Source organism: Gouania willdenowi (genome assembly GCF_900634775.1).
Source record: "Gouania willdenowi chromosome 24 unlocalized genomic scaffold, fGouWil2.1 scaffold_320_arrow_ctg1, whole genome shotgun sequence".
In the NCBI taxonomy this organism is placed as follows: Eukaryota; Metazoa; Chordata; class Actinopteri; order Blenniiformes; family Gobiesocidae; genus Gouania; species Gouania willdenowi.
This window is the reverse complement of record NW_021144848.1, coordinates 1,243,696-1,315,784: the sequence shown is the minus strand read 5'-3', so window position 1 is coordinate 1,315,784 and position 72,089 is coordinate 1,243,696. Positions and strand designations below refer to the sequence as shown.

The 72,089-nt window shown below is 38.4% G+C and overlaps 2 protein-coding genes across 2 annotated transcripts in view; both read right to left on the bottom strand.

The window, feature by feature from the left end:
* Positions 1-6,809, bottom strand: part of LOC114458311 (tudor domain-containing protein 15-like) — an 8,146-nt gene extending 1,337 nt beyond the window's left edge. The window contains exons 1-2 of the mRNA XM_028440716.1: positions 6,778-6,809; positions 1-1,253 (exon numbers count right to left, since the gene is read on the bottom strand). The exon at positions 1-1,253 is cut by the window's left edge and continues 1,337 nt beyond it. Of these exons, the coding sequence (XP_028296517.1) occupies positions 1-1,253; positions 6,778-6,809 (1,285 nt within the window). The remainder of the gene's footprint in view (positions 1,254-6,777) is intronic.
* A 6,476-nt stretch (positions 6,810-13,285) lies between these two features.
* LOC114458219 (endothelin-3) lies at positions 13,286-61,263 on the bottom strand. The gene is made up of 4 exons (XM_028440562.1): positions 61,137-61,263; positions 31,921-32,071; positions 16,140-16,259; positions 13,286-13,415 (listed from the first exon to the last, which is right to left on the bottom strand). Exons 1-4 carry the CDS (start codon positions 61,198-61,200, stop codon positions 13,307-13,309), a joined length of 444 nt encoding a protein of 147 aa, XP_028296363.1. The 5' UTR covers positions 61,201-61,263; the 3' UTR covers positions 13,286-13,306.
* Positions 61,264-72,089: the final 10,826 nt, after the last annotated feature.

Here is a 72,089-nt window from a genome sequence, read left to right as displayed (position 1 = left end):
TCACAGGATCGTCTTCAACACCAGACACAGTTAGATAGTAAAGATGGTGTTCATCATCAAAACCACTGATTTCCACATCCAACACTCCTCCTTGCAAGCTTGACTTCAGTAAATTTAGCAGTTGAGACTTTGGCATCTTCACCTGACCCTTCATAGACAGTGAGCAGGGTAACGCCATTATTGGTGTTAGTAAAAACTCTTCAGGCAACCTTCGGATATTGTCAACGCTGACGGTTTCAAAGAATCCGTAGTCAACAAAAAGTACTTTGACATGACTGCTCACTGGAAAAAATGATAGAAAACCTCTGTACCAATTTCCATCTTTTCCCTTGACCGAGCACAACAAGCTGATTTTCTCTGCAGAACCTCTTCTCTGTTGTTGGTTTCCGTGCTCACACATCAAAGCCAACTTCTCCGAAATCTTACAGAGTTCACGTTCCACACCGACCATTTGAAAGAAAAACATCCTGTGGTAAAGTGCCGCAGTTAGTTGTACTTTTGCACGAGTCCCACAAATCAACTTTGATTCAGCACATTTCAAAACATCTTTGTATTTTGTCCAGAAGGATGGTTTGATGAAAAGCTCTACTTCCTTTGACTGATCAAAGGGTGTGTCGATTTCTGATTCCATACTCCGTTTGACCGTCACCTCTGTGAGCAACTCAACCAAAAGGAGAAATGTATCTCTGTCCACGAGCCTCCCAAAGCCATGTAGAACAAGGTCACTGTTGATGTCAGGAACCTCCAGAACAAGCACCTCATAGGGAAGACGGGCTTGAACATATCCTGTGATGCTTTGTCCAACCAAGCATGAAAAATATTTGTCCACCAACAAGTGAGGACAATTGCGAACCAGGAGGACATTGGCAAAGAAGCCGCAGACAACTTTTGGAGGCAGGGTGAAGAGCTCGCTGGAAACGTGTGGTCTGTAGGTGGCATCAACAGTCAAGATGTTTCCATGATCTATGAGGTAGACCTCAAACAAGTCATTGGTTTGGCCCTGAACTCTTCCTCTGAACCAGCTGGCAGAAGTCACGTCTTCTACGAGGCAGAACTCGCCGATATCCACCTCTGCTTTTGTCTTTGCTGTCCTTTGTATTTCTCCATGGAGAATTTTATAGTCCAGTTCACATGTATTAAGATAGTGACCCTGAAAGTGTACCAAAGTAGCCTCGGGCGTCCAGTCCAAGTGAGTCAACTTCAAGTTCACCGACCAAAGGAGAGATTCCTTTGACACTTTAGAATCTTGAGACCTGTTAAATAAAGTGGCTTTGATTATCAACTTTTTTAATCAATTGTACTCCTCTACTCTTTGCTCTTAAACTTAATGTTTGGTTAACAAATAAATAAATAAATAAAGCGTTAATTCTATGAGTAAATCCAGGAGGTTTTGAAAACCAAGCCAAATGTGGGACACATTACAAATATACATAAATGTTATAAAGAAAATATCAGTTAATCAAATGTAAAATAAAAAAAAAACAAAAGGCCATTTTTTTTAATTAAAACTTCGTAAATGTTGGAATGAATCTCATTATTAGAACATTTATATTGAAAATGAAAGCGAGGAAAACTTTCTGCTCTTTAAAAAAGTGAAATTGTTACAAGACTAGGCCTGGGCCGATAAATCAATTAACCCGACGGTAAATAAAATGAACTCGGTAAGTTTGCCGGGCTCGGTATTCGGAATGTGCGATATTTTATCGTCAAAAATATTCACACCCGCGGTGTCCGCCAGCGGAGCCTCACACCCGCGGTGTCCGCCAGCGGAGCCTCACACCCGCGGTGTCCGCCAGCGGAGCCTCACACCCGCGGTGTCCGCCAGCGGAGCCTCACACCCGCGGTGTCCGCCAGCGGAGGAGACGTAAGCGATGTGATTGGAAGCAGAAGCGTGACGCCGAGCGGGGCTAGCAACCAAGCTAAGTCTAAGTATTTTGTTTTCCTCGTCTTTCGCCTCCAAATAGTCTGGATGATAAGGAGGTTCACCCTCAGCACCTGCATGTTTGTTCCATAGCGGAATAAACGGAGTAAACCAGAAACTAATTGGTCCATTCTGTATGGTTTAAGACTGAATGAAAACGGAACAGAATGAAATACAGGGAGGCGGGGCCGTTAGCGTTTTTGTTTACAAAGGTTCTAACTGGATTGGAAGTGTTACCTGTTTAGGAATGTACATCTATATACCTCTGTGCCTCAATGTTTAATTTATTGCAAGTGCAATTTTGTTTTTGAGAGAGACTTGATAAACCATTTTATTTATTGCTTTGGTTGGGTGTGGTTTTGCATTTGAGGATTTTTTTTCTTAAAAGAGACAGGGTCTATTTTATTGTTTTTGCATGTAATATTTATTAAAGTGCAATTTTTTGCTAACAGAGACTGTCCATTTTATTTTAATTGTTTTAGTTTAAAATACTTAAAAGTTCTTGACATTCTAATTACAATGGTTAAAAAAATGCTAATGAGAAATACAAGTTGATTGCATTTGAAAGGGTGTACTTGCTTTTTTGATATGAGTTCATTACATTAGTGGTTATTTTGATCTAAAAAAAATAATTAAATAATCAACAATAATATCGTTTATCGAAAAAAAATTGTGGGACAATATATCGTCCAGCAAAATCTGTTATCTGCCCAGGCCTTTACAAGACTTCATTATTATGTGAAAGGTGAAAACAAGGGCTGCATCTGAATATTCCCTCCTGTCTCTTTTTCCTACCCACTTTTCCTTAAACCTGTCCATGCCATCACATAGTTAAGGAAAGGTGTTAGAAGACTTTTCTACAAGAGTTAGAAAAAGGCCATTAAGTTGTTTTGACAATCAAACGCACTTCCACTAAGTGGTGAAGGTTAGTTTCCAAAAATGGACTAAAAGTGCATTTCTAACACTTTCCTTTGCGCCTCTAGCCGCTGATATAATCTAAAATATCACAAGGTTTGAATGTAAATCAAAGGAAAAGAGGCTACGACGAACAAAAGTGAAACTAAAAGAACGTCACATTGAGAATGGTTGCTCACACTCGCCTTCCACTCACTAATGAACTTTAATCTAAAATAAGTAAGATTTTATGAAATTGTTACATTTATGCAAGCTGTAGGCCTACATAACATTGTAGACATTTACATGTACAACCACACAAAGCATTCCTAGGTAAATGAAATATGTTGAATATAACAATGTGGCTAAAAATTAGGGCTGTACCGAAATGAAAATTTGTAGCCGAACCAAAAATAAACGCTTGGCCAAATACCGAATGCGGTTGTAAAGTCTTTCATATTTTTTTTTAATAGTGCATAAATAACCTCAAATACATTTTTAGACATGTTTTTTAAAGAAAGTAAATGTTTATTGAATATTATGACGTTTTTTAAATATTCCAGTATCCTTTGCTTTTCAAAAGAAAGCACAACAAAGTTTTTCATTTATATTAGCCCTTCAAATAAAACAAAACATGCAAAACATTCCAAAAAAAAAACTAAAGTGCATTAAAGGGAAGGTTTGATGAACAATAATACTTTGTTTTGCTACAGTGATATACATCCCTTTAGCCTCATTCAGAGGGCCAAAGTGTAAAAAGTAGGGTTGGGCACCAAGAACCGATTCCAAATAGGAACCAGTTCCTACCGTCCGGTTCCAGAACCGTTACGAGGATGTTTGCATTTTGATTAATTTTTTAGATTCCTAATTGCCCGCACTAGTTTTTTTCCGCGACTTGCTCTGTTTGTATAAGATGCGTTCAGAACGCGACTGCAGGGTGTGCGTGTGAGAGAGAGTGTGTGCGCGTCTGGCTACAGTTTTAGTTTGGACCGCGGAGATGAGAGATATGAACTAATCACCGGTAAAAATCCCAGTAAAACTCTGGAAAACAATCACCAGGAATAAATAGTTGCTTCCTGATAAAGATAGTAGCTCTAACAACTGGGAAATAATAAACTGGTGATATTACAGCCTGTGAATGCAGTACGGGGACGCATTTACTCTGCCTCTGGGTCCTAGTGTCAGCCCGCCGGTGAAGCCTCTTTCATTTACCGAGGTCCGTGTGTGTTTAATAAGTGTGTCCGTGTGAAAGTCCGCATCTTTATGCCTCTGTCCATCAACTCTTCATTATATCCATGTCTTTTAAGGCTCTTATGAAATAGTGTCGGCTGTGGTCCGGGCCGCCGTCATTCCGCGCAAGCGCAGAATGACCCAAATAACTGTAAAGAGGTCTTACACTAGTCTATTTTCTTTTTAAAGGTGTTTTTTGTGGCTTTAGACTCCAACTACATTTATGTATATAATATCTTCCCTACAATATAAACAGGTTCACAAAATAACAATTTTTTATAGTTTCTGTTTTTACTGTATCCAGAATAATGATAATCTTTCTCAACAAGAATTGTTGACTGATTTGTCAGGGTTTGAGTTTGTTTTATTTAGTTTCACATCTACCTGTAGCTCTTTGTTTTTTAGATGCTGCCAACTTGTTTGTAGTTGTATTTCAGCAAGTTTCACTTTTACAGTTCCAGTTGGGGACCTTTGTAATTGAATATCCTAGTTACAGTACAGCAACCAAATTAAACTATATCAACTAAGTGAATTAATAAAAATGGCATGTGTAAAAGCTTTTTAAAATTAAAAAATTCTTCTGTGAAATCTGTGACCTGCGCAACTCAAAGAATCGGAATCGAGAATCGTTCAGAACAAGAATCGAAAACAGAATCGTTAAAATCCAAATGATGCCCAACCCTAGTAAAAAGTTCTGTTTCCTCCCTCCCTTGTTATTCCACATTTTGTAAAAAGTGAGCTCCAAACGGGCGAGTTGGATTATGCCCACGTTGGCAGGTGACATCACCTAACATGCCTGCTAGAATGCAAGCTCCTCCCTCTCCAACTATCTAACAGTTAAAACAAACACAGCGGTTTAATTAAGATTATATATTTTACTTAATTGCCATATATGTAAATGCAAATTGTACTACTGGACGCCCAAACTGCACTACTTTTTCTGCTGCTAATCATGTTGGGAGTCACTGCTTGGAGCCACGGACCCATTGATTACACACATCAGCTGTCAGCACTCCAGGCTAATGCTACACCAGCCTATGCAGCGAGACCCGACATTGCTTGTGAACTGAGGAGGAAACGATGGTGATGTTTACAGATTTGTGGCTCACAGCGCTAACAACTGACTCGGTTGTGGAATTGGACGGCTTCCAACTTGTACGTGGTTACTGACGACGGAGAGCGGTAAGGAGAGAGTCTGGCTGTGTTTGTGTGTGGAAAGGAGGAGCTGCTGCTAGTTCTGTAGCAACGCGCGCACACTTTTCCGACTCAAAATTACTGCACGTTGCTTGATTGTGTCACGCTACTATTCGGCCTTGATTTTCACTAAACCGAAGGCCGAATGTGGCTTTTTTTTTTTGCAATATTGGGAAGAATACTTTCGACCACCAAATATTCGGTGTATCCCTACTAACAATGTCTCTGATCCCTTTTTCTTGAACAACAGAGTGTCTGTTTTATGTCAGTTATAATCTGATATGCCTGCAGATCATAAAATATGGGTTTTAGATTATTTAAAGTTGTTCAAGGCATATTATTGCATTGGAAACTTACATGATCTCCATCCCTTTTTAGTCATTGAGAGTTTCTGTGAACACTAGAGTGTGCGCGTTCCTTTAAATGTTGTCGCCGCAATGAATTGTGGGTCAGCATTATGTTGTCTTCTTTGGTAAAGGATGCATCAGTGTTTCCAAGGCTAAAGGAGGTTATAAATTACGCATTTAGCCTCCTTTCCTTAGCTTATAAAGAATTGGAATGCTCCTTATCATGGCCGCCACTCTAACACTTCCGGGGGTTAAGGAAAAGTGGATAGGAAAGGAGATGGGGGGACTATTCAGACACTGCTAAGAATTAAACTTTTTTGCTATGGATTTTTATTGAAGGCTTTAAAAACTGCCAATAAATAAATTCCAGGTCACACATAACAATAACAACCATTAAATACTACTAGTTAAAAATATTTCTTATGAGGAGGATGAAAAAGCCTACGTATTTTAGTTTCATGCAAACTCAGACTTTAAAAAATACTCCACACTAGGGCTGGGCATTTATCAAGATTCAAGAGATATTGAGTATTCAATTTTGACAATATAGAATATAACAATATTGCCTATATCTAATTTTTTTCATTGCTTATTTTGCATAAAATAAAACCACACCACAGAACTCACTCACACGTGCTGTCCCTAACAGGAGAAAACAGCAAAAAAGGGACTCATAATGCACAGCTTTGTTAATAAATGCCCCATTGTGTTTATTTTTTTTTCACTCCTATCGTGTATTTGGTTTTCCTATGTATTTTTGTTGTTCTTTTGTGGATTTTTCAGTAGTTCTGGATTAGTTCTGAGCCGTTTTGTGTATTTTCTGGTGTGTATGTCGTTCTTGGATTTTTGTTGTTCCATTGTGTATTTTTCTCCTTTAGAGTAGGTGATTGTTCTATTAAGTATTTGTGGTGTTCTTTTGTGTATTTCTCTGTTTATTTGTGTTTTTCTAGTAATTTTGTGTATTTACATTTGGGCCTCCTAGTTATCGACGTTTGTGATACACGCACAAGTTATTATTCTTTTTTACCAATCTTAAAGTAGTATGATGTTATTTTAGCCTGTGTGGCATTTTGAGTCAGCAAATTTAACCCTGAATTGTCTTTCTGGTAAAACTTTTATTTAAATAAAATGATCACATTTATATCGTATATATATATATCGCCATTTAGAGAAAAATATAGTTGTCCTTACCTCAGGTTTTCTAAGGACTGATTGGGCAGCATGACAGCACAACGTCTGGCGTCATCACAAACAACCTGTAAAAAACACGGCAGATTTAACGACCACCTTGGTTTGAAAGGGAAACTTTTTGTCACCATCAACTGCATTAATGTAGTAAACTCACCATGAGTGAGTTACATCTGCTTTATCCTTTGTTTGTTTTTTTATTTTTTTTATTTTTCCTCCATCATATTCTCGTCTCTTTTCTTCCGTAAAGAATGTAACAAGACAGTTTAAAAAAGTTGGTAAAATGAACAGTTATCTGTGTAATATTGAATTAAGTAAACAATTCTTAAAATAAAATGCAAATGTAAAGTACAGATACCTGGAAAACCTACTCAAGTATAATAACTGTGTTTTTACTCTGTTACTCACCATCTCTGATATATATATATATATATATATGCCATGCCTGTTGACATGTACTGTTTATTGTCCAAATGTTTGCTGTTCAGTGCTTTAAACTAAATAAATGCTTGGAAAACATCTTGTATTTCCACAAATATATATTAAATGCAAACTAAAGTTTTAAAATCATTGTTTTGACCGTGAAGATTGTGTTTAATTAAACTATGAGGAAAACCTCTTGTAATGAACTAGTCGACATGGAAACTCGTCTAATTTAGCATAAAATGCATAATTGACATCAATATTTTAATAATGTTACACAATCAAACACAAAAATCAGTCATGTGAAAAATATAAAGTTATTATGAAAAAGAATCAAAAGAGTTTTTTTTTTTTTTTGAACAAGTTTAATGAGGGGGTAACACTAGCTAACGTCGGTGACCCCTAGTTAGCTGGAGAACCGATGCGTTTATAACATTACTTTCAATTTTCGTTTCAACAGCCACGGAATATCAATTATCACAACAGATACATGTTTTAAAAACAATAAATTGTACACTTTCATCACTTCCAACGACAAGTTTGTGGTGTTTTATCAAAGATATTAAGGAAGAAAACGGACGTAATGATAGGATCGCGGCCTAGTCACGTAGACAGAAACCGTAAGCTATAAATTGACTTCAAAGTTTTGTAGACTTGAAGTAGACTTAACTTTAACTTGTGCATGGCAACTTTTAAAGAGGCAGACTTTACTTACATGAACATGAACACTTGTTCTCTTTCCTCTGGCTGAGCTTCACCTTTTTACCGCTGCGGCCGAACACACGTGCGTGAGGATCTACTTCCGGTTCGGAAATATTCGCAAAATAAATCCACTAAAATGCGCGCTTTTATTTTCTTTAACTTTATTAATAATTACGCCATACCGTTTAGCTTTCCCATTCATTTAAAATTATTATTATTATTATATTATTATATTTATTATTATATTATTATTATTAAATTTTTTTAGACCACTGTTTTAAAATCATTTCAAAACCATGAATAATAAAATGTCGATTTCATGAGTTTTAGTGACAAAGATTTAATAATAAAATAACACATTTAAAAACTGGATATTAGAAAAATGCTGAAATTTATATGAACCAACATATTTGGATATCAAGTACTATTATTTATATTTATTTATTCTTTTTTAAAATAAACAAATAACTAAATAGACATAATAAATAAATGATTAACATTATTTCTATAGACTCAAATAAAATAGTTAATGTCTGATCTGATTGGGCCACATTAACATTCATGTCAGCATTAGAAGAACATTAATAAGAAAGAACAAAGGGTTTGTCTGTGCTTGTTGTCAGTTTGTGTTTTTTGGTCATTTTGTATGTTTTTGTTGTCGCTTTTTGAATAATTTTGTGCAACTCTATTTGTGGTTTATCATTATATGTGTTTTGAAAGTCATTTTGCTAATTTGGTTGCTGTTTTATGTGTTTTGCATTATTTTTGTATCTTTTTCTGTAGTTTTTCTAGTAATTTTTGTTTACTTATGTTCTGGTTTTATGTAATTTCATTATCATTTAGTATGTCTGGAGCTATTTCCTGTATTTTCTTGTCAGTTTGTGGTGATTGTGTTGTCAGTATATGATTTTTGTTTACTTTGCATCTTTTTTTAATGTGTTTTGTGTGTATTTGGAGTTATTGAGTGTACTTTTGTTGTCTTCTGTGTAATTTTATTGTCATTTTGTATGTATGGGGTCATTTTGTATGTTATTGTTGCTGTTTTTTTCACAATTTTTTGCAACTCTCCCTGTGGTTTATCATGTTTTGGGAGTCCATTTTGTTAATTTGGTTGCTTTTTTTGTGTGTTTTGCATTATTTTGGTATCTGTTTCTGTAGTTTTTGGAGTATTGTTATGTACATATGTTCTGGTTTTATGTTATTTCATTATCATTTTGCATGTCTGGAGTTATTTTGTGTATTTTCTTATCAGTTTGTGTAATTATGTTGTTTAATATATGATTTTTGGTTTACTTAGCATCTTTTTTTATTGTATTTTGTGTGTATTAGGAGTTATTGAGTGCACTTTTGTTGTCGTTCTGTGTAATTTTATGTTAATATGTATGCATGGAGTCATTTTGTGTGTTTTTTCCTTGTAATTGTATGTACTTTTTGAAGTCCACCAGGGGGCAGTGTTTGTAAAGTAATGAAACTAACAACACATTGTGGTTCAAAGGTGAACTCTGAAGTGAAAATCTGATGTCTCTGAATATAATAAACACACAATTCAAAGATTGGTCCAAAGATGGAACAAATATCTTTTTTTTATTTAAATATATGAACAACATTTATACAAGTTTCCAGTTGATGCTTAATGTGGGAAATCACACAGAATTATTAAAAGTGTTACATCAGATGTTAGTAGTGTACAGAATACAAGGATCTGTTGCTTCTCCTTTGCTTTATCCACAGGTTTTAAACACATAATCATGCTAACATTGGTCCATAGAAATATAGAAATACTGTACACACGCCCATCAGTGGCCATCTTACCATGGACTAACTACACACTACAGCCAGCTTTTGTCCATGTAAATAATCAAATCCATCACATTAAATATGCAACACTTGCAGTGACCAGCATCTTTATTTACATGATATTATAAAATTATGTTTTTTTAAAAAAAATTTTTATTTGATATTGCAAAAAAAAAAAAAAAAAAAAACAGCATCAAAGCAGTGGGGTTTGACCAATATAGTAAATAATGTTGACATATAATTTATAATCATGTAATATACTTACATAATCTCCCTATATCTATCCTGTTAGCATGATTATGTAACTTTTATTCAGAAGTAAATTACTGTTTTTTTTTTTTGTTTTTGTTTTACAAAACACGGAGAATCTGAAAAGAATTCAGTCACAACCATCTGGAGATAAACTGTATGAAGTTTAACGATAATGAATAGGGGTGGGACAATACTGTATACTCACAATATTTGTTCATGAGATCAATACTATATGAAATTGATGCTCAAATGGCTTTCCATAGCAAAGTACATACAATAAAATGCTGCTTTTATAGGAGCAAGAGGCTAAATGGAAACATTTAGAAAAAAGACAAAATATGAATATTTTATATGTATTATTTTTGTTATTTATTAAATCAATATACCTGTATATTTTTATTTCCTTGTTAAAGTGCAAAACTTAAAAGTGCCACTGCGAGAAGGGACCGAGACTAAAATCACAGCTAGTATATGCTCTTCATCATCATCATCATTGTCATCATCATCACATCATTTTAAAACTGTGATTGATGTCATTTTGTACATTTTTGCTCATTCAATGTATTTTTGTGTTTGTTTTGTGTCTTTTAGGGGTCATTTTGTATTTGTGTTTATTGTTGTTTTTTTTTTGTTTTTGAAGTCATTTTCTGTATTTTTATGTGGTTTTGTGCATTTTTCAGTTAATTGTGCATACATTTGGTAGTCGTTTTATTTTAGTGCATTTTCATCACTTTTTTTGGAGTCGTTTTATCCGTTTTTCTGTTATTTTTGTTGTCTCTTTGTGCAATTTCTGTAATGTGGGGTATTTTTGGAGTCATTTTGTATATGTTTATTTCATTTTTTATATATTTTTGTCATTTTGTTTGTGTTTTGGGGGGTGCTCAAAATTAGACCAAGGGCCGCCAGTTGCCCATATCTTGGTCTACCCTCGACCAGGGGTGTCAAACTCATTTTAGTACAGGGGCCAAATATGAAGCAGTTTGAACGTAAATGGGCCACAGATTTCAGATGGGAAAACAACTAACTTCAATATTATTGTGCCCTAGTTTGCTTTTCCACACGTAAATGATGACAGGATATGACTGATATGAGTCTGCAGGATCTTCACTTTAAATTTTCTTGGTTTTATCACCAATTTCTATTTATTTTGGGAAATCTTGTGGAATATTTTGAGGAAAATTGCAGGAGTTCGGAGAAATTTTGATTTCTTTCAACAATATGCAAATAAAAATAATATAAGCAGAAAAAAACTGAGCCCTGGGAACTAATTTGGAGTTTCATCTACATTTTAATTAGTTGCTAATTTACACAACGATTCATGTTTTCTTTGTGATTTTTTACTTTTGTCCCGCAGGCTGAATTGCATGCGCCTTAGGGCCAGATTTGTTAAGTCTGAAACACGTGCTCGAGACCAGTGTTTCTTTATCTTTTTTGTTCATGTGCCCCCTTCTTGTTTTGTTTTGTTTTGTCAAATCATGTGTACCCCCTGTTCATATCGTAAGTACCGTCTCCATAATTTCAAATGCTTTTCATATGTGGAAAAGCAGGCTCTCTTAAACCGCTAAATGTCTCTCAAACGTTGGTTCCAAAGGCTTAATCTACAAATTAAAAACAGTGTGTAACTTCAAGTGATTTTTTTTTTTTTAATGTCATGCAACTATTATGTGATTACTTCTATCTATCTATCTATCTATCTATCTATCTATCTATCTATCTATAAAAGCAAGGAACATATGTGTGCGTGTGTGTTTGTGGAGTGAATATCTCCGCGATGCAGTGTCTGATTGACCTAAAACTTTGTCAGCAGCTTGTGCATACCCCGAGTGTGTGCATCCTTAATTTTGGAGTAGATTGGTCCTTTCCAAAACCAATTTAAAAACCAATTTGAAATCACCAATCCACACTGTGGAACTCCTGTCAAAACATTGTTTTAGAACACGGATGATGTCATCAACAGTGATGTCATCATAGTCAACAGTGATGTCATTGGTGTTACAAGAATGTTCAAACTGATGTCATCAATAGTGACTTCATCATCAGGTGTTCTGTTCTATGCTAATGCTAAGCTAATGCAGTGCGACGCTGTCTTTCTTTACACGATAACTTGAAAAGCTATGAACGGATTTGATGAAAATTTTCAGGAAATGCTGATTAATTAAAAACTGTTAAAAAAAAAAAAAGAATAAATAGTTGGCTAATAATATTAAAATCGACTAACTATGAATAATTTTTATTTGTTTCATTTTAAATATGACTTATCGTAAAAAATTCTGGTGTAAATCTTTTGCTGTCTTCTTTCATGTATGTCAAACTTAATTTCTAAATTCAACTTAATTTTGTTGAATTAGGTCAGCTTCATCACACTAATTTTTTACCAACTTAAAATAACAATAAGTTCACAAAAACTAGAAAAATAGCCTGAAATTTTTTAAAGTTGAATCTAACAACACTTTTTTTACAGTGAGAGAGAGTCGTCGTGTCGAACCTGAAGGAAAAAACAACGCCAACACGTTAATATATCGTGAGATCTGTTGGCTGAGATATCGTCCCACCCCCTAACTGACATTTGCTCTAATCAGAAGTCCTTTTTTTCACCCTCAGGTTTTTTCAGAAAATACTTCTAGATTGCATTCCCTGGGATTTTCCTTCAGTGACGGGGAGCGATTGTTGCTGTGAATGAAGGTCATTTGATCTCAGTGGTTTTGTTTCTTGTGGTTAAATCTGCACAAACACTATCTTACACGTCTATCAGTAAGCTGTGTTTCCGTTACCCTTGGAAATGCGCAAAATCTAAACAGCGCGATGAAAACTGGTAATGAAAAAAACCTTTGGGAAAACACTCAGTCATCGCTAAAATAAAAGGTTTTTACACTTTTCATGAGGAGGTATTTCAGACGTTTCCATATTAAAATGTGTGGCAAAAGCGCTGGTGAAAATACTTTCCCACAAACACACGTCACAGGACGTGACGTACAAGGTCACGTGACCATGCTCTTAGAGAAAACATGACGCGGTAACGTTCGACAGAAGAAGGAGACGGAGACAATTCTTAGAGTTATACTTAAAATGATTAGTGCCACATTAGGCGTGAAACAACAAAAGGAATACGTTGTGTTATAAGTTGGTTCTTGAGCATCCGTCTTTTCTTTCTGCAGCGATGTCTCTCGGAATGAGATTTCATGGGAGTTACGAGGCTCCAGCCCAAAACAACATTCAATGGAAACGCGCTCAAAGCGCAACTATACTTTGTCGAGATTTTTATTTTGCAAAAATCTGTAATGGAAACCCAGCTACTGTCAAACCTCTCTCTCTCTCTCTCTCTCTCTCTCATCTCTCTCTCTCTCTCTCTCTCTCTCTCTCAGGTTTGATGCTTGAATGCGTGTCGGCTTCTTTTCTCCCAGAATCCCTCTGGGTGTCTCTTCAGCCACTCTCCGTTCGTCTTCGTCTTCTCAGCGGCACCTTTCTCCCTGAGGAGAAACAACAGAGCATGAACTTTCACGTAAAGATTTCAGGTTCTTTTCAAACTCCGAGTCTTAGATTTTTGAAAAGATTTCACTTCACCACAGGAACCAAAATACATGCTCTAAAAATGACAGCTGAAAATGTAGTCGATTGAACAAATGGACTCACGAATGACCGCCACGCACGGCTAAAAGTGTGAATTGATGATACATTGTGGGACAATTACGTCGCCTTCAAAATAATACGATTTTACAGATCATCGACATGAATATTGGTTTTTTGTCGGCCCTATACAGCCTTTGGGATAATGCTCATGACCCTCGTGTATCTATATTAACATTCAAGAGTTTTCAATCAACGTAGGAAACATTTCTCTAGTCAGATGATGACTTATCCATCATACTTTTATTAACCATTTTCGTCCATATTTGATGGTTTTCAAGATCTGGTCTTTTGGTTAGGAATGTATACAATACAAATAGAGGATCACATGCATCTTGCAATATCGCAACTTCATGCTCGTACATTTGCCACGGTTACATGATGTTTTTTAAACTTGAATTTGTTATTCCAAATGAAATTATTTTTATTGTAGTTTTGAAGCAGCAGCTCTACAATAACATTATGTTTCACTTTGGTCAGCTGAACAGGAGAAGGAGATACAAACTAATCACCGGTAAATAAATCCCAGTAAAACTCTGGAAAACAATAACCAGGAATAAATGTTTGCTCCCTGGTAAACATAGTAGCTCTAACAACTGGTACAATGATACATTTGGTGGTATTACAGCCTTTGAATGCAGTATGGGGACGCATTTACTCCGTCTCCAGGTCTTAGTTCCAGCCATCTGATGAAGCCTGTTCCGTTAACCGATGTCCGTGTGAACATATGCGTGGTTTGTGCCTCCGTCTATCCACTCTTTTCATTATATCCATGTCTTTTAAGGCTCTTATTAAATAAATAGTCTCAACTCTAGTCCGTGAGGCCATCTTGGATTATGTCGTCACCAGTACGTCATCGCGACTGACCGAGCATGAGTAGAATTACTGACTTAAAGCGGAATTAAAAGTTTACAAGATAGAAAAATTATTTAATTCAGAATTAAAATCAGAATAAACCAACCACCTAATTTGGACTGAAAATTAATTCAGAATTACATTAGCATTAGGAGTTAAGTGTTTATAAGGTCAGTTTAAAGATGATTTAACTTTTATTCTGAATTAAAACACCCATTTAAATCCCCATTACCACAACACGTCGGCTGATGTCACACACTGTGACCGGAATCCATTGATTTTCACCTCATAATCTGGTTTGTATAATTCTTATATACTATATTTACCTTTCGGTATCTTTCATTTTCTGCACATGAGGCAGAATTTTCAGCTTTGAGGCCCCCCGAGTGCCTCATGGGACCCTATGTAATAGCAGAGTCCACCTGTAGCCAGAAACGCCTATGGCTCTGGTTATTTATTAATAATAATAATAATAATAATAATAATAATGGCTTGGATAGCGCTTTCTTTGAGGAGACTCAAAGCGCATTACAGAAACCATTATTCATTCACACCAGTCACTCACACAGTCATACAAGTGGTGTTAAGCTACAATGTAGCCACAGCTGCCCTAGGGCAGAATGACAGAGGCGTGGCGGCCATTTTGCACCTACAGCCCCTCTGACCACCACCAACATTCATGCACAATTCATACTCACTCATACAAGGGAATGTGGGTAAAGTGCCTTGCCCAAGGACACAACAACAATGACTGGTTACAGCGGGATTTGAACCCCCAGCAAACGGACCAAGTAGAAGCTGCTCGAAATGGAGTCAGAGGTGAAAGTACTCACATTACTGTAATTTAGTTTCTTTTATGGGTACTTTTTTGACTATATTTCTAAATTAGTAATTTTACTTGCACTTAAGTACATTTTAAAAGAAGTAAAATAATTTGTTACATTTCTACACCCAACCGTTAGTGAGTAAATTATCATTATTATTGATTTAAAATGATCAACGAACATTGTGACACTACAAAAAATGCCGACCAACAGAATTAAATGCTGGTTATTTTCTCATTTTTAGAGTTCATAAATGTATCTATACTTTGTAGCCTCAGAATTTTTTCATTTTCAATTAAATTAATTTGTGTTATTTTATATTTAAAAAATACTTGAACATTTTGACAAAACTTTTATTTTATATACATGCCTATGTGGAAAATAAATTAAGTTCCAATTGTGGTAGATTTGGTCTCTTCCTTTTTAAGTTTATACATGAGATGTTGACTGTACGCAACGAAACCGTGGCAAGATTTATTACCAAAAATAAACGTGGGGGGTGAAAGTACTATTTAATTGAGCTACTTTTTGTGTGGTGGCCTAGTGGCTTTATCATAGACACTCAAAGTGCTTTACAGAATTAAGGCATTATCCTTTCACTCCACACTTAGTGGTGGTAAGCTACTAACACAAGATAAAGTCTATACATAAGTCCCTAATAAGAAAAAAGTTGCTAAGAGCATTCATAAAAGATACCGCTAAGGGAGACTAAGTTTAAGCTTCGGTTTCAAAACGGACCATGAAGAGGATTCTACATACTGCAGCTTTAAGTAATAGCAGAGAGTATGTGTGTGTTAAGATGGACTGTTCCTTTGAAACCCTGAAAAACATTAAACACACCCTCCGTCCTGTGTGTGTGTGTGTGTGTGTGTGCGCGTGTGTACTTACTGTATTTGCGTGTGTACGGAGCAGAACCTCAGACATTCTGTGTCATGAGAGTGGATGCAGAGGCAGCGGCGGAGCTCTCTCCTGAGCCTAATGGACCCAAACCCATATGGTACAACTTGGCTGTAGGAGGGAGAACATGCAAACAAAAGGAAAGGTCACACCACTTTTAATCATTCAAGTTTGATTCAGAACCTAAATGAGCAAACTGGAGGTAGTCCATATGAGTCATTATAACTCATCAGGTATCTAGCCTGGAATCCATCAGCACCTTGTATTACATAATGTTTAAAGCAGGAGATTAGTCGTGATGGTGAGATGAAGCCTCGTGTTGCATTGACCACTTGAGCCAGGGTTCATTTTTCGAAGCTTCATGTGCACCTGAAACCACCTACTGACCAGCTTTATATTCACAGGCAGCTGGATCTTCACCACATTCATTGTTAGGCATTGGATTTTTGTGTTTGTTGGGAAGTTTGGTGGCTCCTGGGAATTAATTTGAATAGCAAAAGTGTATGAATAATATATTTCTCTTCATAAATAATCACATGTATGTAATATTTTCATTGAATTCTCTGTCTAAATTTCACTAAAAGTTGGTCATTACATACTGCAGCTTTAACATATTCAAACAGAAGACAAAAAGAACTTGCTGGAATTATTACGCGGAAGTCAAGGAAAGCGATCAGCAGATGCCTCTGAAGAAGACTGGCAGTTGACAGTCGAAACATGTCAGGAGATCAAAGTAAATTTCCATGAAAATTATTGTCTGAAAAAATGAAACTTTAACTTAATTGAAAAACAAGACAAAGAGAACTTGCTGGAATTATTTCCTACCTTCTTAAGTTAGTGCTAGCCTATCTTAAGCCCTATTCGTACGGGATTAGTTTTACCTAGGGACCACATTTAAAAATAAATGACCCCAAAACGTCTGCTTTTCATGTGGTGCATTCGCACGGGATAACCGAAGCCTGAGATTTTGCTGAAATTTACGGACTTCTCCCGGGTATGATATCAATGCGCTGCGTAAACCAAATTAAAAAATATAAAAAACTGATTGTTTTTTTGTTTTATTCATTTAAAACCAGAAACAGGAAAACAAAAAAAACAAACAAGCAGCATTTTTCTGTTTTAAAATTAGATCTGGTTCTGTTTGTGTGATATTTGGATATTTACGAGAAAACTATAGGACCACACAAAACGACACACGGACAGACTTTTAATTGATAAAAATGATTTTGTATCATGTTGCACACAGATTCAGATCCCGCCCATTTCTGTCCAAATCACAGATATGTCTATTTGCATTGGATTAGTATTATCACAGGACCTCGGAGTTCAGCAAAATATAGAATATTTACTTTACAAATTACTGACATGGCCGATTCGCACGGGATTAACATCACAGACATTCTCCGGAATTATTACAAATGGCATGTGGTCCCTAGGTAAAACTAATAGGGCTTTAGCCTTTAATTAATGTAAAACCATGAAAATGTAGTATTTAAGAAGTGGTAGCCCTTCAGACTATGTAATACATATGAAGTAGCTCACAGTTTCACAAAGGTTGGTAACCCCTGATGTAAACAGTGGCAGGAGAGGCCGAGGTAAGGAGGACAGATAAATTCTCTGGCTGTGAAACAGGAAGTAGCATGAATGTGGATTCCCTCTCAAATAAACTTGCTTCAGTGCATCTGGTTTCATTTTGGTAACAAACAGTAGTTACCACAGGAGTCTATGAGGTGACTAAGCCTGATGATTACAGGTTCTGTGGCTTCCTTCAAATCTACAACCAGATCCTCCAAAATAAGACTACAGCAGGAAGTGCCTGGCTTATTGATCTCAGCTAAGATTAACTTTAACTACATTTGAATTATCTCTACATTTATTAGCAGAGACTGTAAAGTGTTATTCATTTTTGAAAATATCAGGAGAAAGAAAAAAGGGTTTGTATGTTTTTGTTGTCAGTTTGGTTTTTTTCTGTCATTTTGTATTTTTTTGTTGCCATTTTTTGAGTAATTCTGTATTATTTTGTGTTTTCTTTTAATTTGGAGTCATTCAGTGTATTTTTGTTGTTATGTGTAATTTTATTCGCATTTTCTATGTTTTTGTTGACATTCTTTGAGTAAGGCAAGGCAAGGCAAGGCAAATTTATTTATATAGCGCATTTCATACTCAAGGCAACTCAATGTGCTTTACATGATAAAACATTCAATTGTTTAAAATCAATAAGAACATTTAAATCAATAAGAACATTTAAAATCATCAGTAAAATCAATTAAAATCATCAGTAAAATCATTATTACATCAACAACATGACAAAAAATCTCTCTCTCAATCATATGCAGTAGAGAAAAAAAGTGCCTTTAACTTTGATTTAAAAATGTTCACATGTGATGCTGACTTCAGCTCCGCTGGCAGTTTGTTCCACTTCTTTGCAGCATAACAACTAAAAGCAGCATCACCATGTTTACTGTGAACTCTGGGCTCCACTATCTGATCTGTGTCCATAGATCTGAGAGACCTGCTGGGTTCATACCTGACTAACATGTCACTGATGTATTCTGGACCAAACCCATTCACAGATTTATACACCAGCAGCAGAACTTTAAAGTCTATTCTGAGGCTGACTGGGAGCCAGTGTAAAGACTTTAAAACTGGAGTAATGTGCTCTGACCTCTTTGTTCTGGTTCAGACCCGAGCTGCAGCATTCTGAACCAGCTGTAGCTGTTTGATGCTCTTTTTGGGGGATTCCTGTCAGAAGACCATTACAATAGTCCAGTCTGCTGGAGATAAAAGCATGGACCAGTTTCTCCTGATCTTTCTGAGCCATTAAACCTTTCACTCTGGAGATGTTCTTTAGGTGGTAGAAGATGTTTTTGTGATAGATTTGATCTGACTGCTGAATGTAAGATCTGAGTCAATCAGAACACCAAGGTTTTTGACTTGGTCTTTAGCTTTTAAAGATCGAGACTCAAGATACTTGCTGACAGCAGTCCTCTTTTCCTTGTTACCAAAGACAATCACCTCCATCTTGTCATGGTTTAGTTGAAGGAAGTTTTCACTCATCCAGCAGTTTACTTTTTCTAAACAGTCACACAACACCTCAATGGGACCATGGTCATCTGGGTTCAGTGATAGATATAGTTGTGTGTCATCTGCATAGCTCTGATAATCAACCTTACAGTTCTGTAAAATTTGTCCTAAAGGAAGCATGTAAAGGTTAAACAGAAGGGGTCCAAGAACAGATCCCTGAGGAACCCCACAGGACATTGGTAATTCCGTGTATTTTTTGTATGTTTTCAAAAAGTCATTTTTAAAATTTCCATTTGCCATTTTATGTGTTTTTATAATCATTTAGTGCTTTTCTGTAATAATCTGTGTATCTATGAAGTCATTTTGTGGATTTGTTTTGTCTTTTTGGGTGTTTTTTTTTTTTTTAGTATTTGAAGGCATTCAGTGTATTTTTGTTGTTGTTTTGGTAAAATTATTGTACTTTGCAATCATTTTGTGCGTTATTCTTGTCATTAGGTTGTTGTTTTTTGTCTTTATTTATTTAATTCAAAAGTTAAAAAATAAATTAACAGCCTTAGCAATAAAACTTCCAAATCAACACATTTTGAATGAAAAGGAGCAGAAGAAAACATTACTCTTACAGTATCTGCCCCTTTGTTGCCTTTCAATGCCTTTGGATCAGTTTATTAATATTCTACCATCTAAATATTTACAGATTTATAGATATTTTTAAGCATTTTTTGTGCCATATTTGCAATTTTACACAAAAAGAAAGAGAAGAGGGCCACACAAAAGTTTCGTAAAACGGTACAGTAGTCAAAATATAGTTGAAGCATTTCCATTGGAGGCGCTGCTATCTGTTATCTGCTATCTGCTATTATCTGTTATCGGCTATCTGCTATTATCTGTTATCGGCTATCCGCTATCTCTTATCTGTTATCGGCTATCCGCTATCTGTTATCTGTTATCCGCTATCTGTTATCGGCTATCTGCTATCCGCTGTCTGATATCTCTTATATGTTATCCGATGTCCGCTGTCCGCTGTCTGCAATCCGCTATGCGCTATGTGCTACGCGTTGTCGGTTGTCTGCTATCTGCTATCCGCCATCCGCCATGTGCTATCCGCTATCCGCTATCCGTTTTGTGTTTTGAGCTATCTGCTATCCGTTTTATGTTTTGTGTTTTGTGCTATACGCTATACGCTATACGTTACACGTTACACGTTACACATTATCTGTTATCTGTTATCTGTCATGTGTTATGTGTTATGTGTTATCTATGCTCCAACCCTCACTAACAGCTGCTGTTTACTGTACCTGAGCAGATGAAGGTAGATTTAGGACAGGATTTGGACAAAGGTAGAGCAGGTTGTGAGGAAGGCGTGTATGGTTTTTATTAAGCTGCTGTTTATCTTTTTATGACCTGTGGTCAGAAAACAGCTGCCTGCTGTGCTTCAAAACACGAGGAACGGTTTGATCCGCCACAGAGAAGCGGCGGCGTTGGCGTCGGAGGTATAAGTCCCTCATTGGAGGCGAGTATGAACCTGTCCACTGACAGATTTACTGGTGAAAGCCAGACCACTTGTTCAACAAAAGGATCATTTGCTTCATTCCTACAGAAGGACCAGCTTCAGACTCAGCATTTTAGATTTCTAATGAAAGATCTCAGAACAACTAGTGCCAGTAGAAGGCGTCAGACAAACAAGTGCTTCTCAACCTTTTCAGCCAGACATGAACATTGAAGAACAGTCATGTGGAGACAGGACCATCTATAAGGAGGAACAAAGGAGAGAGATTTTTGGGGTCCATCCATAAAGTCAGTAAAATGATGGTCTATTGTTCTATGAATCTGTAATAACCGCATTTATTTATTCATCTGAATAATATCCACTGTTATCCAGGAATGTTTATTATTATTAGGCCCAAAGTATATAGTCATCTTTAAGAAAAGTTACCTAAAATGGTGGAAAAGGTGATGAAATGGTAATTTAAAAACCACAGAAATTTGTTAAAAGCTGCAAATTAGAGTGGCCAAAAACAGACAGAAAAGGTGATAAAAGGGGTTCAAAGTGACAATATTGGATTTAAATTGGCAAATAATGGTCATGACAAATCATCAATGTGCTAAAACTGGCCAAAATAAGCATGAAATTTGGTGAAAAGTGGTGAAAAGAGTTCATGAGTGCTGAAAGTGGAAGAAATGTGCAGAAAAGGCATTGACATTTGATGGAGAAGTGGCATAAATGAAAGTAATGTTGAAAAAATTTGTTAAAAGGAGCAAAAATATGGCAAGAAAAAGTGATGAAAATAGGCTAGAATTTGGCAAGTTTGGTGTAGCTGGAGAAAAAGGCTAAAAATAATCAAAAATTGGCTCAAAATGTTCTTAGTTTTTTAAAGGCAGCTTTTGGAAAGGACTGTTCTTCTTTAAATGTCATTAAAAATAACGTAAACATTGCACTCACGTGTTTTAGAACAGTAGTCAAGCTCAGTATTAATAAAGTCACAAGAAGAAAAAAAATATTTTCTATTTTTTATGCTTAAGGTTCAGCAGAGCTGTTCTAGTGCCCCACTGTCATGACTTTACGCCCCCCAATTTGAGAACCATTGGTGTGGTGTGTAGCCATTTTAGGTGTTTTTACATTCATTTCATATTTTCTTTCTCTTGTTTTTGTCTTTATGGAATAACAGTGTATTTATCTAGTAGTTTTATGTATTTCTGTAGTCATTTGTGTATTTTTCTTGTAATTTTGTATATTTCTAATTGTCTTTTTTGTTTCTTTTTACATTTTATTCTTTAATGTATTTGGACTCATTTAGTTTATTGTTAGTCATTTTGTGTAATTGAATTGCCACTTTGTACGTTTGGAGTCATATTTTGTATCATTTTTGTCATTTTGGATATAATTTTTGTGACATTTTGTGTGTGTTTGTTGCCATTTTACAGTAGTAGTATTTTCGTTCATGAATGAAAACATCGTCTAGGTCTGTAAGTTATTTTTGCGTTTACAAACATTTCTACATCTGTGTATCATCAGATCACATAATAAGTCCAGTTGATATATTTATAAAGCACAGCTGTAGGCAAATACACAATAAAATAAAAGAACACAGATGTTGGAGAAGATCTGATTGAGTTCTTTCATCAAATTTTTTAAAAAAGGTTGATTTGTTACTCAGACGTGGAATTAAAAATATACATTAAATACAATGCTGTAGGTTTATGACCCCCAGTAGACACATTTTGAACAGAAGATACTTTTATTAAGCACGTGTTTGTAATGTGTTGTCTGTAATCTTTGGGTTGGGGGACTGGGGCCCGCAGACCGTATGTTTGACACCCTCGGTGTGGCTCAAACATACGGGAAGTGAAGCAGACCCCAGGGGGGAACCAAGAATCCCCTGGGTTTGGTTTTATGGGCTTCGTTAGTGGTGGTGGGCTCGGCCCCCGCTGTTTAAATCCTCTTTATGGTGAAAGGCAGGAAGACTCCAGCTCACCACACGACTAAGTTTAGACCAAACCAACAATCTCAGGCAACCCCACCATTTTTAGATCCTCCTGGGAACCTGGCGCTGAGACGCTTCCATTCAGACACGTCACTTAAAGCAGTGGTTCTCAACCTGTTCAGGCCGCGAGCCTTAAAATAAAGGCCCCAGAGAGCGAGGACCCCCACTGTAGCTGAAGGTGGTTGAACACAGACATGAACATTGAAGAACAGTCATGTGGAGACAGGACCATCTATAAGGAGAATAAAGGGGAGAGATTTTTGGGGATCATACATAAAGTCAGTAAAATGATGGTCCATTGTTCTATGAATCTGTGATAACCACATTTATTTATTCATCTGAATAATATCCACTGTTATCCAGGAACGTTTATTATTATTATTATTATAGTCATCTTAAAGCAAAGAAGAGAGAGAGGAGGGCGCTGATCCTCGAGGAGGTGCGAGCAGGACTAGAGGAGAAGCGGGCCAGCCAGATGGTGGGAATGCGGCAGCAGGGAGCCTGGATGAGATGGGAGCAAGCGCTGGAGCGTAAGATCACATGGACCGAGCTGTGGAAAGCTGAGCCCCACCGAATCAAATTCTTGATCCAGGCGGTTTATGACGTGCTGCCTAGCCCATCCAACCTTTGCATCTGGGGGAAGGCAGAGACACCGGCTTGCCCCCTCTGCCAGAGGAGAGGAACCTTGGAGCACATCCTCAGCTGCTGTTCGAAAGCCCTGGGTGAAGGGCGCTACCGCTGGAGACACGACCAGGTCCTTAAGGCAATAGCTAATTCCATCTGCTGCGGGATTAGCCACAGCAAGAGCCTTCGCCCAGTGAAGAAGAGCATTACTTTCGTCAGAGCTGGGGAGAAGGTTGTAGTGACCACCCAAAATACCTCCCCTGGCCTGTTGGCAACGGCGCGTGATTGGGTGCTAAAGGTTGACCTGGGGAAGCAACTAAAGTTCCCCGAAGAGGTCGCAAAAACAACTTTGAGGCCAGACATTGTGATTACTTCAGTAGCCACCAAGCAGGTAGTTCTTTTGGAGCTTACTGTGCCGTGGGAGGACCGGATGGAGGAGGCCCATGAGAGGAAGAGGGCTAAGTACTCCGAGCTAGTGGAGGAGTGCAGGAGCAATGGTTGGCGGGCAAGATGCCAACCCATCGAAGTAGGATGCAGAGGATTTGCGGGCCAGTCTCTCTGCAGGGCCTACAAGATGCTGGGTATTGCTGGAGCCAGCCAGCGAAAGGCCATCAAGTTGGCCACAGATGCTGCAGAAGTGGCATCAAGGTGGCTGTGGATCAGGAGAGGAGAGGAGTGGCACGTAGGGTAGCGCTACCTGGGCACAAGCTGGGGCTTGATCAACCCCAGTTGGGTCGCCTGGAGGAGGGGGTCTGATTGTTGAAAGACCCGAAACCCCCTGTGATCCCAGGTTACATCACTGATGATGTGTCCAGGGGCACCACAAGGTGTATTTGAGAACTGTTTTACTGGAACCACCAGTGACTACCAGGAATAGTCTGGTTGACGACCAAGTACAGATTGGTGACAGCTGGAGAGACAGTGGACAGCCCGGAAAGACGGCACCGGGGCAGTCAGGGGTAGCATCCCGAGCTGCATCTTCTGAGAGGAAGAAACCCACATCAAGCTACAGATCGACCTACAAGAGAGATACCCCCAGGGATTCCCGAGAGGGGGGGTGGAAGAGAATCCCATCGGACGGATCAAACGATAACGACACATAGCAATGGTAACACGACAACGACTATGGAATGTATATGTGGCAAGAGATGCAAGAACCGACATGGCCTGCGGATCCACCAGGCCAAGATGAAGTGTGTGCAAAAGGAGTCAGAGTCACAGCGCGCAGGAACTACGCCTGGTGAGACGCCGGAGGAGCCTGGCCCGGAGTCACCCCACAGTGCCCGGAGCCTCCACGTGACGCTGGCACCAGATGTGCATGGGACATCAGAACATCGTCGGGTGAAGTGGCCCCAAGCTAGCAAGGAGAAGGAGTGGCTCCAATTCGATGAAGTTGCAGACACCATTCTTGAAGCAACTGTTAAAGGGGAGGCTGATCGACGCCTCAAGGCGATGACAACAATCATCATCAGCTTAGCAGTAGAGAAGTTTGGGCTAGCAGAGAAACGAACAGTAAAGCACCCCTACATCATGAACAACAGAGCTAGCAAGATACATCAGCTCAGACAAGAACTAAAGAGATTAAAGCAGCAGTTCAAGGCAGCAAGTGAAGAGGAGAAGGAACCTCTTGCAGAGCTGCGCAGCATAATCCGCAAGAGGCTGATGACCTTGAGAAGGGCAGAGTGGCACAGGAGGAGGAGGAAAGAGAGGTCCAGGAAGCGAGCTGCCTTCCTTGCAAATCCGTTTGGGTTCACAAAGCAGCTGCTAGGGCAGAAGCGCAGTGGCCAACTTACCTGCTCCAAAGCTGAGGTCGACCACTACCTCAAAGAGACCTACAGCGATTCCTGCAGAGAGCAAGACCTGGGCCCCTGCAGGTCCCTAATTGATCCACCTGCACCAACTTGGGATTTCAACGGGAAGGAGCCCGCTTGGAAGGAGATTCAGGAAGTGGTCAAAAGGGCCAGAGCGAGCTCTGCTCCGGGGCCCAGTGGAGTACCTTATAAGGTGTATAAGAACTGCCCCAGGCTACTCCACAGGCTTTGGAAGATCCTGAGGGTAATCTGGAGGAAGGGCAAAGTGGCTGACCAGTGGAGACAGGCAGAGGGTGTGTGGATCCCGAAGGAGGAAAAGTCACAGAACATCAACCAGTTCCGAGCCATCTCGCTGCTAAGTGTTGAAGGGAAGATCTTCTTCAGCCTCGTCTCTAGGCGACTGACAGACTTCCTCCTGAAAAACTCCTACATCGACACCTCGGTCCAGAAAGGAGGGATCCCAAAGGTTTCCGGGTGTCTGGAGCACACAGGTGTGGTTACCCAGCTCATTAGGGAAGCCAGAGAGAACAAGGGCGACCTGGCTGTGTTGTGGCTGGACCTTGCAAACGCCTATGGATCCATACCCCACAAGCTGGTCGAAGAGGCACTAAACAGGCACCACGTCCCAAAGAAGGTCAAAGATCTGATCCTGGACTACTATTCCAACTTTAGCCTGAGAGTCTCCTCTGGATCAACAACTTCAGACTGGCACAAACTCGGAAAGGGAATCATCACCGGATGCACAATTTCTGTCATCCTCTTTGCACTGTCCATGAACATGCTGGTTAAGTCTGCGGAAGTTCAGTGCAGGGGGCCCCTCAGTAAGTCCGGAGTCCGACAGCCACCAATCCGAGCCTTCATGGATGACTTGACGGTGACAACGACATCTGTCCCAGGCTGCAGGTGGATTCTAAGTGGCCTTGAGGAGTTGATCTCATGGGCTCGTATGAGTTTTAAGCCAGCTAAGTCTAGGTCCCTCGTGCTGAAGAAAGGGAAGGTCACTGGCAAGTTTAGTTTCTCCCTTGGCACCACCAAGATTCCATCACTAACAGAGAAACCAGTGAAGAGCCTGGGAAAGGTGTTCAACTGTAGCCTGAGAGACGCAGCTTCCACACAATCAACGAATCAGGAGCTGGAGACCTGGTTGGCCGCGGTGGACAAGTCTGGCCTCCCTGGAAAGTTCAAGGCCTGGATTTACCAGCATGGCATTCTCCCTCGGATCCTCTGGCCCCTCTTGGTCTATGATTTCCCCATTTCAACAGTGGAAGGCTTCGAGATGAGGGTCAGCAGGTTTCTCCGCAGGTGGCTAGGACTGCCGCGAAGCCTGAGCAGCATTGCCCTATATGGGAAAAGCAACAAGCTGAAGCTCCCTATGAGCAGCCTAAGTGAAGAGTTCATGGTGACCCGGTCCAGGGAGCTGCTTCAATACCGGGAGTCTAGTGACCCAAAGGTTGCCCAGGCTGGGATTGAGGTCCGGACGGGACGGAAGTGGAGAGCTGCTGTGGCCGTGGACGTTGCGGAGTCTAGGGTACGGCAGAGGGTACTGGTGGGCAAAGTGGCACAAGGAAGAGCTGGCCTGGGTAGTGGTAGAACTCACTTTAATAAAGCAAAGAAGAGAGAGAGGAGGGCGCTGATCCTCGAGGAGGTGCGAGCAGGACTAGAGGAGAAGCGGGCCAGCCAGATGGTGGGAATGCGGCAGCAGGGAGCCTGGATGAGATGGGAGCAAGCGCTGGAGCGTAAGATCACATGGACCGAGCTGTGGAAAGCTGAGCCCCACCGAATCAAATTCTTGATCCAGGCGGTTTATGACGTGCTGCCTAGCCCATCCAACCTTTGCATCTGGGGAAGGCAGAGACACCGGCTTGCCCCCTCTGCCAGAGGAGAGGAACCTTGGAGCACATCCTCAGCTGCTGTTCGAAAGCCCTGGGTGAAGGGCGCTACCGCTGGAGACACGACCAGGTCCTTAAGGCAATAGCTAATTCCATCTGCTGCGGGATTAGCCACAGCAAGAGCCTTCGCCCAGTGAAGAAGAGCATTACTTTCGTCAGAGCTGGGGAGAAGGTTGTAGTGACCACCCAAAATACCTCCCCTGGCCTGTTGGCAACGGCGCGTGATTGGGTGCTAAAGGTTGACCTGGGAAGCAACTAAAGTTCCCCGAAGAGGTCGCAAAAACAACTTTGAGGCCAGACATTGTGATTACTTCAGTAGCCACCAAGCAGGTAGTTCTTTTGGAGCTTACTGTGCCGTGGGAGGACCGGATGGAGGAGGCCCATGAGAGGAAGAGGGCTAAGTACTCCGAGCTAGTGGAGGAGTGCAGGAGCAATGGTTGGCGGGCAAGATGCCAACCCATCGAAGTAGGATGCAGAGGATTTGCGGGCCAGTCTCTCTGCAGGGCCTACAAGATGCTGGGTATTGCTGGAGCCAGCCAGCGAAAGGCCATCAAGTTGGCCACAGATGCTGCAGAAGTGGCATCAAGGTGGCTGTGGATCAGGAGAGGAGAGGAGTGGCACGTAGGGTAGCGCTACCTGGGCACAAGCTGGGGCTTGATCAACCCCAGTTGGGTCGCCTGGAGGAGGGGGTCTGATTGTTGAAAGACCCGAAACCCCCTGTGATCCCAGGTTACATCACTGATGATGTGTCCAGGGGCACCACAAGGTGTATTTGAGAACCGAACCAAAGATGGAAATCCTGGTTTTAATCAGAAATAAAACTTGTTTTATGTACTGTTGCCAGGACACGCTTGTAAAAGAGATTATTAATCTCAATGAGGTTCTCCTGACTAAATAAAGGCTAATGAAAAAAATAAAATAAAATGGGTTAAAAGTAAACAATAATGGTGGAAAACAAACAGAGAAAGGGATAAAAATGGATTCAAAGTGTTAATATTGGCTTAAGAGTGGCAGAAATTAGGGGGGGGGGGGGGGGGGGGGTAATGTCATTAAAAAAGTAGGAACAATTAGTTTATACTGGCAAATAATGGGCATGACAAATCATGAATGTGGGTAAATTGGCAAAAATAAGCATGAAATATCACTACAATCATTACAAGACAAAACATTGTCTGTAATGGTAGCATCAGAGCATGTGGGAGGCCGCACAATGTTTGATATTAATATTAACCTAACCACTAGGAACGAGTGTATCATAGTGTATCATATTTTTCCTGCAGTCTGTGCCTTCTCCTCGCTCTCTTTTCTTTTCTGGTGTCTTGAAGTCGGAGCTGGCGGTTCCTGATCAATGGTTCGTGGATCAACTAGTCTGGGACACTGATGGTCTCTCCTTCTATGCTATTCTGTTTGCCCCTCTATAAAAAAGAAATATGGAGTTTTTTCTTCCCACTGTCGCTAAATGTTTGTTCATTTCTTGCTTTGAATTCTGTGAAGCGCTCTGAGATGACTTTGTTGTAATTTGCGCTATATAAATAAAGATGAGTTGAGAGTTGAGTTGAAAAGAGGTTTAAAGTGACAAAATGGGTCAATGTATGTGACATTAGTTGGGAAAAGTGGAAATGGTTTATAAATGCTGAAAATGTCTTGAAAGTGGGGAAAAAAAATGGTCAGAAAAGTTGCAGAAATGGGGTATTGAGGTTAGATAATTTAAAAAGTAGGAACAACTGGTTTAAACAGGCAAATAAGGGGCATGAGAAATCATGAATGTGTTAAAATTGGCAAAAATACGCATGAAATATGGCAAAAAGAGGTTAAAAGTGACAATAATGTGACATTAGGTGGAAAAGTGGTGGAAAGGGTTTATCAAGGCTGAACATGTCTTTTAAGTAGAAAAATGTGCAGAAAATGCATTGAAATTTGATGGAGAAGTGTCAGACATTGGAGTAATGTAGCAAAAATTCATTAAAAGGAGGAAAAATATGTCAGGAAAAAGTGATGAAAATATGTTAAGGCAAGTTTGGTAGAGCAAAAACAGCCTCAAATTGTTAAAAAAATATTCCTAGTTTTGAGGCATATGGTGACCCCCCCAGTGTCTCACGACCCCAAATGAGCTCCCAACCCCAATTTTGAGAACCCCTGATTTGAACAACCGCCAGAAATGCAAAGCTGCAGTAGGTGATCCACGCCGGTATCTGAAAAACCTCATAAAGTTGAAGTAAATGGTTGTTTTGAATTTAACTTAATCAATCAATAACTCGTACTGTTCATTAAAACCATGTTCACATAAATATAAAAGTCATTAGATAGGACATAGATTGGAGGAACAACCAAAGTGACCAAAAACCTGATAAAAAGAAAGTGTGTTTTCTTAAATTGAGAACTTAACCAACAGGTTGTGGGAACTTAAAGACTTCCTCTGTGGTCTCCCCCTAAAACCAGCTATTTAGAACCATGGCATCAGTGACCGTTGGTTAGAAAAGGTTATTACCACACCACATCTACTGTAAGTGTACGCTCAGTGCTTGTGCTCACTCGACTTAAATGAAGTTAATAGCTAGCGATTGTGAAGCTTCCAGCAGAGACCCTTGTGTCTGTCCAACGTTGTTCTAATATGTGATAATATGGCTAAACATTGACTTAACATTCAGCTTCAGTTTCTCTGCTAACGACCGACTGAGGAAGGGGTTCATCAGATCAGATCAGATCAGATCCGTGCTGCGTGAACTGTGCACGGAAACAAAGCCACGCGTCTCAAACAGATATCGCTCTGAGCAGCAGAGCGTCATGGAGGAGCGCTCCAAAAACTCCAAAGGTACCCATTCCACGATTGCCAACGTATAAAGCTTCTACTAAAAGACGAAAGGAAAGTCCGGGTACAAAGTTTGTGGATAAACGTCTTTGTGACCGCTACAGGATTTATCTCGGAGCTGCTTTTCAAAGGTGGAGGTAGTTGTTGCTTTTAAAAGGATTCTGTGGACAGGTAATAAACATATTTTAATCAAAAGTTATGGCACTCTACCAATAAATGTGTAGTTTTTGTAGTTATACGACTCTGTTATGATTTGCAATGCGCGTGCACAAACGTAGAGGCGTAGCTTCTGGTAGAATGCTAATGCTAGACTAATGCTATTGCCAGATAATGTTAGTTGATGCAACTCTGCTGCAGTTTGTTCCACTTCTTTGCAGCATAACAACTAAAAGCAGCATCACCATGTTTACTGTGAGCTCTGGGCTCCACTATCTGACCTGTGTCCATAGATCTCAGAGACCTGCTGGGTTCATACCTGACTAACATCTCACTGATGTATTCTGGACCAAACCCATTCACACATTTATACACCAGCAGCAGAACTTTAAAGTCTATTCTGAGGCTGACTGGGAGCCAGTGTAAAGACTTTAAAACTGGAGTAATGTGCTCTGACCTCTTTGTTCTGGTTCAGACCTGAGCTGCAGCGTTCTGAACCAGCTGTAGATGTTTGATGAAGACCATTACAATGGTCCAGTCTGCTGGAGATAAAAGCATGGACCAGTTTCTCCTGATCTTTCTGAGTCATTAAACCTTTCACTCTGGAGATGTTCTTTAGGTGGTAGAAGATGTTTTTGTGATAGATTTGATCTGACTGCTGAATGTAAGATCTGAGTCAATCAGAACACCAAGGATTTTGACTTGGTCTTTAGCTTTTAAAGATCCAGACTCAAGATACTTGCTGACAGCAGTCCTCTTTTCATTGTTACCAAAGACAATCACCTCCGTCTTGTCACGGTTTAGTTGAAGGACGTTTTCACTCATCCAGCAGTTTACTTTTTCTAAGCAGTCACACAACACCTCAATGGGACCATAGTCACCATTTTTTTTTCCAAGTTTGACACAATAATTGTCTGTGTTTGCTGTTATGGTTTTGTCTTAGAACGGTTTATATGGTTTAAAACGGAAGATGCTAAGCTTTCAATGGTATATGATACATGTGATATGCAGCTGTATTTAAGAAGAATTTAATCACTTAACAACGTGAATGAGTGAGAACATGCATATTGACCCGTATTCAGGACGGTGGACGTTAAGGGGTTTTAAACAATGCGACAATGGATTTTTTTCTCATCAACATAATCAATTATGTTACTAATGATTTTTGCATTATTGTATATGTTACACACATCGTGGTTGGTGCGAATCTCTCGAGACGGAATCTGAAACTCTGCCTATGCTGGTCATGTGACAGTGTGTTAACCAATCAGAGGCTTTGGAATCAGTCAAACCTGAATTGGGGGGTAATGTCATTTAAAAAGTAGAAAGAATTGGTTTGAACTGGTAAAAAATAGTGGGCATGACAAATCGTGAATGTGGTAAAATTGGCAAAAAATAACCATGAATTATAGTTAAAATAGGTTAAAAGTGACAATAATGGGTCAACATATGTGACATTAGATAGAAAAGTGCTGAACATGTCTTGAAAGTGGAAAAATATGTGCAGAAAAGGCATTCAAATTTGATGGAGAAGTGGCAGAAATGGGAGTAATATAGCAAAAATACATTAAAATGAGGAAAAATATGGCAAGAAAAAATTATTAAAATAGGTTAAAATATGGCAAGTTTGGTGTAGTTGCAGTAAAAGCTCAAAATAAGCAAAAAATGTAATCAAAATGTTCAAAAATGATTCTTAGTTTTTAAGGCGTTTGGTGACCCCATCCCAGTGTCTTGGGATCAATCAAACCTGTGTTTGGGACTGAAAAATCATAAAAATGAAAGTGTATCCCAGTTTATTGCAAAGTTTGATTAAAAAGAGATTAAAACTATTTTCTTTTTCAATTTACCTCAGGCTTGGTGAACCCTGGAGGCGCTCAGAGCCTTCTGTGCTTTTTTAACGTGAACCAACACTGTGAAAACATTCCGTCGTCTGATGACACAGAAAACAAACGTCTGAGGTAATAATGAGTTGCTCACCTCGGGGTGTTGACCCACACGATGCCGATGTGACAGTAGAAAATACACTCCTTGTCTTTCTGGTTCTCACAGGAGCAGCGCCTCTCCCTGTGGTGGAGCTGCACGGGGGGCCTCTCCTCCGCCGTGGGGCTCATCCCGGGAATGCTGGAAGCTGGAAAAGCAGAATACAACATTTCATTCAGGAGTTCTGCTCGGATCACAGCTGGATTACGCATGTTCTCAACACATTGATCCCTAGTTTATGGTCTTCAGAGATTTATTTGGCTTTCTTACACTTTATTTTATGGACTTGGAGAAGCTGCGTGAGAGAGCCCTGTTACAACAAGCTATTAGACTTATTACTGTGGACGTTTATTATCATGTACTGTATCTCACCCATGTCTGTTCATCGACTGCAGGTTTACATTTCACAGTCCAACAGTGTAAACCTAAGGTCTGCAGCCCAAATGTGACCCATCAGACAGTCCAATCCGGTCTGTGAGAGGATTATACACAAAGAAACTAATTGTTCTGTTAATTTGTGAGTTTCTGGAGTTTTCTGCATGTTTTTGTGTGTTTTCGGAGTCATTTTGTGCTTCTGTGGATTTGATTTGCATGCTTTTGGAGTTGTTTTAGGGCCTTTAATGTGTTTCTAAAGTTGTTTTGTGTGTTTTTTGACTAGTTTTAGCGTGTTTTTTGGCGTTGTTCTGTGTGTTTTATTATGAGATATTTCCCCCATGTCTGTTGAACGACTGCAGGTTTAAAAGTGGGAGTTCTTTCTTCCCCGTCGCTAAATACTTGTTCATGTGGATCTTTCTTTCTTTCTTTCTTATGGACTATATATTTTGTTAAGCACTTCCAGATGACTTTGTTGTAATTTGCACTATATAAATAAAGTTGAATTGAATTACATGTCACAGTCCAGCACAGCAAAGGTGTAAACCTGAGGCCTGTGGTCCAAATGTGGCTCATCAGACGATCCAATCTGGTCCGAAAGAGGATTTTACACAAACTTTTTGTTAATTCGTGAGTTTCAAGAGTATTCTGCGTGTTTTTGTGTGTTTTCTGAGTCATTTTGTGGGTCTGTAGTTTCGATTTGCCTGTTTTTGGAGTTGTTTTGGGGCTGTTTTTGTGTTTCTGGAGTCGTTTTTGGGTTCTTTGAAGTTTTTTTTACGTGTTTCTCTAATTTGTATGATTTTCGACTCGTTTGGGAGTGTTTTTTGGAGTCATGTTGTTTGTTTTATTATGATATACTATACAGTATCTCACCCATGTCTGTTCAACTACTGCAGGTTTACATTTCATAGTCCAGCACGGCAAAGGTGTAAATCTGAGGCCTGCGTTCCAAATGTGGCTCATCAGATGATCCAATCTGGTCCAAAAGAGGATTTTACACAGAGAAACAGAAGTTTTTGTTAATTTGTGAATTTTTGGAGTTTTCTACATGTTTTTGTTGCTATAATATATCTTGTCCGAAAAGGAGTAAGAAGAAGCAAAGGCTGTTGTCTTGTGCGTATTTGGAGTCGTTTTTTGTGTTTTTGGAGTTGTTTTGTTTTTTTTCTGAAGTTGCTCTGTGTGTTTTGGTGTGTCTTTGATGTGTTCCTTTGATCATTTGTGGGTTTTTTGTTAATTCGTTCTGTGTGGTTTGGAGTCATTTTGTGTGTGTGTGTGTGTGTGTGTGTGTGTGTGTTTATCAATCAGCAAGTGAAGGTTTTATCATCGTTCAGGAGCCAGGACATTCCTGAACACACCTGTCTCCGGTTCGTCTGATAACCGTTTACGGTTGCCATGACATTCGCATGAAGCCTTGGATTTAACCAAGAAATAGAAACACGCAGGACAGACTGGAATTTGAACAAACAGAGGCCGATGAAGAATATCACGCACACACACACACACACACACACACACACACACACACACACACACACACACACACACACACACACACACACACACACACACACACAGACACACACACACACACACACACACACACACACACACACACACACACACACACACACACACACACACACCACACACACACACACACACACACACACACACACACACACCACACACACACACACACAGCCCATAAAGCAGACGGAGCCCACAGGCAGCTTTTGATCTCACACAGGGGATGTTTGGGCGTCTAAAGAAGGATTCACATGCTTTACACATGGCAAACAAATAACAGCCCTGCGAAGCGTAAATGCTGTTGGTCGGTTCCTTAAACCGCCAAGTCCCAGCCAATCAAATCGCTGACATGTGATTAGTGTCAGACTATTTTCCCATGTACCACGGAGCCTTTTCTGTCAAATCACACATTCTGATTTATGCTTTATCTCAGCGATGGAGCAGAGTTTATCACAAACATGTGACTGTATCTTTTTGTTGTAGTTTTGAGCATTTTTCTGTAGATTTGTGTGTTCTTCAAGGCATTTTGTGGGCTTTCGTTGTTGTATTGTTTTTGTTTTTATTTTGTGCATTTTTTGCTACATTTGTGTGTTTTTGTTGTCGTTTCTTGCTAATTTCGTGTGTTTTTGTTGTCATTTTTTGTATTTTTTTTGCTAGTTTTGTGTTTTTGTTGTCATTTTGTGCATTTTTTTGCCAATTTTGTGTGTTTATGATTTCATTTTGTTGCATTTTTTACTGTTTTCATTTTGTGCATTTTTTTCGAATTTTCTGCATTTTTGTTGTCATTTTATGCATTTTTTTCTAACTGTGTATTTTTTATGTCATTTTGTGCATTTTTTGCTAACTTTGCTATCATTTTTTGCTAGTTTTGTGTGTTTTTGTCGTCATTTTGTGCATTTAGACCAATGGCTGCATTAATGCCTTAAATCTCACAAAAAGCCTTAAGGCCTGCCACTGCCAGGTGAGTCTTTATCACAAATGTCCACATTGACTTTTACTGTTAATTCATGATATTTGTGTGTTCCAGTTCTTGTTACAGACGGGAAGCACATCGAGTGTGAAAGCAAACAGTGTTATTTGAATCGTTACTTTCTCATGAATCATTGAAGGTCAAACCTCCTCAAATCCAGATTTAAGTCTGTGCTCCTCTCCCATGACCTCAGCTTTAGAGAGCCTGAGCTGAAGATATGTTTCCTATATTCTCCATGTTCTCTGTATTCTCTATATTCTCCATGTTCTCCATGTTCTCCATGTTCTCCATGTTCTCTATATTCTCTATATTCTCTATGTTCTCTATATTCTCTATATTCTCTATATTCTTTATGTTCTCTATGTTCTCTATATTCTCTATGTTTTCTATATTCTCTATGTTCTCTATGTTCTCTATATTCTCTATATTCTTTATGTTCTTTATATTCCCTATATTCTCTATATTCTTTATGTTCTTTATATTCCCTATATTCTCTATATTCTTTATGTTCTTTATGTTCTCTATATTCTTTATGTTCTCTATGTTCTCAGTGTTTAGTCTGGACTGTAAAATATGAAACTAAAGTAAAGTAACACTTCCCAAATGACAGCTCATCTCAAAGACTACGTTATTCTACGTAAATGGTCTTTTTAGGAATGACGTCATAACGACCAAAGGTCTGGATTAAAATATTATTTAAAAAAAAGTGTAACTAGGAGCAGAAATATGAAGAGTAGACCTGACGTGATCACAACATTCTGTATGTGACACAAACACAAAGTGTCATTATTCAGCTTCACAACGATCGTCTATGGGCAACTTTTATCACAGCAGGGGCCACAGAAGTGTGACTGTCTAACCCGAGGGCCACGTCAGCGTTCAGAATATAAGCAACCAGAACAGGATTATAGACATTTTTGCATATTCTTTTGTCATTTTGCATGGTTTTCCTCTAATTGTGTGTGTTTTTGTTGTCATATTGTTTATTTTAGTGGTTGTTTGTCTGTTCTTAGTCAATTTTTTCCTCTCTTTTTGCATGTTTTGTTGTCATTGTATGTTTTTTGGTGTTATTTTGTGTATTTTTGACTTTTGTGTGTTCTTGGTAGTATTTTCGTATACAATTCTCTCTACTTTTACTTCTTTTTGTTGTTTTTTGTGTTGTTGGTGTCATGTTTATGTTTTTGTTGTCGCTTTGTATATTTCTCTACTAATTTTGTGTATTTTTGTAGTTATATTGTGTATTTTAGGAGTCATTTAGTGTGTTGTTGGTGTTATTTGTATATTGTTTGTGTTGTTTGTGTGTTCTTGGTATTTTTTAGTATACATTTCTCTGTAGTTTTGCTTCTTTTTGTGTTTTTGGTGTTGTGTATGTTTTTGTTGTCATTTTTAAATATTTTTGTAGTCATTTTTCTGTCATTTTGTGTCTTTTTGGAGTCTTTTTGTGTCTTTTTGGAGTCTTTTTGTGTATTTTTGGAGTCTTTTTGTGTAGTCACTTTCGGGAGCCACCTTCAGTTGTCCATTTCTGATGTAAAGTACATTCATAGGATGTGTTGGTGTCCCTTTAACCTTCAACAGACCTTTAAATATGCACCTTTTTGGTGATTTTAGTGGAAGTTGTTTCCTCTTTAAGGCTTTTTAACTCTGCTTTTCTTCCAAATGAATCCCTCTGTCTGTAAATTCTGCTTAATAGCGATGATCTAAATCTCATTACCAGCCCGTTCTCATCTGTGGCCCCTGACATTCAGGTATGCACCCAGCGAACCCACTGTGCGTGCCGACACTCTCTCCGTGTAACTGGTACACCTTGTTTTGGTTTGAAATCCTGAAGGAACCCGCTGTGTGTAAAGTGTTTTTAAAAAAAACAGTGCAGGGTTGGGCTCCCAAAGCTCCTGCTAAGACTTAAAGTCCTGATGACCTCAACAAACACACACAGCGGGATTGACCCCGACCTCACCACCGGGTCCACCATAGCACAGAAATCTAGTTAGAGAAGAACCACAGGGTTGATGAATGAGGGGCAAAAGAAGGCTGGAAACACAAAAAAACACAGCTTCTGTTTGGAGAGGGACGTTAATTAGATGATAGTCGATCTTTAAGAGACTCAAAAGTCAATCGGGGCCACTTTTCAATGTGCTACAGGCTTCGAACGAGAAAAACACAAGAAAAACCCAAAAATGGGCTTTTATTTTGAAGGCAAACATCAAAATACGCACCTAACTTTTCACAAGCACTTATTTTTACAAAATATCTTTAGATTAGATCAGACATGTGGCCCCCAAAAGTAAAGAAACAAAGGACTCCAAAATCACATCAAATGACAGAAAAACACAAAAATTGACAAATACAAAACAACTTGGACGAACCAACAGCAAACATTGCATACACAGGTTTTCTCCCAAAAAGACTGCAAATATTCAGAAAAACATACAAACTAAAAGAAAAATACACAAAAATGACTTCAAAACAAACACAAAATTACACAAAATGAGGGGGGAAGGACAATAAAATACATAAAATTACAGTATTATCTGGGTCTTTCTAACTTTACTGAAGTCCTGATGTGGTGATCTATATGGTGCTGCTCCTCTGACATTATTACACTGAATGATGTTTCCTGCAATGATTTATTATACTACACTATTGTTTCATTATCTCAAGTTAATTATCCCGTTATCACGGGAAAACAAGGTCTTGTTATCTCGAGATCTCGAAAAATTTAAGTCATGATCACGGGAAAACGGAGGGAAAAAAGTGTATGAAAGCATGGCCCTTTAGGGCTTCCGTACAAAATGACTCCAAAACACAAACAATATTACAGAAATTGCACAAAGGGAAAATAGAAATACACAGATTTTCTCCCAAGACACAAAAAGACTACAAGTATAGACAGAAACAACAGGAAAACATACACAAGAAAACAAAAACACACAAAATGACTTGAAGATTACGCGTTACGTTTAGATGAGATCAGACATCAGACGGGCCCTCAAAAGTACATGAACAAATGACTCCAAAAGCACACAAAATAACAGAAAAACTCACAAAAACATACAAAAATTACTCCAAAAATTAAAAAAAATGCCAAAAGGAATACACAAAATGAATCCAAAAACACACAAAATGACTTCAAAACAAACACAAAAATACACAAAATGACACACAAACCCATAGTTGTTTCTTGTGTTAGTGCTCAGATTCGTCATTATTCTAAATTAATTTAACATTAATCTAATCACTAGCATCATTGTCCATGAGGATCTATTCTTTCTTTGTGTAATTACAACAAACATTTCCTTTTGTTTTGGTAATGGATTAATTATTAAGAAGAGTTGTTGATGCCACTGCATTAAAAAGGTTTGTAGCGTAGCGTCTCCTAATGTGGACATGTTGCTGTGTGAGCACTCACAGTCACAGATAAAGATCAAAGATTATTACACTGATTTATTGGCTGAAAATGGAAAAAGGTCAATCCAGGTTGAGTACTGAACCTTTACCCTTTGACCCTGCTCGGTCAGCGCCACTACGAGCTAAGCTAAGCTAAGCATAGCTATTGGACAGAGCTGCCAAGCATCACACTTTGAGTGTGACAGTCACGCAGTTTGACCCATTCTCACGCCACACTTCACATTTCTCTTGCTTATATTTCCTCTATTTTTTTTTTCACGATAATAATCTTTGGTCCTCGCGGCTTGCCGTAGTTCTAGTAACTGATTGACTGACCGAGATTACCAATCCCAGTTGTCCTCGTCATAGCGGCTGTCTCTACTGTCCTCCTGGCTTCTCACAGTCTACGCTCACTGCATGCTACTTACTGGAAAACAAACCAACATGGCAACCAAACGACACAACTGCTAAATATGTTCCCATAGTGTGTTTTTATGTTTCCACATGCGCAGTCAGTTCCCCAAGATGAAAACCATTTACGTCCAAAAGCAGCTCTCTACGCTGCCTTTAGACGTAACCACGCTATGCTAAATGCTATACGTAAGTTCATAGTTCATTAGTGAATTCATATCATGTGACCGCTGCTGCGACGTTCTATAGCTAGTGGGCGGGATAACACTACAGTCAGGACGACAGCGTTAGAGATGATAGAGAAACTTTTTTTTGAGAAAAAAAAAATGGGAGACCAACACCTGAGTTACCAGAGCTTCAGCAAAGGAAAGGTCAGAACATTGTTATTATTTTCTACAGTGAAAGGAAGGATTGACTTTGTGGATGCTCCTCACTGAGGCTGTTCTGAGTTGTTGTTGTTGTCTTTTTCTCCATGTTTCTGTTTTTCTAACACAAACAACAGATGTGCTGCCGTGTCATGAGATATATCTTGTTGGGAGAGTATGGAGGCTATATTAAATAATTGTTTATGTTTCTTTAATGGTGTTTATGATGATTTTGTTAGATGGCTAAATACTTGTTCATGTGGATCTTGTTGGGTTTTTATTATGAATTTTATATTTTGATAAGCGCATTGAGATGACTTTGTTGTAAATTGCTTTATACAAATAAAGTTGAATTGAATTGAATTAACACTTGCCAGCAGAAACATATGAAATTGTCATTGGTGGTCTCTATCCACAGTATCAGCTGTACTACAGTGATAAACTAACAGTTGATGTGCACCCTGAGGTGGCTTGGCTGATGACTGCAGTTCCACTAACCACCGTGGTGTTACTATGGAGTCTGATTTATACATCCTGCCCTATGCTGCTTTAATGTGGTTATGTAGTTGTTTTGTGTATTTTTGTTGTCATTGTGTGTGTGTGTGTTTTTTTTTTTTTTGCTTTACTTTTCGGTGTCTTTGGTCGCTTATAGTGTATTTTCTTTAGGGGCTGAGATTCGGGGTCACCAGTTCCTCATATCTGACATAAATAGAAAACAAACAATTCACATTTTACATCATAGATGGCAGCGCCAGCCTTGAAAGAATTTAGAAACACTTTTGTACACATTGTAGCTTATGACTGACACACTGGTAAATTACAGCAGAAAGGGAAGAGCCTACTGGATAATAATCACTTCAATGTGATTTAGTTTGTTGTAAATCTGTTTGTACCTGCAACCAAACAACAAGCTGTTCCTGTCTCTGGTTACTGAAAAACGTTCCATGTAGCGTCTGTAACCGGACAGAAAACACCAGAATCATGTCACAATAAATGAAGATAATCTCTGCTCAGAGATGACTGTTTCCTGCTGCTAACACTTTAACAAACCAGACCTTCTAAACCCTGGGGTCAGGACCCCATTTAGGGCCGCAAGACTCTGGGAGGGGGTTGTGAGATGCCTTGAAGAATTTTCTAAACAATTTGAGCCCTTTTTTGCTTTTTTTTTTTTTTTTACCTTTTTTCTGCAACTACACTTATCACTTTTTTTTGCCATATTTTTGCTTCTTTTAATACATTTTTGCTACATTACTCCCATTTCTGCCACTTCATCACATTTCAATGCCTTTTCCACCTAATGTCACATGTTGACCCATTATTCATTGTTACTTTTAACCTGTTTTCACCACACTTTATGCTTATTTTTGCCAATTTACCAGAGATGTTTGCCAATCACGTTCATGATTTGTCACACCCATTATTTGCCAGTTTAAACTAATATGTTCCAATATTGACACTTGGTTTTTAAAATCCCATTTGCCACCAGTTTTGGTCACTTTTAACTCATTTTATTTCTGATTAAAACAAGGATCTACATCTTTAAGATGACTATATACTATACTATGGTGCAAATAATAATGACTTTATGGATGGGCGCCAAAAAGCTCTTATTTTGGTACTTCTGGTGAATTGGCACATTAGCTAAATATTTAGTTTCACCTGTGACATTTAGATTTAACATTTAAATCTAGATTTACCATTTACATTTAGATGTATTCCTTCATAATGTTGTAATTTGTGTATAATGACAATAAAATAAGTCTATTGTATTCTACATTTATATTTAACATTTAGATATTTTTAAGAGAGAAAAAAAAAATCACTAATTTCTTAAATATTGCATAAATCTGGTCAAAAGTAATTTAGTAAAAATTGACATACATTTTTTAAAAGTGGTTTATTGCTAAATGTTGTTGTTTATTTTAGCATGCACAATTTTACAATGGGCGCCCCACAACTTTATGTTAACATTCTGAGCCCATCTGTATTTTTTAACACCAACAAACGTGACATCATTGGTTCTGTTTCCGAGCTGAAGGCGTTATTTGGTCCCCAAACACCGGCTCCGTCTCATGGCTCGTATTCACCGCCTCCAGCAACAGCCACACACACTCTTCCTTTTCCCATCATTTCACTCCATGTTCTACAGTTTCTCCTGCACTTTCTTTCTTTCTCTCTTTCCACGCCAACTTCTCCTGAACATTGTGGGAAACAAAGCCCAGCTCGTCTGCACAGTGTTCAGCAGCCAAGCCAAACTTTAATATCTGATCTCATCTTCAACAAATTCAATTCTACAAATATTGCTTAAGAGTAATACCACAGGCACAGAAATGTTCATCGAACACAGGGTATTTGTTGCGTTTTGGACTCATTTTGTATATTTCTGTCATCATCTTGCAAAATTTTCTGTCATTTTTGTGTATTTTAAGTCGTCTTGCGCAACTTTTGGTTATTTTTGTGTATTTACGATGTCATTCCCATATAATTTAGTGTGTTTTTGTTGTCCTATTGAGTATTTTTTATGTGGTTTGTTACTTTGGTTGTCATTTTTACAGTATTTCTGTCATCATTTTGCACATTTTTCTGTATCTTCTCATTTTGTGCAACTTTTGGTTCTTTTTGTAAATTTCTGGTGTCATTCCTATATGTTTTTGTTGTCTTATTGTGTATTTTGGATGTGGTGTGTTACTTTTTAAGTCATTTTTACAGTATTTCTGTTATAAATTTGCAAATATTTGTGTATTTTAAGTCATCTTGTGCAACTTTTGGTTACTTTTGTGTATTTCTGTTGTCATTCTATATATTTTAATGTGTTTTTTGTTGTCCTTTTGTGTATTGTTGATGTGGTTTGTTCATTTTGTAGTCATTTTTACAGTTTTTCTGTTGTGTTTTTGCACATTTTGTTTTTCATTTTTGTGTATTTTAAGTCTTCTTGTGGAATTTTTGGTTATTTTTGTGTATTTCTGGTGTCATTCTATATATTTACTTGTGTTTTTGTTGTCCTATTGTGTACTTGTGTTGTCATTTTGCAAATCTTTCTGTTCTTATTTAAATAGTTTGATCTCTAGTGGGCTGCAGAGTTTAGGTAGAAAAATAATATAATATAATAATTCAACATGATACTGTGAGTCCTTGTTTGCACTTCCACGTAGCCTATAAATGATATTTAAGTATAAAAGGCACCGACCATATCCATCTCACACCATTTTGTGACCAATTTGTATTTCATTTTAGGGAATCATTTGAGAAAATTGACAATTGGGAAAAAATTGTGACTTCTTTCAACAATTTGCAATTAATGACTGTGATGTGATAAGCACAGGAATACTATGAGCCGTGGCTAATACTGTGCAGTTTCATAGAATTTGTATATTTAGAGGAAAGGAAGCAATAATAAACAAATTATCAATTTACACAGTGATCCATATTACTATTTAATTCTCCTGAGGGCCAAATTTAAGGCCCTAAAGGGCTAGATTTGGCCCCCGAGCCTTGAGTTTGACACGTAGGCACCAAATCATCTGCTCTGTGTTAGATGAATATAAAAATCCTTTATTCCGTCGGTCAATTCATCCATTGATACATCATCCAATCTATTGATGCGTTCATCCAGCCATTCATTGAGTATTGATAGTACAGTAACCCAGTGTTTTTACTTTGATCAACATAATTCCAACACACTCATAAAATACTGCATTTTTTATTAATTCCATGATTTTTCAATAAGCACACTGTATATTTTTAGTTTGATTGGATTCATACTTTTTGAGATATGACCAATTTAGTGGAGGGTATGTTTTTAATTGTCTTCCTTTTCCAGCTTCTAATATCTCAGGAACTACATCACATAGGAAAGATAAATGTGATATAGTAATATAGCTCCACCTACTCTCTCAGAATATAGAAAAATATCTGCTATACATCATATCTGGTGGACATGCCAGCTCCTCTAAATAGTCAAAAATTGTGTGTTTGGGTCTGGAACATGTTTAGGTCTTCAGTGAACTACTTAGCATATGTCTCAGCTCCCTGTCATGTGATCATCTTAGAGCTATGAACATAGACTCTTCACATCACTAATGATTAGTCACATATATGCATTGGTTCTTGGTCACACGCTCTTGAAATCTGAAAAACAATATTTTTTTTACCATTTTTATTGGCCTATAAGTGTAAACTATTTGATCTGTTTTAATTTATAGTGTAAAGATGACTAACAATTTTTCTTTATGCGACTTCTTTATTTTTATTTTGAACTCCAACTTTGAGTTATGTCACCACACATGTACAGTGTGCCTATTGAATAATTAAGGATCACTTTGTATACATTTCTGAATTCTTTAAGACTGAAGTACGTGGGATGTCCTGAAAATGTGTTGAAATGACATGAAATGACCCACAAACTGACCCAACCCTTCATTTCTTCTTCTTAGTCATTCCAAGAGAACATCTGACAGGTGCCATTTCACTTTTCTAATGCTTTGTGCATGTCGGTTTGATTTCTAATCTCTTTCAACACACGACTTCCCAAATGTGCAGCTCAAGGCCAAGTCGCTGCGATGTGTAACACCTAGGGATGTAACGATTCACTCAACTCCCGATACGATTCGATTCACGATACTGGGTTCACAATACGATTCTCTCACGATTTTTTCATTTACAAAATGGGACTGTAGACAAATTGTTTAGAAAATACTGCATTATTTTCCTTTTATTTTTCATTGTCAAAAAAATCCCTTGATAAACAATTCAAAATAATGCAATTTAACTCAAAATAAATCTTGAATTAAATAAATAAAGGAATAATACAAATGAAAATGAAGCCTATTAATTTAAATTCTGGTTCTATAATAAACAATGCAAAACTGTATAATAGTTCTTTTTCTTTTAAAAGTGCAACTGAAAATGTATTTTGTGCCTTAACAATTGGACTTTAAAAAAAAAAAAAAACCGTCATCGCACTGATTTACGTCATATTTGTTTGGACCAGCAGAGGGCGCTGGTAACCCAGTGGTCGGTTGGCATGCAGATATTCTAGCAGTGAAGAAGAGAAGCTATGCTAGCAGACAGAGCTAATAGAAAAACGTGACTTTTACAGATATTCAAGTAATATTACAGATATTCTTTCGGTGCTAAATGGGTAATGAATCATTTATTAACATATTTAAGAGTAGAAGGCGGCCAGACAGAAAGTAATAGCAGACTCCGCCCGCCGCCAACACTTGTGCTGGTTAAAAAAAGTACTGCGATTCAATTGTCAGAAAATCGATATCAACCGTGATACCTATGAATCGATTTTTAACTGCCTTACGATTAATCGTTACATCCTAGTAACACCTGTATGAAATAGACGTTTATGACATGCAGCATTAACATAATTAACAGTAATAACTTGTGAAACCTTGGCTCGTTCTCAACAGAGTTCATAAAAAAAAAAATAAAAAAAAAACACCTGTTGTATGATTGTGTATTAATCATTCATTCATTACCCTGCAAAGAAATGCTTATTTAACCAATACAGCTATTAAACTGCTATTGTTATAGAGAAATGCTAGGAAAAATGTGACCTCAATGTGACCTAAACATGACCATCCGGTAGTGATACTTCTTTTTTCTTAGAAGACGTCTGTTTTTCGAAAGAAGAACTAACACCTCGAGGTGTCGGTTAAACAGGATGCATTAAGTATTAACCACACAAACAGATGGAAACCACCTTTAAGTAACTTTTTGTACTCCAGTTGGACCATGACATCTGAGTGAACTTTTGTACTTTTGTATTGCCATGACATCTGTATAACCTTTTGTACTTTCGTATGACAGCTGGGTGAGTTAGAGCACCTGCTACTGCTACGCCAGTAAGGCCTTGACATCAGTATGAACTTGTGTTCTCTTTTCCTATTCGCTAAGGTGATTAGGGCATGTATTATGACACGTTATCACGCCATGCTTTGGGCTATAAATATATCACTGATTACTGTATTCGTGGGCCTCCTTTAGACGGACATTCAGTTGTTCATGAGGCCCCCGTCTTTCTCTTTCGGCTGAATAGTTTAGGACTTTGATACTTTGAAACTTTTTGATTGACTTTTACTTGATTTTTGTAAACCTTTAATAAAATTCATTAACTATTAAGAAGCCTCTTTGATTAAATCAACCGCCTGCAAACACCCATATCTGAGACAGCTCCCGGGTTTGAAAGACACACTTCTAGACCTCTGGTAAGTGAATCCGCTTTGGCCCCCTCTTTATCAGGGGAGTCAGGGGGGGCTAACTCATGCTGTTGTAAAAAAGAGTTGTTTCCAGCCTTGACCTACACTCGGTGGGTCTTAATATCAATCCCACAAAATAGCGAGACGACTCTTGGACTTCCTATAAGAGGAGGTACATATAGTCCTTTTCTTTATTAATATAACATTTAATAGAGGATAGGCAGCCAGCTTCGGTGACAAGGTAGAGGGGGAATTCTTGTGTGAAGTTACGACAGTTTTAGATCCCCTACCGTTATAAAGTCCCGCGGGCTATCGACATGGCGCCCATACGTGGAGCACGACTAAGTTAACCTATTAGTCCGGGAAAAATAAAACGAGTACCGAGTCTAATTAGAAAACCTACGGAGTGTCCCTAAAAAAGGTGTAGAGAGAGAGTCTCATTTCCCTACCATACTGCTTGGTAGGAGGAGGGTGAATTGATTGGCTTTCACCCTATGAGGAATAAAGGATAACTCAGTACGAAAGTAGTGGAAAAATCTCCAGCTCTTTAGTAATTGTTACTCTGGCAGACCTGATCACCCTGGACAGAGTGTGCAAAGAAAAAGAGTGAGAGATTAGAAGTGTGAGGTCTAACACTTTGAACACGAAATCAGAAAGGTTTCCTTTATTAAAAGAATCAGGTTGAGGTAAGCCTATTCAAACACGCGTGGAATCAGAGGGGAAAAAGGCTATTGAAGCCCTCTTCTCAAGGAGATACCTCAGTCTCCGCTTACGGGAATACTTTGACACGAACGTAAGATAAAGCAATGGCGGAGGGAGTTACCTCCCCATTTTTTTCTCCTGTTCGAAGAGTTTCGACAGGAGGATTGTCAACAGGCTCCACCGGTACTAGGGTACTTAGCAGAGAGATTGAAACCGTGAGATTCAATGACGTGATTACAACAGTAAGAGCAAACCTAGGAGACACATTGGTGGCAGAAATATCAGGGCCAAAATGTACTATTCTAAACCCAAGAAATCCCCGTGGGGGAAGATGGTGACGGAGTGGCGAGATGGGTGGCAACGCGATGGCCCATATCAGTCAATAAGGATATAAACAGGAGAGATATTAAAACAGGAAAATATCCAAGAAAAACGGCAAGAGAAGTAAGGATAGAGAAGAAAAAATTAGATTAAGAAAAAAATAAATAAATAAAGAATAAATAAATAATATATAAAAAGTTCTTGGTAATAGCAGATAACGCAGGAGGAAATACAAGGATATTTCCCCTGATGCCTGAGACACAAGAAGAGGCAGAAAAATGCTCGCTGTCATATCTACAGGGAAACATGACAATAACAGAAGTAAAAAGTGATAATGCCACAATGTTCTCTGAGTCAAAGTTCCAGAAACTGTTGTATGATCTTCAAATAGAATACGTTCTTGCGATCACATACCAATCCAATACAAACGGTGTTGCGGAACGAGCTGTTAGATCAGCGAAAGAAGCAATAGCCGCGATAGGGAAAGACTGGTGGAGCCATGACAATCTATTTTACATCAACCAAATATTAAGCCAGCCTAAACATCAAAAACAGTTACCAGATTGACCCAGAATTATCCTGTGTTACAGGCAAAAGACAGGTGGATAAAAAACGGAAAAGAATTCCGGGTAATCGACCGACAGGAAGGTAACGTAATATACATTACGGATGGAGGAAAAATATCACCCCCAGCAAGTCCGAGTTAAAAGGCGGTTTAAGGAATAATGATGTAAAAGGGATTGATAGGCAGGACACAATTCCAACAGGGCCTCCGAAGTTATGACTTCAAAAACTGTGGTGGAAGAAGCGGTTCTCCCCACTTGGGAGGTTCCGTATCACCCTTCGGAGGTTGATGAGTTTTACCAGGTCTTACCGGACCGAGCCCAATTGACCATGGGATTGGTTATGCTCTGCTCTTTGGGGTGAGATGATGATGGTACGTGTACTGTTCCCAGGACATTCTCCTGGCTCTCTTCCCATGGAGAGAGAGTATCAGCCGGGGAAGTGTTGTCTGTGTATGGAAGGAGTGTTCTGTCTCAGATGGATGGGAAAAAGGCAGGATAGGAGGGCAAGATATGACTATCGGCCGGAAGAGAAGGATGGCAGGAATAGAGTTGGCTGGGGCCTGCCGAGTTTCTAAAACTAAACGGAGGTTTGCTAAAGATAAAGTAGAACTCATAAACATAGGTGAAAAGCTAGGAGAAATGATGATGGCCTCACGGGAGTAGATGAAAAACCAAGGGAGACTTGGGTAGATACTCCTGTGAGTACTCCGGACAATAAGGAAAAGAAGGGACCTAGGAGGAGGCTTGTTTTCAAAAAAGAAAAGATATAAAAAAGACAGAGGAAGACACTCTGATAGAGAATAGCGTCGTAGAGAAAAAAATAAAATAAAATAAATAAATTTTTTATAGATAAATAAATAAAAATGGAAAAATGTAAATAATATAATGAAGCAATTGTGGTGCTATTCTCGTTACAGAGAAAAAAAAAAAAAAAAAAAAAAAGGGGTCACTCATCGGAGGAATGGAGAGACTGCACCGAATGTGGAATAAAAGGCATTATGATAGAGAGGCTAGAAATATGTTATGGGAAAGAGATTATGTCAAGGATATCCGAGGAGGAAGGCTCTCTCCTTACAAAATAGCTGAGAAAAATAGGAAAAGGAAGGAATGGAAGAAAAAATGGGAAGAAAAAATTTAAAATGGGGATGGCAAGTAAGGCCATTATAATCTTCCTCAACCTGGCACTTCTCAGCTTACTGATAACAATTGGAATTAAAACCTGGGTGGAAATAGAGAAGACGGGTTCCATCAAGCGGGTGGTTAAAAAAAAAAAAAAAAAAAAGAAATTGTTAAGTGCAAATCATGCAATGTATATACACCTATGGCAGAAATAGAAGTACCCATTCCTTTTAGTTCTGGGGGAAAGAAGGTTTTTGACCAAGGAAAGTATATAAGGAAGGGAGTCCAATTCTTAGCTCTCACACGAGGTTTGGTTGGAGAATGTGATAGGGAATTCTTTCTCCCTGAAAATCCAACTGACAGGTTGAAAGAAAGCCAAGATGAGGGGAAAGAGACTAGACAGCTTGATTGCAGTAAATATGTTCGACACCCGAGATTAAGACGGCCCGATAGATGCTTGAGAGAGTTAATGTGGGAAAAATTGTTGCTAAGAAATAATACAGCTTTAATGGAGAGTTTTGTGGATAAGGGAGAAAAGGTGTGTAAAAGGATAAGACTGATAAAGATAGAAATGGTAAAAAGGGGCCTGAGTGAAACGTGACAAGGCCACAAGATAAAAATTCACCCGAATCACCTAATAAATATGTAATAGCAACAACTTTTCTGGTGACTACATTAAATACTACAATTAGTAACATAATAAAATTAGGGAAGTAAGAAGCGTGTTAAGAGAATGGATATGATGGAACTGAGAGGATGCGAGATAGCATTTGAAGCTTATCAGGGGCCATGCTGTGAGGAAGAACTGATGAAGACTATGGAAAGGCTCTCAAGGGTAGCATATGAGAGTCTATGAGTCTGTGAGGCAGTAAAGGGTGACATGGAAATATGCACAAGGGAGGATTATGAGAAGATTTATGACGATACTGCTGCAGAAGGATTCGCTGCGAGAGGAAGCTGTATTGGTGAGAAAGAAGGGATACTTCAATAGAATGCAGGTATCAATCCTATATTCAGATATTAAAGAAAAAATGGGAAATAACTGAAGAGAAGTTTGGAGTGTATAAAACAAACAGAAATTAGACGAATACTCAGTGTGGAATGTCCCATCTCATGATGAGATCACAGAGGAAGAATATAACATTGTGAAATGTCCTTCCACAGTTGATAAAGAGGTTTTTTTTTGCAAATTTAAATTTGAACCGTTGGGAAAGAGGCTCTGGTTCATGATATTAAAACTATGCCATTGATGACCCCGGGGTTTACGATACAAAAAGATAAGAAGATTTCAAAGAAAATTAGATGGAAACATGGTATTAGAGATTATAAAGGACAAAAAATGTAGCGTAGACGCCGTAAAATGGTATGTCAACATTTTCCAGAAATGGAAAGACGTAACAAAAAATTGGACTAGAAATTTCACATACGGGAATGGGACGCAATGTAAATCGATAAGGTTACAGGAGACTATTTTGGAAAAAATAATGATGCAGGATTTTTTGGAAAAAAAAAAAAAAATGGTTAAATGATGATGAACCAGACAGTGTGGTGGATAGAGGCAAGAAAATGTATGTCTGTCATGCTGGGGGAGTGATTCTTCCTCAGGAGATGAAGGAGTTGGAAGTGGATCCTCCACCACCAAGAGGCGTGGAGAGGATGGAGATGATATGGGTCCGGAGTGGAAAAGGGTGAAAGTGGCCTCGTCCGAGGCCCTGACTGTGTCACCTCCTCGTGCCGTCTCTCAATCCCCTGCGGGTGTGGAAATGAAGCAGGAGAGAGATGATAACACAGGAGAAATCTTCTTTGCCGAGAGGGTAGCCGGAATACCCCCCTTCCCCACAGTGGTGAAAATCGAGTCTGCCAAAGAGGAAGCTGACAACTTTCCTCCATTGGAGGAAGTGCTGGATGATGATATGGTGGAGGCATTGATGGAAAGTGCAGAGACATTCGTGGGAGGAAGGGGGGAGGAGGCCCCCGATGAGAGCATGGACACAGTGACACCTGCCCCGGCTGATGACAGTTTGGGAAAGCTGGAGAGAGCGTTCTCTCTTCTCAGCGAGGCTCTGGCAGACGTTAGAGGGGTCGTGATGTCGGTTGTAAAAGGGGGCCGTACCCCGCCACAAGGGGCCTCGGTTGCCAGCAGGCGCTGAGATGAAACTCCGAAAGGAGTTGACACCCTAGCCGGGGCGGCTACTCTGGAAACCTCTGGCGGACGGCAACTCTGGCTGATGCTATCCACATAGATTCATGATGATTAATAAGGAGGATGTTGTATGATTGTGTATTAATCATTCATTCATTACCCTGCAAAGAAATGCTTATTTAACCAATACAGCTATTAAACTGCTATTGTTATAGAGAAATGCTAGGAAAAATGTGACCTCAATGTGACCTAAACATGACCATCCGGTAGTGATACTTCTTTTTTCTTAGAAGACGTCTGTTTTTCGAAAGAAGAACTAACACCTCGAGGTGTCGGTTAAACAGGATGCATTAAGTATTAACCACACAAACAGATGGAAACCACCTTTAAGTAACTTTTTGTACTCCAGTTGGACCATGACATCTGAGTGAACTTTTGTACTTTTGTATTGCCATGACATCTGTATAACCTTTTGTACTTTCGTATGACAGCTGGGTGAGTTAGAGCACCTGCTACTGCTACGCCAGTAAGGCCTTGACATCAGTATGAACTTGTGTTCTCTTTTCCTATTCGCTAAGGTGATTAGGGCATGTATTATGACACGTTATCACGCCATGCTTTGGGCTATAAATATATCACTGATTACTGTATTCGTGGGCCTCCTTTAGACGGACATTCAGTTGTTCATGAGGCCCCCGTCTTTCTCTTTCGGCTGAATAGTTTAGGACTTTGATACTTTGAAACTTTTTGATTGACTTTTACTTGATTTTTGTAAACCTTTAATAAAATTCATTAACTATTAAGAAGCCTCTTTGATTAAATCAACCGCCTGCAAACACCCATATCTGAGACAGCTCCCGGGTTTGAAAGACACACTTCTAGACCTCTGGTAAGTGAATCCGCTTTGGCCCCCTCTTTATCAGGGGAGTCAGGGGGGGCTAACTCATGCTGTTGTAAAAAAGAGTTGTTTCCAGCCTTGACCTACACTCGGTGGGTCTTAATATCAATCCCACAAAATAGCGAGACGACTCTTGGACTTCCTATAAGAGGAGGTACATATAGTCCTTTTCTTTATTAATATAACATTTAATAGAGGATAGGAAGCCAGCTTCGGTGACAAGGTAGAGGGGGAATTCTTGTGTGAAGTTACGACAGTTTTAGATCCCCTACCGTTATAAAGTCCCGCGGGCTATCGACAACACCCAACATATTTTATTCCTCAGTCGACCGTTCATTCTCATGAGATAATATTTGTTTGAAAGATATACTGAAGGACTTTATTATTAAGCAAAGACAAACATTTTTACTCTTTCTGGAACTACACAAAACTTGCTATTTCTTAACCTATTTTTATCACTTTTTCTTGCCATATTTTTGCTCCTTTTAATGCATTTTTGCTGCATTATTCTCCATCAAATTTCAATGCACATTTTTTCCACTCTCCAGACATTTTCAGCACTTATAAACCCTTTTCACCACATGTTGCCTATGTTCACCCATTATTGTCACTTTTAACCTATTTTTACTATATTTCATGCTTATTTCAGCCAATTTAATCACAGTCATGATTTGTTGTGCCCACTATTTAAACTAATTGTTCCTATTTCTAAGCCAATATTGACACTTTGAACCCTTTTTACCACTTTTTCTGTCTGTTTTTGGCAACTTTGAACCAATTTCTGTGGCTTTTAAAATCCCATTTAACCACTTTTTCCACCATTTTTTCCCACTTTTAACCCATTTTATTTCTAATTAAAACAAGGATTTACATCTTTAGGATGACTAAATACTATTGGGCAAATAATAATAAACATTCCTGGATAACAGTGGATATTATTCAGATCAATAAATAAATGTGGTTATCACAGATTCAGAGAACAATGGACCATTGTTTGGTGTTGACTGCACAGGATTGGCTCTTAAAGCAGATCAGGTATGAGAAGCGAATATATAAAGTTAAGTTATGTTTCATTGGTAACTTTGTCGATGCTTTGGGCCAATCTGAGTCCACTTCTATCAACCTTTCTGTAAGAACATTGAAGGAATGAACTTGGTATGATTTCTGCCAGGGTGGTTAATAATATAGAAGCTTTATCTAATTAAGAAACTGTGCACAACCAAAGCAAAGAGCATGAATGGAGGGGAAACAAAAACACAGGGATGTTCTCCTTCAACTGGAACCAGCACTCGGTCAAGGTGGAGGGAATTATGAGCCAGTACGACTGCCAGGCGGGGGATTAAAAACAAGGAGAGGGGCAATTTTAAAAATAAACAAAAAATGTAATTATTTTTTAAAAAGTACCTGATATTCCTCATTTGTCCACTATGGGTCAGACTGTTTGATCCCAAATAAAGAGCGTGAAATGTAAACACATGCATGTGTTTGTTCACCTGTTGCAGGTCATTAACTCAGATTAAAAAGGCACACGTGCAAAAGTTAATTAAACCATAGGTTTTACAAAAGCAAGCATGTAGTGAGTGTATAAAATAAAATGTTGGAGGTGTTTGTTGAAATTCACTCTTTCACAGTGTGGATTGTAAGCAGGACAAACACTACACAGATGGCTCTGTGTGAGAAAGTCAACGTCCTGAGGGAAAACAAGAAGAACAGTAGACGAAATCAGGAAGATGGATGGTTGATTTATTTTTTATTTTCTATGTAATTTTTTTTAATGATGGATATGTTGGGTTTTTATTTGATTTAACTGATCAATTAATTGATTTTATGTTAATTTTTTTGATGAATGTTTTTTTAAAAATTTGATTTAATCTATAATAATACATCAATTTCATATAGCACTTTTTTGGACACTCAGAGTCGCTTTACATAATTAAGGGATTATTCTTTCACTCCACACTTAGTGGTGGCAAGCTACTATTGTAGCCACAGCTGCCCTGGGGCAGTCTGAAAGAAGTGAGGTGCCATCGGCCCCTCCGACCACAACTAACACTCACTCACACACTACATTCATACTCGGCAATGTGGGTGAAGTGCCTTGCCCAAGGACACAATGACAGATACCACTGGGGGTGACTGCCACTCCACTGTTTAAAGGGGACATATTATTTTTTTTTATTACATATTAAAGACTAAAGATTAAATCGGGGCTTTCGCCTTTAATTGGCCATGTAATGTTATTAGATTAATGGAATTTGTCCTTTGCATTTAACCCATCCCTGAGGAGCAGTGGGCAGCCATTTTGCGGCGCAGTTTGGGGTTAAGGGACTTGCTCAACATCCCACAGTGATAGCCCAGGTGAGGCTTGAACTGGCAACCCTCCGCTTACAAGCCCAGCGTTCTTAACCACGAGGCCACCACTCCTTGAGGTACTTGAGTGTCCATCAGCACAGAAAATGTGAAATAAATCCACTCAGTGGTTGTTTGTCTGTGTAAGTCTCACAACACAGAGAAAATTGCTCCGTTTCGAATTTTCAGGGTTTGTGACATCACAAAACCTTAGGGAAAGAAAATACCCTCCCCTTTGCTGGTAACTCCACCCATGGACTCCACCCCCAACTTGATGAAAACTTGAGAAAGTCCACCATTGTTTTTATTGCTAGCGAAGGAGTGATGGCTACCGGTAAAACTAAAGAACTTTCCTGCTGCTGGTGCCACGCCTCCACAGTGAACGTACACTGTAGTGTCAGCACTATTTGTTCATGCGTAGGTGTACTTTGCTCTTTGCAGAACCTGCTATATTGCCTCGTATCACTGATCTGACGTGTTTGTGACAATCTGACGCAGCAGTAGGAGAAAACAAATGATTATCATCTTAAATGTACTATAGAGGGTTTTCATCAACGTCACTTTCTGGGCAGTAACCCAGATGTGCGGCCATGTTGGAGGGAAGCAGATGTTGACACTACATGTTGGAGGCTCACAGAGATGTACTGTGTGATGGATAAATCACAGAAAAGCTCCTCAAAATACATGATAGATGCAAAGGCGTAAAGGGAAGGACTTGGTCTGTAGGAAAAAACACGATATTTGGGAAAAATACGGTTTATTGGTGGTGCAGATCCATACGAGTCGAGATCAATGACGACCCAGAGAGTCTTCCATCTATTATGTATCCTGATATCATCAATACCTGGATTTCACCAAACCATACACAGTGTAACACCTTAAAAATTATAGAAGTTTGGAGGTCGACTGTGGCTGCAGAGGCTAACGTTAGCATATACTGTATATATCAGCAGATAACTCAGTCAGTTCTAATAATTTCACACCGCCAGACAATCTTAGATTTAGGCAAAACAAACCGATTTCAGAACTGATCAGAAAGTGACTTTTCAGAGGCTAAAACTCTAGAAAACAGCTGAGTTTGGGAAAATTAACTACAAATACTATGTTTTTGGGGTTCTCAGAACAAATGGAGATGGGTGAAAATTTGCATAATATATATTTCCCCTTTAAAGCTAACAAGAAATATTTGCTGAATGGCTAAAATCTCCAAAGGCGACACCAAAAATTTATTAATTTTTTTTTTTATGATGGAAGTTTTGATTCATTTAATTAATTAATTAATTACATTTGTTTTATGTTATTTTTATGATGGGTGTTTTTTAGTTTTTTAAATTCAATTTAAATTAGTGACATTAATTTATCTTATTTTATGTTATTGTTCTATGATTTTTTTCTTTTTAAAAGCTAATAAATGTTTGTTAATTGGTTAAAATCTCCAAAATGGCGACGCCCACATATAAAGGGATATTTTGCGTGTTTGAGCCAAATGACTGCAGACGTTTCTTAATCATTTTAGTAATAAATGTTTTCTATTCAGCTTTCGAGCGATTGTATAAATTCATTCATTTTTAAATTCATCCACGGCTTCTTTAAACGCTCCAAAGTCCTGGACTTTTTCATGACTCATCAACAAAATAACATTATACAGGTTTTGATAATTTATTTCCCTGACCTATTAATGGATTTATTCTGTGGCAGGGAATGTGTTCCTTTATTACAACTCTTTCAAAGATCTTAAAATCCTCTGTGTCCTGGAGGAGATGGCTTCTGATTTAAGAGTCCGTCCCACGTGGTTCCCTGAACGTTCAGCTGTGGGTCATAAATCGTGCTCCTGCTCTGGCGAGTTCACAGCTGGGATCGATGCTAGACTAACGGGAGATCTTCAGGGTTAACTTCCGATCCCTAAACATGACACAGAGGGAAACACTGATTTCACGCGTTCTTTTTCATCTATAAACGTACAAACGTGTGCTGACTCATCTTCTTTAGTTTAGGAGCTACTGTTGTTAGCTCAGTTAGCATCAGTGCTAATCGTTCTAAAGAAGTGCACGCAGTAAATCATGGTGAATTAGATTGATGTAATGGGTGTGTGTTCATTTCAGTCACTCAATTGATTCAAGTCCTCTAACCCAAGGGTTCTCAACCTTGGGACCATTTCATGAGACACTGGGGGGTCGTCAGATGCCTTCAAGAAACTAAAAACATTTTTGGAACAATTTGAGCCCCTTTTTGCTTATTTTTACCCTTTTTCTGCAAATACAACAAAATTGCCATATTTGAACCTATTTTCATCACTTTTTCTTGCCATATTTTTGCTCATTTTAATGCATTTTTTAACATTACTCCCATTTCTGACACTTCTTCATCAAATTTTGTTGCCTTTTCTGCACATTTTTCCACAATTTCAGCACTTATTAACCTTTCTGTTGAGCCATTGTTACTTTTAACCCCTTTTCACCAATTTCATGCTTATTATTGCCGACTCAACCGATTACAATTCGTCATGACCAATTTTTGTCAGTAAAAACTAATTGTTCCTACTTTTTAAATTGCATTACCCCTCCTCTCGCCCCGATTCTGCCACTTTTAAGCCAATATTGACCCCCTCTCTCTTTTTTTCTGTCTATATAGCAACTTTTAACAAATTTCTGTGGTTTTTAAAATCCCATTTCACCTCCTTTTCCACCATTTTTGGTCACTTTTAAACCATTTTATTTCTGATTAAAACCAGGATTTCCATCTTTAAGATGACTATAATAATAATAAACGTTCCTGGATAACACTGGATATTATTCAGATGAATAAATAAATGTGGTTATCACAGATTCATAGAACAATGAACCATCATTTTACTGACTTTATGGATGGACCCCAAAAATCTCTCTCCTTTATTCCTCCTTATAGATGGTCCTGTCTCCACATGACTGTTCTTCAATGTTCATGTCTGTGTTCAACCACCTTCAGCTACAGTGGGGGTCCCTGCTCTCTGGGACCTTTATTTTGGAGGGTTTCCGCTCTCTGGAACCTTTATTTTGGGGGTCGGGGGCTGAAAAGGTTGAGAACCACTGACCATACCTGTCAAGTATCCCTTTTGTTCTGGAAACTCCCGTATTTTACCCCTCTTTCCCGCCATAAATTCTTTAAAAATCCTACAATGTGAATTCCTGGATTTTTTTTTTCACATTCTGTCTCTCACAGTTGAAGTGAACCTATGATGAAAATTACAGACCTGTCATCATTTTAAGTGGGAGAACTTGCACAATTGGTGGCTGACTAAATACTTTTTTGCCCCACTGCTATATATATATATATATAAATAATAGCTTATGTATCAAAATACTAGTTTTAGGAGTCGCTGCTTTTACTTCTCAGAACAACATGTAAAGCTCAGATAGATGATTAATGAGTGACACATATTGATCAGCTGTTTGTTAATAAATGTCAACCTACCAGATTTTAATCACATAACTGTATTTAGTAAGTGGTTGATAAGTGGCTATTTTAGATTTCTTATACACCCATTTTAAAATAGAAGGGAAACTTGTGTGCCACTGATGGTTTAACCAGATGGTTTGATTCCCTCGATAACACGGATCGTTAGATTAGCTGATTGCTGGGGAGTCGAACCGAATCATTTGAGGTCAGTGGTTCCTTGGGAGTCCCAGACCAGGGGGTCCCGAACCCAAGAGTCTGCAACCTACTGTATGTCCTATAACCCAGTGAAACTCAACCAGCTCCAACCACACACACACTCAAAAGTGCGTTGCCAGACACAGCATATACAGCTGCACTGAAAGTGCCATTAATCTGTTAAAACACAGCCCAAACATCCTACTTCAGACACACTAAACCCAACCTGGCAACGCAGCCACATGTCTTTTCTCACTTTGTTGTAACTTCTATGACTTGCAGTCACATCATAAAGAAAGAAATGAGGCCATTTTTACATTGTGAGAAGTAAAACTTTCCTCAGCACAGAAACAGTATTTATACAGTGTTAGCAGCTGTTCTTTGGTTGTTTCTAGAGGTGGAGTCTGTGGTAACACTGCAGGAGGAAAAACACATCAAACTCCTGTCGTGCAGAGACGAGCGGAGCGGCATTCCTTTGCTTTACAATTTTTATGATTGATTGATAGATTTGTCTGAGCTTTCATCATTGTGATCATTAAGAGCTGACCTATGGCCACAGATGCACTTTACTCACAGCAGGGCCACAACAGTGTGATTGATCTGATCCATGTAAAATATTAAAATAATGATCAATGATCTGAACTTTAACACAGGAAAGCCTGCTTTGGTTCTTATTCTGTTCATTCGTCTTGTTTCAGGTTGTGTGTGTGTGTTTTAGAGTTGTAGTTGTGTGTTTTCCCTTCATTTGTGTATTTGTGGAGCTGTCTTTCAGTCATTTTGTGTGTTTTTGAGTTAATTTGTGTGATTTCTTAATTCATTAAGTGTATGTTTAGAGTAATTTAGTGTATTTCTGAAGTCAGGTTGTTTTGCATGTGTATTATTTACAGTTTTTCCTCAGTTATGGTTTCTGTTGTCCTTTTTGGTTTTGGAGTAATTTTGAGGGTTTTTCAGTTAGTTTGTGTGATTTCTGAAGTCATTAATTGTACGTTTAGAGTCGTTTTGTGTATTTTTGGAGTCGTGTTATGTTTTCTTGTCTTTTGTCTATTTTTGGAGTCAAAAACTCAAAAAATAAAAAACCCACACAACACAACTTTGAAAATACACAATATTTTTAAAGTTGTGTGGGTTTTTTATTTTACAGTCTTTTCTATTCTATTGTGTGTTACTATTGTCCTTTTGTGTGTTTTTGGAGTGGTTTTGTGTATTTTTGCTCATCCCTGTATTCTCTATAGTTGTCCATATTGAACACACAGACATGCACAGCAGCTGTAAAGTCCACGCTCTGGTCTCTGATCATCACCAGCTCTAAAGGTCACCACGTAATCCACAACATCGTTTTAACCGATGGAAGAATCGCGTTTCCATGGAAACCAGTCTTCGTTGTCAGTCGGAATAAAAACAGACAAATGCAAACTTCCAGCTGGGTTATTCACTTCCAAACCACAGATTAAGGTTTTTAATTGTACTGTGTTGTTAACCCCTAAGTGCACGTGTCAAACTTATGGTCCTGGAGCCAAATCCGGCCCTTTGGAGGATCCAATTCAGCCCGCAGGAGAAAGTAAAAATGACAGAGAAAACATGAATCACTGTGTAAATGAAACTCAACAATATTTGCAGGGGCTCACAGTTTTCCCAGTGCTTATATCGACATGAATGCACTCATTTCTAATGTTAAACAGTTGAAAAAACTCATTTCTTACAAAATCCTGCAATTTTCCTCAAATTATGGCATAATATTGTCCTTTATTAATTAAAAATTAGTCACGAAATCTATGAAATTCATAGTGAAGATTTTGTTGGGACTGATATCTGTCAGTTATTGCTGGGCTATTGTAGGTTTCTTAGATATTTTGTATTTTATGTATAATTAAAAGTGCAAACTAAGGCACAATAATGTTAAAATTACTCATTTTCTTGCATAAAATCTGTGGCCCACTTGATATCAAACTGTTCCATATTTGGACCCTGAACTAAAAGGAATTTGACACCCTTGCATTAGAGTCCGCCTCTAAAAACCTTCTTCAAACCCTTTGGAGAACATGCAAAAGCCTCATATCTCCATAGCTGTGAAGGAAGCACACTGAGTTTTCTACGTTTGTCGTCAAAATGGACCTGGAAATATTTTCCTTCAATTATTTCAAAGTTATGGATTTAAAACTAATTTAGACCAAAGTTAGTCAACACATTGAAACAATAGGATTAACAAATGACTCTTGGTCATCTTCTTCCAAAAAGTGTAAGCCCTTAGATACGATTGGCTGAGGAGAGACTTTTGATGAGGCGTCATTTAAAAGAGTAGAACCTGCTGGGTTCTGTGAGATAGAACTCCGATCAGGAATGACCAGGGGTGGACTGGCCATCTGACATACTGGGCAATGTCATGGTGGGCCATCAACCTGAAGTGGTCCGGTCCACTATGTCTCTTTCTTACGAGCAAGTGGAGGCAGACATGGTAACAGGTGGCCAAAAAAGGTCCAAAAATGGCAAGAAAAGAGTAAAAAGTGACTAAAAAGAGCCAAAAGCAGTCGAGACTGGCCAACAAATGGGCAAATACAGAGGAACCAGGTGAAGGCAAAAGGTAGCTTAAATTCATAAACAGGAAAAAAGGACAAAAATATGGAACAAAAATTGGCAAAATGTAGAGGGTGATATTTATTGTGCAAAAGTTAGCTTATTTGGATGAAAAGTGGCCCAAAGAATTTAAGAAAGGACAAAAATTGGATGAAATAAAAAAAAAAAAAAAGATTCCAAAAAGTACAAAAAAAAAAAGAAAAAGGGATATTTATTTGCAAAAGGTAGCTAAAGTCTGGAAAAAAAATTTGAAAAGGGGTAACAAATAAAACAATAGGAAAAAGTAAGTTGCAAAATGGTCAAAGGAAATAGGTAAAAGGGGGTTACATAGTTTCCTCCTTTTAATATGTCTTAAATACCTAAAATAAAAAAAATAGTGTTAAGAAACATGTCCTTAGCTGTCATATCATGTGTGATTTTTTTTATGAGACTACATAGTTATATACACTATATATTAATAAATATTGCCAGCCCGGTCAACCTGTGGTACCTATTTTAAGCCTATTTACAGCAGAGCAGTCCCTGAACCATCTCTGGTAACAAACATATCAAACAGATAAATGGAGCTCTACCTGTGAGGTTTACAACTAAAAAACAACTGCTTCAACGTATCACACATGTAAATCTGACCATATACATGGGCCCATGGCCAAAAACATTTGCTGGATGTAGCAGATAATATTGTCACCTATACATTCAGTGGTCAGGAAGTTTTACTCAGTAATATGCCACCTATCACTTTCTAATGGTTTTGCTACAGTGATAAACATCCCTTTAGCCTCATTCAGAGGGACAAAGTTGAAAAAGTTCTGTTTCCTCCCTTGTTTTTCCACATTTTGTAAAAATCCAGCTCCAAATGGGACAGTTGGATTATTGACGTCACAATACAGAAACTCCTCCTCCTGACAATCCTGGCTCCTCCTACCCTATAAGAATGTGAGCTCCTCCCTCTCAAACTACCGCACAGGTCAAACAAACATAGCAAAGGAAGGTTGATATTACAGTTAATATCTTTATTTTCAGTATAATCCAGTATAAAGATAAACCAGAGCGCTCACAATCAGTTTCATTTTTAGTAGCCGTTTATACCACCTTGAATCAACTATGGGATGTTTGTGACCTAATGCGACGCAGCGCTAGGACAAAACAATGGACTAACATCTTAAATGGACTATTCCTGTGGTCATAAGAGGCGTGGAGGAGAAGAAGCGGTGTAGCAACTCATGTGAGTGTTTGAAACAGCTGACTCAGCTGATAGTTGCGTTTACTTCCCTGCAGCACAAATCGAGCAGTTAAAATCAGTTCCACTTTTAGCAGCCGTTATACAGCCTCATATCGTTTTTATGGAATGTTCTGATGTGTTCACGCCCACTCATGCATATGCATGGAGGCTAAAAAAACAGCCTGCTTTTAGGAGCGCTACGAAAGTGACTTTTCAGAGGCTAAAACTCCAGAAAACAGGAGAGTTTGGGAAAATAAAGCTCAAATACTATATTGTTGGGGTTCTTAGAACAATTGAAGATGGGTGAAAAATAGTATAATACTGGACCTTTAAGGTTTTCTGGGGGATTAAGAACCACATGTTGAACACCACTGACTTAATAAATGCTTCTTCGTGGCGTCACTGATAATATGATAATCTAGTGGACTGGTCTGGACTGAGAGCGTGTTCTTACCATGACACTGGTGCAGAAACATCAGCGTGGAGACCAGGATCCAAAGGTAAGAAGACCAGTCCATCCTGCTGCTGGATCCCACTGAGAAGGTTCCACACGTATAAAAAAAAAATCCTCTCCAGAGAAGAAGAAGAAGAGCCGGGTCGTCCTGCACTTGATGAGTTTTATGGTTATGATGGAGAGAAGGGAGAGGAGGAGGAGGAGGATGAAGACAGGAGGCTGAACACCTCCACAGCTCCTCCTCCTCCTCCTCCTCCTCCTCCTCCCAGCCTGTGTTTCCTCTCCTGGAGCTCTGATACGACTCACTGACTTTTAACACAAGCTAAAACACGATAACAAGAGGTCGGCTGCATGTGTACCCTGTGGAGTTCAGAGAGTCCACCTGGTAACTTCTTAGCTCATGGTTTAGTTCCTGATTGTAGTTCAGGGCCCGCGTTCATACCACCCTCTGCACAGGAAAGATCAAAGAAAAAACAGGAGTGCACTAAATCATGACACATGGAGGTAAAGTGATGGTTGCATTCCATCACAAACATCTGGAGTTGATCATTTTATCACCTCGATCCAGTTCGCTTTGTGTTGTTGATCCGCTCCAAACAGCCTCTGATGCAGTTGCATGTGCTCGTCGCTTGGGGGCGGGGTTATGAGAGTAGAGACTTCTCTGTGCAGACGAACAAAAAGAGAAGAACGAGCAAACAGATTGTTGTAAATGTCATACTAGCGTACTACTCATACTAAGTCTGACGTCATGATGAGTATGTAGTGCGTTCACAGTAGATAATATGAAAAGATTGAGTACGTGACAAATACCTGGATGTATACTATATGGGGACTAGTACGCACGGTGGGCACACTGGTCATACTCAACTGTCCCATGATGCATTGTGAGCGGAATGTAAATGTGGGACAAGCTAATCAAACGTCCCCTTTTCAAAATAAAAGAATCTCTTCTTGTCTTCCATTAGGTTTTTAACCTTTTTGTAACTAGGGCTCTTGTTTTGAAGTTAACAGGAAGTTTAGTCAGTAGCACAGTGGAGGGTCTACGTGAGTTTTCATGGATCTAATGAGAAGATGCTGATATTCTACTTCAGGGTGCCAAAGTCATTTTAGTTCAGGAGCCAAATACAGACCAGTTTGATCACTTCCTAAACTCTTTGGTGCCCAAGGCAAAATTACTGGAACATTTCAACAACAGGGTCGGCTTTAGGTCATTCGCCGCCTGTGTTGCCTGTCGGGAAGGCCGGCCCTGCTTCCAGGTATAAATTACATATAAAGTATATTCACTTAATTGTTCATAATATCAAGCAAACGTGTTATTACATTTAGTAGAGCAATCTGAGGAAGTTGGCAGGATTGTGAATTTTTTTTAGGTTTTTTCATGAATTTCAGATTAAAAAATCATCATGTGATAAAAGCGTGAAAAATTGTATCTATGTGTATGTTGATGGGCTGATATATAATTATTTTGTAATTTACATAATTGTGTTTTTCTGTCATTTTTACTTTGGTCTGTGGGCCAAATTAAATGCTCTAAAGGGCCGGATTTGGCCCCCGGGCCTTGAGTTTGACACATGTGCTACTTGGTCACTTCAAATGTTTTCAGAACTTTCAGAGGTGGAAAATCAGAGATATTTAGCCTCAGTGTGCTTCAGGTTTTTGTCGTAGGTTCTGTTATTGTTGAGGGCAGTGTACAGCCTGGGATGTGAACAATTTAACAGTCACAGCGTTTTAGAAAACCAATTATTTATTTATCAAAAACAGGAAACGGAATACTTCTCATTGAGGCAGCTGCGGCTTTCTATTGGCTATCTTACAAGCGTGAAGATTCCCAGCAGAAGTGCCCGGTGTCACGTACTAAGTTTACCTCCGTCCGTTCCCTTTGAAAAACAAAATAAACAAAAAAATATATATATTTTTCATTTTCCAGTAGTGCACGTATATAATCTCAGTACATACACCAGAACTCTCGTTCCAGTTGTTATCTCTCAATCCTCCCACATGGCTAAAGGCATAACTTTCAGCCTTTCGTCACAAACAGTTCTTTCACTGCTCTCTGCATTGTCTTCTTTCTTCTGCCACCAGATGGCGTGCACTGTGTTCTAAGCGTGGTATTGGAACGCAACTATCTCAGCCACAGTGGTCTTTAGATCACACGATATAAATAAATATCACATTTGACGCTGTAAACACCCTCAAGTTTGTTTGCCAAGTCAAAAATATGATTGATACTTTTCATTGGTATACATTCAGAGACCCCATCTGGGGTCTTCAGTCATTTGAATTACAGAAATCATCTTAACGTCAGCAATAACGCTTTGTTCAAGGGCATTATGCATCAGTATAACTGCAGAGTACAAAACATCAGCTAAAAAAATACTAGATTAGAAGGACAACTCTTATAGATATAATTTGTAAGAAAGATTTGGATTGTAAAATCTTAGGTAGTTTTTTCTATTGATTAGAGCAAATCTAATAGGTGTTACCATAAAGTATAGTTTTCTCTACTAATTCTAATGTTCTCATTGTTTTCTATATTGTTTTATTTTCAGTGGCAGTTCTAAACATGTAAAACACTGATTTTCCATGCAGGTTGTTATCTAACTATTCATTTCTAGGTTAGCTTATACAATCATTATGGGGTTAATTATTCTAAAGTATGTGTCATTGTCTTTATTTTACCTGTGTTTCGGAATGTGGTGTACAGGATTGTTTGAATACATTTTATTATGCTGTAGATACTTAAAAGAAGATAATATATATATGGTTTATTCCTAGTTATTCTGAGATTTGAACCCTTGTTTTGGGACAGTGTCTCACAGATTGATTATCTGCTCTACGTTCTGTCTTCAGGATCCAGACACAACAAGCTTTGTTTTGTGAACATTTTAACTGACCTTCACCTTTTAAAATAACTTCTGTTATCAGTCTTTGTCTTCACTGTGACATTGTGATTATGTAACTAATTTAGTCAATCTGAAAATGTTTTGATTAAGTTTTTTCTTGATTATAGAAAATGAAAAAAGGACTCAATGTTTCAAGAACACATACAACGTATGAGTTCTAAACTGAGTGAAAATCCAGGACAGGTTCTCTTTACCTGGGGGAAAAAGTGTTTAGTTTCGAGACGTCACTGGTTCACCTGCCCACCCACAATGCAGTGCGCTCCACGTCATCTCGACACTTCCTGTGTTTGTTCCAGGCTTAGAGCATTTGAATCGCTCTAGACTTGGATTGGAAACACTCCAACCAGAACAAACGAGAAGTTTCCTACGTAATCCGCTTTAGTCTTTGTTGTGTTCACACTGACCCAAACTATCTGTTCTAAACCACTCTAGAATACTTTAGTCTGAGCTGAAATCGTGTCGTGGGCCACATAGGACGATTCAAAGGACCAGATTTGGGTTTTAAACATGTGATCTAGACCAGTGGTTCTCAACTTTTTCAGCCCACAACCACCAAAATAAAGGTTCCAGAGAGCGGGGACCCCCACTGTAGCTGATGGAACACAGACATGAACATTGAAGAACAGTCATGTGGAGACAGGACCATCTATAAGGGGGAATAAAGGGGACAGATTTTTGGGGGTCCATCCATAAAGTCAGTAAAATGATGGTCCATTGTTCTATGAATCTGTGATAACCACATTTATTTATTCATCTGAATAATATCCACTGTTATCAGGAACGTTTATATTATTGTTATAGTCATCTTAAAGATGGAAATCCTGGTTTTAATCAGAAATAAAATGGGTTACAAGTGACCAAAAAATGGTAGAAACGGTTGAGAAATGTGATTTTAAAAAAAAAAGTGGTAATAAACAGACGTAAAAAGTAGTATAAAGGGTTCAAAGTGTCAATATTGGCATGAAAGTGGCAGAAATGGGGAGTTGGGGTAATGTAAAAGTAGAAACAATTAGGTTAAACTGGCAAATAATGGGCATGACAAACTGAATATTGATTAAATTGGCAAAAGTAAACATGATGTATGGTGAAACAAGGTTAAAAGTGACAATAATGGGTTAACATATGTGACATTAGGTGGAAAAGTTTTATAAGTGCTGAACATGTCTTGAAAGTCGAAAAATTTGCAGAAAAGGCATTGAAATTTGATGAAGTGGTAGAAATGGGAGTGATGTAGCAAAAATGCATTAAAAAGAGTAAAAATATGGCAAGAGAAGGTGATGAAAACAGGTTAAAATATGGGATGTTTGGTGTAGTTGTAGAAAAAAGGGTAAAAAATAAGCAAAAATGGGCTCAAATTGTATCTGGGATCCCATCCCAGTGCAAGTTTAGGGAGAACCTGCCGACTCATTTAAATTCTACCAAATATAATTTCACGTTATAACATCAACATTCAACAGTTTTATTCCTCGGGGAAGCAGCATGTAACTGGACTATCTGCTGCTTGTGAGGCTTCACATTCTAGTGATTCCAAGGAGGAAAATGCCATTAGAGATCTGTGTAATGGCAGTCACATGACTAGGAAGATGTTCTGCATAGGTTGTTCTTGGGAATGAAGTTGAGCTGACGATGAGAAGACCTACAGGTTAGGTACATTCTACTTCTCAGGCAAAGCGAAGCCCACCCACACTGAACCCAAATTCAGCTGTTTCGTTCTTTGCTGGCTTTAAGCATCCATCAACATCACCATCATGAGGCCCCACGAGGCATCCATCATCACATCTGTACAGGCATATTCATTTAACCCATCAGCTAAGACACTTTGCGAAAGACTGTGAGCTAAACGCCTCAAACTTTGATCCATTTGATGTAGGAATGAAATCTTAGAGTTTTTAGTGAAGAGCATGGAGTTACTACATGTTGTGAAACACCTGCTATCAGGACGCAGACAGGAAGCAGCTCTTGTTTTTCTTTATCATGGCGTGTTCAGGGGAAGTCTCCCCGTCTCTCGCTCTCTCAGTCTAACCAAAGCCGATGCGGTGAACTGAACCCACAAAGAGATTAACAGGGACAATCCAAACATCTGGCTTGCATATTGGACCACATGACTGCAGGTTGCTGCTGGATTTTCCCTGAAATTGCCTTGAAATCGGCCCCATGGCTCCTGCAGTCGTTCTAATTAAGACGGGAATCCTAAATATGCACCGTGAGCAATGGAGCCACTGTACAGGTTCTAATTTAACCCTAAAAGTTTAAAACACCACGAAGACTACTGTGACCTGTGGGTTCTCATCCTTTGGACGTTTATGAACACATTTGTGGGAGAAAAGTTTTAATTTACTCACTTTAGGCAGGAAATCATTGGGAATGGTCTGATTTGACTTTGTACAACAGTGAGAACAAACAGTTCATAGTTAGCATTTACACTAATGTTGTTTAAAGTAAGAACTTTTCAGTCTTTGTGGAGAAGTCATTCCCTTTCATTTTGAAACATTTTCAATCATTTGTCATTGAAAATCATGAGTCATTGTGCGTTTTTCGTTGTGTATTTCTTGGGGGTCATTGTGTGGATAGTTTTCTGTATTTTTGACGTAATTCTGTGCATTTTTTATGTAATTTTGTGTACATTTGTATTCTTTTGTGTGTTTGAGTCATTTTGTGTATTTCTTTTTTTTTTGTTATTTTTGCTTTTTAAAAGTCATTTGTGTATTTGTTGTAGATTTTTGAGTATGTTTGTATTAGTTTTGTCCGTTTCAGTCATTTTGTGTATTTTAAGTGTCATTTAAAATACAAAAAATGGTAAATGTATTTTACATTTGAAATGGTATTGTATATAAGAACTAAAGCATTTATCTTGTTATATATGTTATATAGTTATGTGTGTTTGTTGTGTAATTTGTTTGCTCGTCATTTAGTCGACGGTTCGAGTTCTTTTCAGGTCTTTGGATCTTAATTAAAGAGCAGACACAAACACTCGCCTGGAGATACGGAGCCATTATGGAGGCGTAGGTGAGATAATGATCCAGGCGTGTGTTGGCATATGACAGACATTTGTTGTTTAAACGTATCACAGCGCATCACAACAGTACATTAAGTGTCAATGTTACATAACAGGGGAATGAAACGCTGGAGCAAAAACGATGTTGAGGGTTTGGATCTCGGGTAGCAGAGCCAATGATAGAGAAACGCTTCACTGCAGATGCAAAAAAACAGGAAGTGGCCTTTCTATCAGAACATGTGCTTCGACCACGAGTCCACAACTGTTTTTCCCAATCGCATCCTGTCAACTTCAGTGTGTTTGTGCTTTTCACGTTCACATTAACACTTTCAGCATAGGCGGAGTTTGAGATTCAGGGACGGCAAAAAAATAAATAAAAAAAAGATTATATAGAACGTCTCGAGATTCGTGCCAACATTAATGTGTGTATCATAAACAATAACGCAAAAACTATTTGTAACATAACTGATAATGTTGACGACAAAAAATTGCATCGACACATCGTTTAATGTCGTAAATTCATGATAAAATCAGGCCAGTGGTCGTTTCCTGCTTCATTTTCACTGCAGTGCCACAACATGAACTGAAATGTTCAGCACTTCCTGTAAATTAAATAATGAGTTGCTCAAATTAAGCAGTCATTATTTATGATGTTCTCCATGATATATGATACACCACTGGATACATGTGATTTAGATACGCTTTAACATGGAGGGATAGACTTGCTGGCAGTTGTAAATCACTAAGTTAAACAACAGGTAGGAGAAAATAAAAGGATTCTGACTAAAAGTATTTAAAAGTCCAACAACATAGATTATAGCATTAAAACGTAACGCCTGAAGCTGAATGCATGCACACTCGGTGGCTAGGGATGCCGATATTGTCGAGGAGGGGGAGTAGATTGGAACAGCATTGCTTATATCCAGACAGTGTTTGTTCGTTCTGTTTCAGTCGCTTGTTTTCTCGGTGCATCACTACAAACAGACTTATGCGTTTACACAGCCCCACAGTGTTCACCATGTTGTAAACAAAGCTCCCTCCAAATACACAAATTCAATAAAACTCCACAATATTGGCAGGAATCACAGGTTTCCTTACGCTTTTATTAAATAATAGCAGTAATTTTTTATCCCAAATTGCCAAAAGAACTCAATCTAGTTCGGAAAAATAGCTGCTTTTATTTAACTTTAATTTTGGACATACTTGCATACTCTAGATATACAAACATAATCTGGTGTCAAGTAGATTGTGTGATTTTATTTTGAAGATACATCTTGTGACGTTTTAATCAAGCAATATTTTGTTTTTACACATTTATTTGGATAAGTAAATTAAACTTGTTAAATATCTCCCCCACTATACCCTTTTTATTAAAAAATATAATTAAAAATGTTTAATTTATTCACCTGAAGCACATGTTATTGAGACTACAAGAGAGTGGGTGTGTCCACGTTGTAGATCTAAGTCTAAATCGTTTTGCTAAATTGCCGACAGATCCTTACAGTTTGTTGGTGAAGCACGGTGGTGGCTACATCATGCAGTGAGGATGCTTGTGTGAGATGATGGGCTGATGGATGGAGCCACATACACAACTCGTTTGGCTGGGCCGATAATCGATAAATCAATTAACCAGACGCTAAATAATTTGGCGCCGCGCCTGTCGGCTGCAGAGGCTAGTGTTAGCAACAGATACAGATATTAAACAGCCAATAACTCAGTCAGTTCTAATAATTTATCAGTAAACCTGCAACGTAATTACTCCTGTGAGGCAGCGAAGCCTCTTACCCATGGTGTATGCCAGCAGAGGAAACGTAAGCGGTGTGATCGGAAGCAGAAGCGGGGATGCCGAGCGGGGATAGCAACCAAGCTAAGTCTAAGTATTTTGTTTTCCTCGTCTTTTGCCTCCAAATAGGCTGGATGATAAGGAGGGTTGGGTGTGGTTTTTTTTTTTTAAACAGAGACGGTCCTATTTTATTGTTTTTGTTTGTGATATTTATTAAAGTGCATTTTTTTTGCTAACAGGGACTGAGTCCATTTTATTTTAATTGTTTGTTTTATTTGTTTGAAATATTTAAAAGTTCTTGACATTCCAATTACAATGGTAAAAAAAAATGCTAATGAGAAATATAAGTTAATTGCATTTTTTGGATATGTTGTTACATTAGTGGTTAATTTGGTGTAACAAAAATCGACAATACTATCGTTTATTGGCAATAATTTGTGGGACAATATGTCGTCCAGCAAAATCTGTTATCGGCCCAGGCCTACGACTTATTTTGAATTCTTCTGCTCGTTCTTTGGATCACTTTCCTTCAACCTTCACAGTGATGCAGCACGTTGTTTCACTCCATTACATTTACATTTGTGCTTTTAAACGACAACATGTGGAAGAGTTCAGGGGAGTCAATACTTTCTCAAGCCACGGTAAATTCTCCTGGTTCATATAATCTGTGGTTGGGGGATTAACTAAAGATATTTGAGAAAATTAATCAACGTTTGCAGCCGTATTCAAAGACTCCCTGGAGTGGAAAGGAATGATCTAAACTAGGAGTGGATGCTTTGTGCTTGGAATTAGTCGTTCCTAAACAGAGAGATGGAGATATTAAACTGACAAGAGTAAATATTAGATTTGTGCTCAAGACTTTTGGGAGTTGAGCCTGAGGCTACGCTCACACTGCAGGCAAATGTGGCCCAAATCCAATTTTTGGGAGTCAAGTGACCAGATCTGATTTTTTTTTAATAAAACAAATGTAAATATGTAGTTTGTATGAGAGAAAATTAGCTTTTAATTGTCGGTGTCGGGTCTTGAAGGTTTATATCATAAATGGTCTGTGTTTAAAAGCAAAACGGCACCACAAAAAGCCTCCTCTGCACCTGCTTATTTATTCTCTGGCTCCACTGCACAAAAACTTTGAGGCAAACGCAACAATGCGAATGTAGGTCAGTTTGGAGTCGCAAACAGTTCACTCTGGAGTCTGACACAGGTCACATTTTAAATGGTAATGTGAACGGACAAAAGCAAAATCTGATTTGAGCAAAAAATAGGAATTGAGCATTTTAAGGCTTGCAGTGTGAACGTAACCTGAGTGAAAACCAAGACATAGACCAAGTCAAGACAAGACCAAATCAAGACCAAGACTTTTGGAAGTCAAGACCAAATCAAGACCAAGACTGAAACAAGACCATGACCAAGGCCAAGACAGAGACCAAATCAAGACCAAGACTTTTGGAAGTCAAGACCAAATCAAGACCAAGACTTTTGGAAGTCAAGACCAAATCAAGACCAAGACTGAAACAAGACCATGACCAAGGCCAAGACAGAGACCAAATCAAGACCAAGACTTTTGGAAGTCAAGACCAAATCAAGACCAAGACTTTTGGAAGTCAAGACCAAATCAAGACCAAGACTGAGACAAGATTTTTGGGAGACAAGACCGAGGCTTTTTGAGGTTCTTTTAAATACATTTGACAGACAAAAATAATATAATTATAATAATGGAAGGTGAATGTACATTTACTGTTTAGAGGGATTTATGACCAGAAATAAGATGATGGTCCCAGTTTTTGCAGATGTCTGGCACATAAGGAAACCCAAAATATTTCCAGAGGAAGAACCATCAGTAAGTTAATCAGAAACAGTTCAACTGTAAATATCATTGTTACAATTATAGTGTAATTATAATTTAAAAAAATCTGTTGCTGTTGTACATGTAATTAAATTATTAGAGTTTACATAATTACTTTGTAATTAAAATGAAAATTCTATAAAAATTGTCAATTATAGTTTAATGCTTAACTGGAGAACCATGTTAAAGTTCTATGTACAGTTCTACACATATGCAGGTAACAATTCATAAAGTATGTTTCATATTAAACTTTCCCGCATTTTACCATTTTTTTTTTTTTACATTTAAATCTAGGGGTGTACTGACACAAAAAAGGCTCAGATTCCCACACCAAAATATTAAAACCTATATTTTCATTGATTAGGGAGCCTAACAATGGAACCAATAGATAGAAAAGAAATTAGCTGATTTAGGACCAGTTATCATTAGAGATGCTAACAGAAAGCTAACACAAGAGGAAGGTTAACTTTTATTAGCTTATTTATTTCAGGCTCAGTAATTGGAGTTGAACTTTAGTAATTAAGAACGTAATTGTAGTTGACTTTGGATAAAAAAAGAATTCTAATTTCATTGAAATTGTAAAAAAATGCTGGTCACTGTAATCGTAGTTGAACTGCAATTGAACATGGGTAATTGAAAAAGTAATTGACCCCAACCCTGCATACAGACATCACAAAATGAACCAAATGTAGACATTGGTTAATGGTGCATCCCTGCTATACTTTCCCTGTATGTTAATATTATTCCAGAACAATCCGTGACCTTCTCATGGTTTCCCATGAGTCAGCGTTGTTCTTTGGTCATTTTAAAGCTCCACCAACACTAAGTCCTGATGGGCCTCGACTCTAAAACCCAGTAAATCCAGCTCATATTCACGGCCCATGCTAGCAGTCACACTCTGGGTCAACATTCCTCTGAGATCAAGGCTTAAACTTCATGTTTGGAAGTCACGTGGAAGTCCAGAGGAAGTTCAGGTGGAAGTCAGGAGGCAAAGAAAAGTTACTCACAGATCTGATGGAGGTGACTTTAAAAGCTAAAAGTAAAGTCTCTATTGTTACGTATTGATCCATATCAGTGATAAAGCAGCCTTAGGGCTGTGACTCCACCTGATTGATGATTGGTCTCAGGTGTTCAGCTGTGGGCGGAGCTTAGAGGTTTTTTCTTCTTCATCTTCTTCTTCTTCTTTTCCTTCTTCTTCTTTAGGGTTTTTTGGCAAATTGGTGCATTTCCACCACCTACTGGTATGAAGTGTAGATCAGAGTATCTAACGTGTTCTACTTTCTGTAAATAATTAAAAAATAAAACATCTCAATCAGCTTAGTTTGTCTAAGAAAATCAGATAAAATCCTGTATCCTTCATTTTCTGAATTATTTTGTGCGATATCTATTATTTCAATTGTACTTTAATTCCTTTCATATTTTCCACCAT

Excerpts from the sequence above, each read along its gene's own strand:
- LOC114458219 (XM_028440562.1), bottom strand. The coding sequence starts at position 61,200 with ATGGACTGGTCTTCTTACCTTTGGATCCTGGTCTCCACGCTGATGTTT. Across the intron at positions 32,072-61,136 it reads GTTTCTGCACCAGTGTCATG|CTTCCAGCATTCCCGGGATG; the intron begins GTAAGAACACGC and ends CTGCTTTTCCAG. Across the intron at positions 16,260-31,920 it reads GTGTGGGTCAACACCCCGAG|CCAAGTTGTACCATATGGGT; the intron begins GTGAGCAACTCA and ends TCCCTCCTACAG.